This window comes from Pituophis catenifer, unplaced genomic scaffold, assembly GCF_029215685.1.
Source record: "Pituophis catenifer annectens isolate HBS135680 unplaced genomic scaffold, rPitCat1.0.hap2 SCAF_1, whole genome shotgun sequence".
Classification (NCBI taxonomy): domain Eukaryota; kingdom Metazoa; phylum Chordata; class Lepidosauria; order Squamata; family Colubridae; genus Pituophis; species Pituophis catenifer.
Genome location: NW_027256881.1, coordinates 15,753,578 through 15,814,525, shown reverse-complemented (window position 1 = coordinate 15,814,525; position 60,948 = coordinate 15,753,578). Strand labels below are relative to the sequence as shown.

Below are 60,948 nucleotides of genomic sequence, written 5' to 3'. Positions count from 1 at the left end.
CCCAGACCATCTAAGGATATGTAAAGTAAACTACTACACCCAGTAAGAGAAAAAAAAAGCTCTTTGCTGCTGGTTACAGGGTGAGACCACGGAGCCTGCTGAGAAGTCAAAGAAAATTAGCAGAACGTGAGAAAGACAAACTTTGGGAGAATCAATCAGCAGAAGACTCTGGCCTGCTGTAGCCATCAAAGGAAACCACATCAGCTATTCCTTATGGGCCATAAATTCACAGAGAAAATCTCCTCGTTTCTATTTGAATATGACACCCCAAGGATGGTTTTGGTGCACAACAAGAAGGTGGGCTTAACCTTCCGACTGATCCAGCTAGTGGTCCTCTCCTACGTCATTGGGTAAGTGTTCAGGATCAGGCAAGGGAGCCATTCAGTTCTCTCCTTTGGTTCTACAGTGATTGGATGCCCAATCCATGAATCCCGTCTGTTTAATAATTGACTCAGCTTTCCATTCTTCCATCCTTGTGAAGTTGGTAAAATGAGGACCTAGATTACTGGGGGCAATACGCTGATATTAACCACCCAGAGAGTGTTGTAAAGCATTATGGGGTAGTATATAAGTCTAATTGCTATTGCTATTAATGCTCTTGATTAACTAGCAAACATTTGGTTGATCGAGATCATCCACTCGTGGCTTAGGCAAAGAACCAAAGAGCATTTTTACTTTTGGATGGTCTGAAGGACCTGAAAATGTAATTGAGGGCAAAAATCCTATATAGGCTATGAAAACCCATTTAAAGGTATGGAGTTGCACATGGCAGCCATCTCCTGATTGTCTCTGTATGTATCCCCCTCTTGGCCGATTCTTTGGCTTCCATGTGGAGCAGCTAGATTTAAAATGTGGGACTTCTACTCACATCTGGAACAGGAGTCAGATCTTCCCAGGATGGAGTTGTTGGTTAGCAAGACTTCCAGCTGTGCTACGGTTTCTACTCCCTTTCACTTTCTTTCAAAACCGGGCCAGTTATCACTCATCTTGGGAAGGTCAGGATTATGGGGCAGGAATTGTATTACAAACCTTTACTCTTGATATCTATGGAGATTCTCAGTCATCCAGGTCATGATTGTCCCAAAGGTGCTTTTTCAAAAGAACTGAAGAAATTTCTTGGATGAGAAGCGAAACATCTTCAAGGAAAAACAAAGTCCAGTTGCCTTTTGAAGAAGCACCTTTACTTTACTTTTGATCCTGTTTAAAATACACTCTCATCTCTAGGGGCCGGCTGAAAGAGCTGGCTGTCGAAGAATTCAATTCTCTTCTATGCATGAAAAGCACTCTTTCTAAGGCCATCATAACTTCAAATGGTTGTAAAACTACTAGTGCTAATTCAGAGACTACCATATGTTTTGGAGTATAAGACGAACCTTAGTTTTTGGGGAGGAAAATAAGAAAAAAGCTAATTGGCGGGTGGATTGGCCTCCCGGAATACCCCCAATCAGCTGTTCCCAGAGGTGAATTTTAGCAACAGGTTCATTGGTTGTGAGCTCTGTGCTTTGCTTTTTTTTTCTGCATCTGAAACTCTGTTTCAGAAAAAACTTTTTTTTTCCGCCTCTGAAAGCCTCCGCAAACAGAGCTTCAGAAAAAAAAGCATCTGAAGCTCAGTTTGGAGGCTTTTTTTCTGAAGCTCTGTTTCTGAGGCTTTTTTTCTGAAGCTCTGTTTGGAGGCTTTTTTTCTGAAGCTTCGTTTCTAATGCTTTTTTCAGCCTCTGAAGCCTCCGTGTGAGAGGCTGGGCAGGGCTACATTCGGAGTATAAGACGCACCCAGATTTTCACCCTCTTTTTTTGGGGAAAAAGGTGTGTCTTATACTCCGAAAAACACAGTACCTGTACTAACCTGGCCTTAGAGCAGGGTTGGGCCGCTGGGGGTTCACAAGGTTTCGGGAGAACCTCTAGCTAAGATTCTGTGCAGTTCGGAGAACCCCCAAATCCCATTCCTGGCTGGTCCCGCCCACCCTGCCCCTCCCCTCCCAGGAGTCCCCACGCAGCCCATTTTGGATGCAGGTAAGTGCAGGGTGTGTGCGGAGGCTCGAGGAGGGCGAAAAACGGGCCTATCAAAAGTTCAGGAAGGCCGGAAATGGCCTGTTTCCAGCATCCAGAGGGCCTCCAGAGCCTGGGAAGGTTGTTTTCCCCCTCCTGGAGGCTCGAGGAAGGCCTCTGGAGTCCGGGGAAGGCAAAAATGCCCCCCCCCATGATGCAAGAGGCCGACTAAACCATGCCCAGCATGGCCACGCCCACCCAGCAACCGGGCAGATAACCCCTTGCTAAAATTTTTGAAGCCCACCCCTGCCTGAGAGACTCAGATAGTCCTGTCTGATACAAAGCAGGAGCAGGCAACCTTCCACTAGAGAGACCACCATCTTTTCTCCCATTTTTTTGAAGCAGGTAGGCAATCCAAAGTTAAGAATACTGAAGTCACTGAAGTAGATTGGCACAGATCTTATGTGCCAATCAGATGTTAGTAATTATTGGATGGGAGACTAGTTGGAGACTAGATTGGAAAGGTGAGAAAGTATCCCAGAAGAAAAAAAATTGGCCAACTCTATGGGTACACTGTACACCCAGATACTTGCTAGAGTTTTAACTTGATACAAAAAGGACTTTGTCTTTACGCTGTAAGACACAGTTTGCTATGATATTGTGCTTATTGTTGCTTCAGGAATTGACATCCTATTGTTCTAAGTCAGAGTTCTAACTCAGGAATTCTGGGAGTTGAAGTCCACACATCTTAAAGTTGCCAAGGTTGAGAAATATTGGTCTAAATCATTTTTGTGGGAAGCTGAGGATGTTCAGGATGTTGGGTGGGAGTTTTTTCCAACACCGCCTGACTAAAGCAGAATTTCTGTTTCACCATTGAACACACTCTGGACTTAGTTTTTGTCTCTGGTCAGTGGTTGAGTGGCCTTGATATAGGGGATATAGCCATCGAACCCTTGTCATGGACTGACCACTCGCTCCTTCGACTGGACTTTCTAACCGCTGCACCCCACCGCAGGGAGGCGGGACCGACCAGGTGGTTCCGCCCCAGGCGCCTGATGGACCCTGATAGGTTCCAGATGGAGCTTGGGCCATTTCCTGAGATTCTGGCTCATGACTCGGCTGAGGACCTGGTGGCCGCCTGGGATAGCACGGCTGCCGGGGCCTTGGACCGAGTCGTGCCTTTGCGGCCTCTGACCCGGCACCGAACTCACCTGGCTCCTTGGTTCTCTGAGGAGCTTAGGGAGATGAAGCGCCGGAAAAGACGCCTGGAGAGTAGTTGGAGGACCAGCCGCTCCGAATCTGACCGAACACTGGTGAGGTCTCATATTAAGACCTACCTAGTGGCGATAAAAGCGGCGAAAACTAGCTATTTTGCCGCTCTTATCGCGTCATCAGATAATCGCCTGGCCGCCCTGTTTAGGGTGACCCGCTCCCTCCTCCATCTGGAAGTGCGGGATGACCCCTTGCAGGGTCGAGCTGAGGATTTTGTGCAGTATCTGTATGACAAAATCGCTCAGATTCGGGAAGGGCTGGCCTCTGACTGGGTATGTCCGGACGGGATGACTGAGGCAGGTCTTGAGAGCGTTATCTGGGGGGAGTTCGATCCTGTGGCTCCCGAGGACATGGACAGGGTCCTGGGACGGCTGAACGTGACCACATGTTTATTGGACCCGTGTCCCTCCTGGTTGGTACTGGCTTCCCGGGAGGTGACACGAGGCTGGCTCCAGAAGATTGTTAACGCTTCTTTGAGTGAGGGGGTCCTGCCGGCCGCTTTGAAAGAAGCGGTTGTGAGGCCCCTCCTCAAGAAGCCCTCTCTGGATCCGGCTGTTTTGGCTAACTATCGTCCAGTCTCCAACCTTCGCTTCGTTGCGAAGGTTGTTGAGAGTGTGGTGGCGCAACAGCTTCCCCGGTACCTGGATGAAGCTGTCTATCTAGACCCGCTCCAGTCCGGCTTCCGGCCTGGGCACAGCATGGAAACGGCATTGGTCGCATTGGTGGATGATCTCTGGAGGGCCCGGGATAGGGGTTGCTCCTCTATCCTGGTCCTGTTAGACCTCTCAGCGGCTTTTGATACCATTGACCATGGTATCATGTTGCACCGGTTGGCGGGGTTGGGGGTGGGAGGCACCGTTCTGCAGTGGTTCTCCTCCTACCTCTCTGACCGGTCGCAATCTGTGTTGACAGGGGGGCAGCGGTCGACCCCGAGGCACCTTGCTTGTGGGGTGCCACAAGGGTCGGTCCTCTCGCCCCTTCTGTTCAACATTTATGTAAAGCCGCTGGGTGAGATCATCCGTGGCTTCGGGGTGGAGTTCCATCAGTACGCTGATGACACCCAGCTGTACATCTCCACCCCAGGCCACCCCAATGATGCCCTTGAAGTGATGTCCCAGTGCCTGGAGGCCGTGCGGGCCTGGATGGGGAGAAACAGGCTCCGACTCAACCCCTCCAAGACCGAGTGGCTGTGGCTTCCGGCGTCCCGATATAGCCAGCTGATGCCATCGCTGGCTATTGGGGGTGAATCACTCGCCCCCACGGAGAGGGCTCGTAACTTGGGCGTCCTCCTGGACGCACGGCTGTCTTTAGAAGATCATTTGGCGGCCATGGCCAGGGGGGCTTTCTATCAGGTTCGCCTGATACGCCAGTTGCGCCCCTTTCTAGATCGGGACTCCTTACGCACAGTCACTCAGGCACTCGTCACTTCCCGCCTGGACTACTGCAACGCTCTCTACATGGGGCTCTCTTTGGGGTGCCCCCGGAGGCTCCAACTGGTGCAAAATGTGGCCGCGCGAGGGATTATGGGGGCGACGAGGCGCTCCCATGTGACACCTCTCCTGCGCGAGCTGCACTGGCTCCCGGTGGTCTTCCGGGTGCGCTTCAAGGTGTTGGTGACCACCTTTAAAGCGCTCCATGGCTTAGGGCCGGGGTACTTACGAGACCGCCTTCTGCCACCAATAGCCTCCCACCGGCCAGTACGCTCACACAGAGTAGGTCTCCTCAGGGTGCCGTCCGCCAGACAATGTCGGCTGGCGACCCCCAGGGGGAGAGCCTTCTCTGTGATGGCGCCCACCCTCTGGAACAACCTCCCCCCAGAGTTACATACAATAACAGACCTCCGGATTTTTCGTCGGGCCCTGAAAACCCATTTATTTCAACTAGCTGGGCTGGCTTGAGTCAAATTTTAAATTGATTTTAAATTGGAACAGTTTTAATTATGGCCAAGATATTTAATTATTTTAATCAGTTTTTTAGATTTTGTATGTTTTGTATGTATGTCTTGTTTTTATTTTGGCTGTTCACCGCCCTGAGTCCTATATTGGAGAAGGGCGGTATAGAAATTTAAACAAATAAATAAATAAATAAATCATTCCTTCCCCCCATTAAAGAAAGAAAACCTAAAAATTGTTGCAGCTACCATTTTATTGACTATTTCTTGAATTCTGTTTTGCAAACTGATTGCCTCCCAAAGCAATTTGTTTCAGCACTAAAAAGGCATCTGAATCTAATATCAAGTGAAACATCTGCCCATGTAGTTTAGCATTCCCTATGCTAATTGGAGATGATCCAGGAGGAGCATCCTGGGTGGTCAAAAAAGTCAAGATGGCAGCTATATGATCCAAGTTCTATTGCTTGTTTATATGTGGTATCCTTATATGTCCAAAGGAAATGGGGCTTTGACTATACCATTGTGGAGATCTCTCTCTCTCTCTCTCCTTCACACTCTCTCTCCCTCTCTCTCTCTCTCTCTCTCTCTCTCTCCCTCCCTCCCTCCTTTCCTATCTATCTATCTATCTATCTATCTATCTATCTATCTATCTATCTATCATCTATCTAGTCTCCAGGGGATGGTAGAGGACAGGAAGCCCTGGAGGAAAGTTGTCCATGGGGTCGCGATGGGTCAAACTTTATTATAGCTCTCTCCCTATCTAATATACCATATACACATGGTTGCATTAAGAATACTAACCTTTACTAGGAATCTATATTCTTAAGTGGCATAATCCAGCATTCTAACAATGTCTATTTCCCACTTCATTCAAAGAATGAATAAAACAGATCTCTGGCTGCTATGTTGATATTCCTTCTTAATTAGGCAAGAAATCACCATGTAGTAGGTGTATTTAACATTCTAATTAGATTTAATTCTGTTTTAAACGTATTTTAATTGTTTATATTGTATGTTTTTAACTTTGGCTGTTCACCGCCCCGAGTCCTTCGGGAGAGGGGGCGGTATAAAAATCTAATAAATAAATAAAATAAATAAATAAATAAATAATTTTATTTTTCCTTTGCATGTCCAAGGATCTGAAAAAATACAGTGGAAGTAAGTAGTGCAGTAAATATCCATACTGCTAATGGTTAAAAATGTGAAAAACAAGCCAGAAATAACTCACTATTGGGCACTGTGCCACATCAATCACTGTGTTGATGGTTAGGTCAAAAGTTGGTCTGGTGTTGATGCTCCCCTGGAACATCTTTATCCCCTTTTGCTCTTCAAAATAGAAGAATATAGAATATAGATCCTTGCTGATCCTAAGGGGCTATTTGCTGAAGGAAGCAGCTGTTTTTCCTGTCTAAGCATCCAACACTTAGGGGTATTTCCCCAAAGAAACTTGTTTGGGAGGGGTGAGGGAGAGAGAGAGAGAAAGCTGAAAACTTTTCAAAACTCATTATTTGAAGAGAGAAACTCTTAAGATTTCAGCTTCCTGTTTTTACCAGGTCATTTGACAAGATTTAATTCTATCAGGGCATGGTTAGGGAATTTGGGATCTTCTAGCTGCTGCTGGACTCTAACTGCTATTATCCCCAGCCAACATGGTCAAGAATGCCTGGAGATGCATCCAATGGGGATGGCATCTGAGTGGTGGAATGCAGGCTATGCCTAGAAGTGATTCCTAGCAAGAAGGAAGTCACACCTTTGCGTAAAAGTGATGGTTGTCCTTATCTCAGAAGCTAAGTTAGCCTTGCATGAAGAACTGGCTGAAAATTCCAAGGTGGGATGGTGAACAGGAAAGCATCCTTAAGGAAACAATCCTAAGGAAATTTTAAATTATATTTTTCCATAACCATGTAAATTAAAGAGATGCAATGCATCTTATCCAAAGAAAAAGGCTGGGTCCAGATAAATTGTATTCTTCAGGGCTTGTCCTTACAGCCATATTAATGTGCTTTCCTTTCATCTTGGAATTGGGAGGAAAATGCAGTGGTAGACATTGTGCTGATCCTACAACCCACCTTTACTGTACCTTTGCGCTGAGGTCAGGGATATTTCATGGGAAAAGTTTTTTTTTTTTAAAAAAAAGGCGAAGTATGGGCCATGGCTCACAAAACATCACTTGACAGCAGCATGTCATGGCGAGTTTGACACCCCTGTCCTAGTGTTTCCCTCCAAGTGCAGGCTACACTTTTTTTGGATCAACCAAGTGTTGATTTGTTGGTTGTGACAGGAATTGACTGACCAGCTTGTCACCTGAACCTGGCATTATAGGCTGAGAGAAGGAGATTGTCCCAAAATCCCCCAGCTGGCTTTCATACTTGAGACAAGTCTAGAACTCACAGTTTCCTGGTTTCTAGCCTAATGCCTTGGCCACTTGACCAATCATTGGGAGGAGTGACCCACTATAACTACCTGTGTTTCCCCAAAAATACGACCCGGTCTTATATATTTTTTGCCACCAAAAAAAGGCAATAGGTCTTATTTTGGGGGGAATGTCTTCCACTGACTCACCTCACTTGCATGCGTTGCTCCTCGCCTCCTTTTTGCTGTCAGAGGCCTTCAGGAACTTCTTCTGCAGCCAGCAAGGCTTTCCTGAAGGCCTCTGCAACTGATAACAGAGCTCCGGGTCGATTCCGAGTCCTGTTATCGGCTGTAGAGGCCTTCAGGAAAGCCTTGCCGGCTCGAGGAGAAATGGGCTGGCTCCACCCAGGGGTGAAATCCAGCAGGTTCTAACAGGTTCTGGAGAACCGGTAGCAGAAATTTTGAGTAGTTCGGAGAACCGGCAAATACCACTTCTGGCTGGTCTCAGAAGATCTGAGAAAATCTCAGAATGGAGATTTTGCAATATCCTTCCCCTGCCATGCCCACCAAGCCACGCCCACCAAGCCACACCTTGCCCACCAAGCCACGCCCACAGAAACCGGTAGTAAAAAAAATTGAATTTCACCACTGGCTCCAAACCCCCCCATCCCCACCCTAGCTTAATTTTTGCCCATGCACCCTGGAGTGGGTAGGATCTTTATTAGGGCTTATTTTGGGGGTAGGACATATATTGGGCACACGTGTAAGAATCAATTTAGGACTTATTTTCAGAATAGGTCTTTTTTTCAGGGAAACATGGTAGTGGACATCTTGATATCAAACAAGAAAGATCGTAGATCTTCTTCACAATCTAGGAACTGAGTATAAATGAACAACTTCAGCACCCTCCCTACTTTAGCCCCACTCCTGTTCCCTAGAGCTGGCTGGGGAATTCTGGAAATTGAATCTTATAATTTTAAAGCTGCTGAGATTGAAAAATATTGCTCTAAAACTCCTTCTTCTTTTCCCTTTGAATAAAACTTCTTGTAGTTCTATTAAGAGGAAAGAAGAAGGATCTGCTTTCTCCTTAGCACTGTAATAATTCATTGGCAGGAATGAGTCCAAGGATGAGGGTTGTGTGGATCAAGATAAATTCATTTTATTGTTCCCATAAGGCAGGCAATAATCTACATTGACCGATTTGATTGCCTTGCAGTCCAAGGGACTCACAAGAGTCTTCTCCAGCACCATAGTTCAAAGGCCTCAATTCTTTGGGGCTCAGCCTTCCTTATGGTCCAAGGAACAGTCAAATATTTCATGATTTCTAGTTAAGTGTAATTCAGCAGAAAGAGAAATCATGAACTATTTGTTCCACATCTTTTTAAAAATTTGGGAGAAGAGACTCTTAGGATTTGCAACCCAGATTTTGGGAATACTTTGTAATTTCAAGTTTCACTCTCTGATTAATTCTTTCTTTCTACCTCTCTCTTGCAATTTGGGACTACAAATCACAGAGACTTTCAAAGGATGTTTCATTTTTTAAAAGGGCTGTATGCATTTTTAGCCTGGACTGCCCAGAGAATGAGAAAGCTGGCTTAACCAGACAGCTAGTTCCAAGTGCTGTCTTCACCACAATATGCTACATTTGTTTAGTTTTAATATTAGCGATTTAATCTGGTTTCCTGTTTGGTGTATTTAGAAAATTCAGTAGCCAAATTAGGAATGTTGTACAAACCCAGCCTGTAATCCTGTGGCAGGTCTATTTAGAAGAAAATCTGTCTTGAGTAGAGAAACTTACAGCCAAGCACCTGTGTCAGGGGTAGTATTCACTTACCTTCGCTACCGGTTCGCAAATGTGAGCACCCACCTCCGCACATGCGCAGGGCCTTCCGCACATGTGCAGAGCATCAAAAATGGGACATGATGACGTCTGAATGGGTGGGTGGAGCCTCCTGCAGCCACCGCTACCACTTCACCCGAACCAGATAGAACTGGCTGAATACCACCACCGACCTGTGTACAACACTGCAAGAATATAAACTGAAGTCGAAATTCTGCTATTCAGAATTTCGTCCCAGGATAGGAGTCCCTCCCAAACTCAATTAATCATCCTTCCTTAACTTCCACTCTCCCAATACTAGAATTTAAGGCCATCTAATGAGATCGGCAACTTGTAAATGTAGGGCAGGCCAAGGAAAACACACAATGACTTTATGGAATTGGCTGTTAAGCTGAGTTCCAATTGAAATAGCCCCAAAAGGGCTAAATAAATTCATGAAGGAGAAGGCAGAGGAAAACCCTATTAGTCACCACAACCAAATGAAACTTCCATGTTTAGAGAGAGTCTACCTGGTAAAAACTCGCCTTATTGCTGGGGAACAATAGGGGAGAAAGCCTGTTACTTTAAGCCTTAACTGGTGGGTTTCTTCCAAAGTACATGCCTGTGATCATTGCTGGAAAATAGAATATTGGATTCGCCGAGCATTAGCTATCAGCTTGCCTTAATTGAAAAATAAATCAGTGTGTATGTGGGCCTATCAGTAACCTGATTGTTTTACTGGCTGAGAGGTTGGTTGGTTGGTTGGATGGTTGATTGAAGATTTTCAATCTTAGGATTTGAATTCCAAAGCTGTTATATAAGTTACTGTCAATGTGTGAAATTAGGCATTTTACAGAATGCCTAGGAAATCTATAGAATGCCAGAAACGGGACCTCAAAGTATGAAATGCTTAATATTTCACATATAACCTAAACATTCTATGCAGTGCCAAAAGGCAAACCAGCAAAGTATAAAACACTCCCACCAAAATTCCATTTTAGCCTCTCTTGTTGCAACAAGTAGGTAATATTGGTCTTTTTCTAATTGTTGTTGTTGTTTTCAGTTGGAAAGTCCTGTATTTTACTTTGCATTTCTTCTTTCATTTTCATATACGTCTTTTCAATAAAGGGTTAAGGTTAACGCCAACCCTAACCCAGTGGTGGGTTGCTCCTGGTTCTGTCTGGTTCTTTAGAACCGGTAGTAAAAGCGGCGGCTCAACCCACCCGCCTGGATGTCATAATTGACGATCTGTTGCGCTCCCGTTGCGAACCGGTAGTAAAGGTAAGTGGAACCCACCCCTGCTCTAACCCTAACTCTTTTCATGACTCTTTCATAATTTGCCTAAATAGTTATTGTCATTCTGCATAATACCTAGGTATTGTATATAGTGCCTATATAACAAATTAAAATAACACAGACATTCATACGTTGCCTAAAAACGTCACACACTCTTTAAATTTCCTAAGCATTCTCTACAATGTCAGCTTTTTATACATTTCTGGTAACATATATAATACGATTCTGGCTGCTGGGAATAGCTCAAGTTTTGATTGATTTATTATCTATGGCAATCTTGGCCTTGTATCATTTTTGTTGGGTTTCGGCTGCCAGAATAAGTCAAATGTCTCATAATATGGGCATTTTCAGCAGACAGAAAACTTTCCAGACATTTTCTGCTTGTAGCTGACCTGGCCTTTACCCTACTCTTGAAAGCATGGGAATAAGAATTTGGCATGCTGAGCTGAGCGATAAGGACAGATTCATTTTAGTCCTGTATCTAAAGTAGGTTTAGACGTCTTAAAAATCTGTTTCTTCTGGAAAACTTTGTAAAAGGCATATCGCCAGGCTGGGATGAAAAGGCATTTCAATAAATGAGAAATACAGATGACAAAATTCCTAACTCCTGGTTGCGCCCTTAGACACCAAGAAAAGAGCAAAGGGTTTCATGCTATGGCCTTCTTAGTGGCAGCCCCCAGGACGTGGAATCTGTTATGTAATCTGTCCTTATTTGCAACACGAAAGTTCCATCTGTCTTCTAGGACAGGGATGGGGAACTAGGGCTCTTTTACGATCTGTGAACTTCAACTCCCAGAATTCTGGGAATTAAAGTTCTTAGATCTTAAAAGGGCCATAGTTTCCACTCCTGTTCTAGGGACCCAAAGCAGCAGGGAGAAGACATCTGACACAAAGTCATGGAAGCCCCTGAGTTTCATAGCTGATTCTAGATTTGAAACTGGACTTCTATGATCCTAATCCAATATCTTTAGATTGCCAGAGTTGGAAGGGAGAGCCTATAGTGCAGTGGACTAAAGCACTGTTATTAACATCTGCTGCTTGCAATTACTGCAAGTTCAAATCTCACCAGGCTCAAGATTGACTCAGCCTTCCTTCCTTTCAAAGGTAGGTGAAGTGAGACCCAGATTGTGGGGGCAATAAACTGACTTTGTATAAATATACAAAAGTATGAAGGCTATTGCTTAACGCATTGTAAGCCACCCTGAGTCTCCGGAGAAGGGCGGCATATAAATTAAAGCAAAAAAAAAGGGGGGGGGCCTTGTAGGTCATCTAGTCCAATCCCCCACCCAAGCAGGAGACCCTACACCCGTGTTGGCGAATGTATGGCACGTGTGTCACAGGTGGCATGCGGAGCCATATCTGTGGGCATGTGAGTGTTGCCCTAGCTCAGCTCCAACGCGCATGCGCACACCAGCCAGCTGATTTTCAGGCCCTCTGGGCCCACCAGAAATCAGGAAACGGGCCATTTCCGACCTCCAGAGGGCCTCCGGGGTGGTGAGGAAGGCCATTTTCGCCCTCCCCAAGCTGAAAAAAGCCTCTGGAGCCTGGGGAGGGTGAAAACGGGCCTACCGGGCCCACCGGGCCATCACCTGCCAAAAGTGGGGGGAGCACAGGGGGTCACGCACACATACGTGGGGGAGCGGGGGGAATTGAGTGTGGGCACGCGTGCGTGCAACCCCCCCGCACTCCCCCCACTTTTGGCATGCGACAACAAAAAGGTTAGCCATCACTGCCCTACAGCATTTCTGACAGATGGCAATCCAATCTCTTCATGAAAGCCTCCAGTGATGAAGCTCCCACACCTTCTGAAAGCAAGCTGTTCCATTGGTTGATTCTTCTCACTGTCAGAAAATGTCTCCTTATTTCTAGGTTGAATCTCTCCTTGATCAGTTTCCATCCATTATTCCTTGTCTGGCCTTCAGGTGCCAGTTGGTGCAAAGTTCATTTTCCCATCCCCCTTGCCAATGGCAACTCGAAAACAGGCCAGGGATGCTTTGTGAATTGACATTCAGCTTTTACATACACCCCCCAAATGGAAAAGTCAAAGAGTAGTGCCAGGAAGAAATGACCACAGTTGGTATTTGAGGCATGCAGTATGACTTTACAGTAAGTAAAACCTCTCCCTCCCCCCCAAAAAAGTAATAAAAGCCGCAGAAAGTTCAGCAGTCATGTAAAACCCCTCGTGGACAAAAGTGATGGAAAAGTTTTAATGCATTCATTTAGGACAGAACCAGCAACCTATTTTTCTTCTTGTTAAATCAACCATCAGTCCCTATTTTTTTACAGATTAGGCATAGTGGTATTTTGAAATACTATTGGATGTTTGTTTAATAAAAGATCTTCTCAAAGAAATGTAAAAAGGGGCAGGATGGCATTTTACGAAGAATAGACCAGAAATTACTCAGGCAGAGTCTAATGCAGATACCAGGTACAGTGGGGCAAAAAAGTATTTAGTCAGCCACCAATTGTGCAAGTTCTCCCACTTAAAAAGATGAGAGAGGCCTGTAATTGTCATCATAGGTAGACCTCAACTATGAGAGACAAAATGAGAAAACAAATCCAGACAATCACATTGTCTGATTTGGAAAGAATTTATTTGCAAATTATGGTGGAAAAATAAGTATTTGGTCACCTACAAACAAGCAAGATTTCTGGCTCTCACAGACCTGTAACTTCTTCTTTAAGAGGCTCCTCTGTCCTCCACTCATTATCTGTATTAATGGCACTTGTTTCAACTTGTTATCAGTATAAAAGACACCTGTCCACAACCTCAAACAGTCACACTCCAAACTCCACTATGGTGAAGACCAAAGAGCTGTCAAAGGACACCAGAAACAAAATTGTAGACCTGCACCAGGCTGGGAAGACTGAATCTGCAATAGGCAAACAGCTTGGTGTGAAGAAATCAACTGTGGGAGCAATAATTAGAAAATGGAAGACATACAAGACCACTGATAATCTCCCTCGATCTGGGGCTCCACGCAAGATCTCACCCCATGTGGTCAAAATGATCACAAGAATGGTGAGCAAAAATCCCAGAACCACACCGGGGGACCTAGTGAATGACCTGCAGAGAGCTGGGACCAACGTAACAAAGGCTACCATCAGTAATACACTACGCCGCCAGCGACTCAGATCCTGCAGTGCCAGACATGTCCCCTGCTTAAGCCAGTACATGTCCGGGCCCGTCTGAAGTTTGCTAGAGAGCATTTGGATGATCCAGAAGAGGATTGGGAGAATGTGATATGGTCAGATGAAACCAAAGTAGAACTGTTTGGTAGAAATACAACTCATTGTGTTTGGAGGAGAGAGAATGCTGAGTTGCATCCAAAGAACACTATACCTACTGTGAAGCATGGGGGTGGCAACATCATGCTTTGGGGCTGTTTCTCTGCAAAGGGACCAGGACAACTGATCCGTGTACAGGAAAGAATGAATGGGGCCATGTATCATGAGATTTTGAGTGCAAACCTCCTTCCATCAGCAAGGGCATTGAAAATGAAACATGGCTGGGTCTTTCAGTGTGACAATGATTGCAAACACACTGCCCGGGCAACGAAGGAGTGGCTTCGTAAGAAGCATTTCAAGGTCCTGGAGTGGCCTAGCCAGTCTCCAGATCTCAACCCCATAGAAAACCTTTGGAGGGAGTTGAAAGTCCATGTTGCCCAGCGACAGCCCCAAAACATCACTGCTCCAGAGGAGATCTGCATGGAGGAATGGGCCAACATACCAGCAACAGTGTGTGCCAACCTTGTGAAGACTTACAGAAAACGTTTGACCTCTGTCATTGCCAACAAAGGATATATAACAAAGTATTGAGATGAACTTTTGATATTGACCAAATACTTGTTTTCCACCATAATTTGCAAATAAATTCTTTCCAAATCAGACAATGTGATTGTCTGGATTTGTTTTCTCATTTTGTCTCTCATAGTTGAGGTCTACCTATGATGTCAATTACGGGCCTCTCTCATCTTTTTAAGTGGGAGAACTTACACAATTGATGGCTGACTAAATACTTATTTGCCCCACTTGTATCTGGTTTTTCCTGCAACCCAAGCCAACATGGCCACAAAGGCCAGGGAATAGAATAGAATAGAATAGAATAGAATAGAATAGAATAGAATAGAATAGAATAGAATAGAATAGAATAGAATAGAATAGAATAGAATAGAATAGAATAGAATTGGAAGGGACCTTGGAGGTCTTCTAAGTCCAACCCCCTGCCCAGGCAGGAAACCCTATACCACTTCAGACAAATGGTTATCCAACCTCTTCTTAAAAACTTCCAGTGTTGGAGCATTCACAACTTCTGGAGGCAAATTATTCCACTGATTAGTTGTTCTAACTGTCAGAAAATTTCTCCTTAATTCTAGGTTGCTTCTCTCCTTGATTAGTTTCCACCCATTGCTTCTTGTCCTGCCCTCAGGTGAGCACTGAATCTAGTTTTAAGAATTAAGCATCATACGAAGGGAATGCAGGGCTACTTTGAAGTTGCCTATCAACATCTGGATAGTAGACAGAGGTATCCGATGTCTCTCCTACTAGGATTAAATGAATATTACTCTTCAGATTGTACTTTTATCATTATTTCTACATCTGCATCCATCCATACAAATTAGCACCTAGTAATTTTTGGGGATGTGAATATTGCCTTTTTTGGAAGAGTCATACAGTCAGACACCATAAATAGTAAGTAAGATTCCCAAGCTATTTGCATTGGGTGAATGATCTGGAGTTTTCTAGGGGAGGGATGAGCTATAGCTTGAAGAATCAAAACTTGAAACTTTACATGAAGATGTAAAAATAGGAGGAAAATGGTGGCACCGATTTAACCAGGGAACAAAAAAAAAGCTGCTGTTACTATTTTTAAGGAAGGGAACAGCTGGAACATATTTTGGGCTGAGCGCAGCCATATGTATTTAATGCAAGATCTGATTTGCGATTTGAAGGAATACACTTCTGCCATTCCAGCTTTAATTTTTGAGAATAGCTGACAATCAGTTAAAGAAGTCAGCCTTTTCCAGCCTGATGCTTGGAATACCTTGTCTGAGAATAACAGGAATTGTAATCTAATACAAGTAGCCCTCAATTTACAACAGCTTGTTTAGTGACTGTTCAAAGTTGCCACAGCACTAAAAAAAGTGACTTACGACCAGTGGTGGATTTCAAATTTTTTTACTACCGGTTCTGTGGGCGTGGCTTGGTGTGCGTGGCATGGCTGGAGGGCGTGGCTTGGTGGGCATAGCAGGGGAAGGATACTGTAAAATCTCCATTCCTTCCCCACTCCAGTGGAGGGTTATTGCAAAATCTCCATTCCCTCCCCACTCCAGGGGAAGGATACTGTAAAATCTCCATTCCATCCCCAATCCCGGGGAAGGATACTGCAAAATCCCCATTTCCTCCCGATCAGCTGGGACTTGGGAGGCAGAGAATAGATGGGGGCGGGGCCAGTCAGAATTTTTACTACCAGTTCTCTGAACTACTCAAAATTTCCACTACCGGTTCTCCAGAACTGGTCAGAACCTGCTGAAACCCATCTCTGCTTACAACCATTGTCACGCTTGTGGCCTTGTGGCATGGTGATCATGTGATCAAAATTTGGACACTAGGCAACTGACTCCTATTTACGACAATTGCCATGTCCCGGAGTCATGTGATCCCCTTTTGCGACTTTCTGACAAGCAAAGTCAATGGGGAAGCCCGATTCACTTTACAACTGTGTCACTAACTTGACAACTGCAGTGACTCACTTAACAACTGTGGCAAGAAAGGTCGTAAAATGGGGCAAAGCTCACTGAACAAATGTCTCGCTTAGCAACAGAGATTTTGGGCTCAGTTGTGGTCGTTAGTCGAGGACTATAACATGTAGGAGAACAGGTTGAAGAATGCTGCTTTATTGCATAAGGTCTACAGAGTAGTTTCTATTCATCATTAAATCATAAAGTGGTATTCTACGAACATTTACTGTTATGTTCAATAGCTGATACAATATTCCTGCAAGGTATTATTACTTGGCAGATGAAAGACACAAATGAGAAAATGATTTGGTGATGTAATGGCTAAGGACATCCACATTCATAGATCACGGTTCAGCAAGATTAGCAAACCTGTTCATAAATAAATATTGTTCTAAAACAAATATTTGGCCAGCTGAATAATGGCTAACTCGTCATCTAAAGTCAATTTTATGGACACTCATCAGGAAGTAGCCACTTCTGAATACAGCAAGGTGTATTCTGAGAAAATGTCCTTAAGGATTATGTTTTTATTCTTCCATATTTTCCGAACGAGAGGCATTCCCTTAATTTGCATCAGTGGTGGGTTTCAAAAAATTTTAATACCAATTCTGTGGGCGTGGCTTGGTGGACGTGGTATGGCTTGGTGGGCGTGATGTGGCTTGGTGTGGCATGGTGGGCATGGTGTAGCTTGGTGGGCGTGGCTTGGTGGGCGTGGCAGGGGAAGGATACTGTAAAATCCCCATTCTGTCCCCAATCCATGGGAAGGTTACTGCAAAATCCTCATTTTCTCCCAATCAGCTGGGACTTGGGAGAATAGATGGGGGTGGGGCCAGTGGTGGGTTCCTCCCGGTTCCTCCCGGTTCCGGCGAGCCGGTAGCGGTAACAGGAGCTCTGGTGGCTCAGCAGACTAATTAACATTCACTTACATCTGCTGCCTGCAATTACTGCAAGTTCAAATCTCACCAGGCTCAAGGTTGACTCAGACTTCCATCCTTTCTAAGGTAGGTAAAATGAGGACCCAGATTATGGGAACAATAAGATGACTTTGTATAAATATACAAAAGTATGAAGGCTACTGCTTAACACATTGTAAGCCGCCCTGAGTCTCCGGAGAAGGGCGGCATATAAATCAAATTAAAAAAAAAAAAATGACGTCACCGAACCGGTTCTGCCCCCCCACCCGCGTTATTCTTACCTTTTATTTGGCCCCACCCCCAATCTATTGCTGCCTTCTGAGTCCCAGTTGATCAGCTAGAAGGAAAAAAACTGTTTAAAGTCTTGCCGCGGGGCTTCAAAGGCCGCCCTACAGCTGATCAGTGATAAAAGGCAGTTTGGTGGTAGACCAGTGCCTCCAAAAACAAATGAGTAGACCGGTGCCTGCAGAAATAAATAAGTAGACCAGTGCCTCCAAAAACAAATGAATAGACCGGTGCCTGCAGAAATAAATGAGTAGACCAGTCCCTCCAAAAACAAATGAGTAGACCGGTGCCTGCAGAAATAAATGAGTAGACCAGTGCCTCCAAAAACAAATGAGTAGACCGGTGCCTGCAAAAATAAATGGGTAGACTGGTATAGCTCTGCAAGCAGTTAAAAGCCTGGTAGACCAGTTACTCTGCTAAATCGTAAAGAATTGTCAAGCCACGCCCACAAAATAAGCCATGCTCGCAGAACCGGTAGTAAAAAATTTTAGAACCCACCCCTGGGTGGGGCCAGTCAGAATTTTTAACTACCGGTTCTCTGAAGTACTCAAAATTTCCGCTACCGGTTCTCCAGAACTGGTCAGAACCTGCTGAAACCCACCTCTGATTTGCATTATTTTATGAGGGACAGCCAGAAGATAGATTGAGATCTACTGATTGATCTTTGGATGAACACAGTAAATTGGCAAATGTTTCTGACCCTAATGGTTTAACTGTATAATCAAGATTGTTATATAATTAATTGCTCAATTATATAATCAACCACTCCGTCTCAGTTATATTTCTGAAATGTGGAAAACCTGAAAATCAGTGTTAGATTTCTTGAAAGAAAATTTTTAAAATGTTTAAATTCCTCTTTATGCATAGTCCTTGACTTACAACAGTTCGTTTAGTGACCATTCCAAATTACAACAGTACTTTAAAAAGTGACTTATTTACCATTTTTCAAATTTAATGATGATTGCACCATCCACGTGGTCAAATGATCACACTTGGCAACTGGTGTGTATTTAGGATGGTTGCTAGGTCCTGGGGTCATGTGATCACCTTTTGCAATCTTCACACAAGCAAAGTCAATGGGGAAGTGAGATTCACTTAACAACTAACTGCAATGATTCATTTAACAACTGTGAAAAACTCAACTCTTGCTTAACAACGGAAATGCTGAGCTCAGTTGTGACCGTAAGCCAAGGACTATCTCTACCTTCACAAGTTTTAGCCAGGGGGTAGGATTAAAAAATTTCAGCAACTGGTTCGTTGCCTGGTTGCTGGGGGGGCGTGGCCATGGGGTGTGGCCTACTCATCCTCCTGCACCATGGTGGGGGGGCATTTTCGCCCTCCCCAGGCTCCGGAGGCTTTCCTCGAGCCTCCAGGAGGATGAAAACAGCCTCCCCCAGGCACCGGAGGCCCTCCAGAGGCTGGAAATGGGGCCGTTTCTGGACTTCTGGTACTTCCGGTAGGCCCATTTTTCGCCCTCCCCAGGCTCCCCAGGCTCCCCAGCCTCCCCAGGCTCCCCTTTCCTGGAGCCTCCAAGAGGGCGAAAACAGCCTCCCCCGGGCTCCGAAGGCCGTCCGGAGGTCGGAAACAAGCCCATTTCCGGACTTTCGGTACTTCCAGTAGGCCCATTTTTCACCCTCCCAGAGCCTCCGTGCATACCCTGCACTTACCTGGCATCCAAAACGGGCCACATGGAGACTCCTGGGAGGGGTGGGGTGGGCGGGGTCAGCCAGTCCTTGGAAGAACCAGTTCGGGGAACCAAATTAAAATTAACATGTAGTTCGTCCGCACTGGTCCAAACTGGCTGAATCCCACCCCTGATTTTAGCCTCCTGATGGGCTGCACAATCAACCTTTAGTACCTGCCAGTGATTCTGACTATGGGAGGGAGGAACAAGACTTGAATGGGGATAAGAAGGGAAACATTTGATGACTCCCAAGAGAAAGCCAGAATATGCACCATATAAATGTAAAAGGGAAATTTCTGAAATAAGAAGAACTTCTCACAAAGAAATGAGGGGGGGGGATGTCTGATGTTCCTTTCTGCTGTCTGATGTTGAGAGGAGTAGAGAGGCATGAAAATAAGAAAATCTCAACAGCTTGAGCTAAATTGGTAATTCATGCCACTTTCTGTTGGTTTCAGGCAGGAAGAGAAAAGTGTAAGGTATCATAATGAAGAGATTTTGGGGTTTCAGATGACAAAGAGATGGAAACAGAAAGTGGGTGACCATACTCTTCAGCTACATACAACCATAAAATCAGAAGAGGAGGGAAAGAAGAAAACAGACAAGGAGGTGGTGTTAGAAATAAACCTGCCAAGCCAAGAACTAGTGGTTCCCAGACTCAAGAAAACTATTATATCATCCAGCTGCAGTGAGAATGGCCAAATAGCCTTTGATTTGAAAAAGTGGGAGGAAAAAGCCTAAGATTTAAACACTGGGGCTTAGATTTATATATAAGCTTTGATTGCTAAATACTGCTGTTGTAGTTGACTTAGTTTTGTTCTGCAGTAAGGTAATCAGTTTAGCTTAGTCTGTGAACCCTCCACTCAGAAAGCCAAATTTTGAATAAGGAGTCTGGAGAACACATTAAATAGAGGTCAAAATCTGGGGAATCCAGACTTACTGACATGGCAGGTGTCAAATCTACAATGATTATGAATTAATAGAATAACAGAGTTAGAAGGGACCTTGGAGGTCTTCTAGTCCAATCCCCTGCTTAGGCGGGAAACTCAATACTATTTCAGACAAATGGTTGTCTAATCTCTTCTTAAAAACTTCCAGTATTGGAGCATTCACAACTTCTGGAGGCAAGTTGATCCACTGATTAATTGTTCTAACTGTCAGGAAATTTCTTCTTACTTCTAGGTTGCTTCTCTCCTTGATTAGTTTCCACCCATTGCTTCCTTCTTATAAATTAGGTTATAAGCAGTAAAAAATGTAAAATATTCAGACTGATATCACTTCAATCAAAAATATTTGTCACGAATGAAGGCAAATATATGTGTCCCAGAATTACCACCAACTTAATTCTGGGCTTGGCAGCACAAGGAAACAATAGCCAATCGCCAGTCATCAACACACAATCAGTCAGTAGGAAGCTACCGCATAAACACAACTCATAGAACGGGCCAAAGCATGTATTTCAGTAGAGAGAAATTCCCTGAAGATGGGCTCCAGCATGAGTCTGAAAGCTCAGAAGAGTAAAATCTCTGGTCCCAGTGAACAACCCAAATTCGATCTCGCAAAAATATTTTTTGTTGTAAATGCTACTGATTTCTTTGCCAGATTAGTTTTCCTTCTTGCTTTTTGCTTTCTAAGCATGCTAATTGTCTTTTTTTTTTTTTGGCAAAAAAAATGTCTTTCTTAGGTGGGTATTCCTGTACGAGAAAGGCTACCAGTCTAAGGATGGCATCATAAACTCTGTCTCAGTGAAGCTCAAAGGCATTGCAGTCACAAACATTAGTGGCATGGGGCCATACTTATGGGATGTGGCAGACTATGTTTTCCCTCCTCAGGTAAGACTTTAGGAACGACGGAAGAGTCATTTCCAGAGAATAAACATAGAACTTTGGAACTGAGTCAAAAGTGCCTTTTGCGGGGTCTGCCATAACATCAACTGGTCATAAATCAAAGACTACCTGTATTAATTTCCCTTTTGCTTGTTACTGCTTGGTCAAAGGTTGACTCCAGGGTTCTGCTGAAAGAAACATGGCACTCAAAAAAACGATCAATCTTCTCCTATTTTGGGAAGAATATTTATCAATTAGTTTAATATTACATTAAATATCACATCAATATTTTAAAATCTTCCCAGTTGAACTGGAAATTGCTCAGTTCTAATTTTGAAGCTCCTGGGAGGCTCCAAATAGATTGTCTACATTTTTTTCTCACCTATTCCTGCCCCTGCTATGAATAGCAAGAGAGGTTTGTCCTCATTCTGTCTTTAGGACTCTTGGCCATTCAGCCCCAGCTCTAAGAGGCTCTCAGTGGCTCAATGATGCTGGAGATGGTCTCTGCTCTGGTGGTTCAAACCTTAGCACTGCATGGCAGGATGAACTCCTGTCACTCACCTCAGTTTCTATCCATCAACAGTTGGAAAGCATGTTCTATGCAAGTAAACAGATAGGTATCACTTTAATGTGGAGACAGCTGGTGCTCTGTGCAGGCAGTCAGATTCCTGATGGCTCTGAACCTTCCTGTTTGCAAGGCAGCTCTGAGAAGGGAGGGGGCCTTGGGTGAAGCTGCAGGAAGAGCTGCTTGTCTTTCTCTCTGGTGCAAACCAGCTTACCCTCCTGTGGCACACCTTGGGAAGCACACAAGCATGTACTATAACAGAGCAGGTACTTTGGCAAGCCAAACTATTACTCTGCACTAGCATTGTGGTCTTTTGGCTACTGTAACACCGTGATACACTACTACTACTACTACTACTAATAATAATAATAATAATAATAATCATAATAATCATAATAATCATAATCATAATAGCATCACTATTGTGGAAAAGAAAAAAGTCTGGTTCATTGATATTGCAATACCAGGTGATGCACAAATTGAACAGGAACAACTAGAAAAAAAAATACCATGACTTGCAAATTGAAGTTGAGCGATTGTGGAGGAAGAAATCAATGGTTGTACCAATAAGAGCTCTTGGAGCAATACTCAAAGGGCTGCCTAGATACATGGAAATTTTGAACTTATTAGACCTGAATATCCTGACCCTGCATAAAACCACCTTACTCAGATCTGCATATATGCTCGACCATTACCTTAATAGCTCTTAGGTCCTTGGTTAGGACTTGAACTGTTAAGTTTTTACCAGTCCCAGACTGTGAAGCGAATTGAAGATATAATAATAATAATAATAATAATTGGAACACAATAATATTTGGAACACAACACGCCAGATATCACAGCTGTCGAAAACCAAAGCATACAATTTATTGATATTGCTGTACCAGGAGATGCCAGAGTTGAAGAAAAAGAAGTAGAAAAAAATAATGAAATATCGCAACCTAGCCATCAAAATGACGCAATTATGGGTAAAACATGTAACAGTGATACCCATTGTCATCGGGGCATTTGATACCATGTCCATGAATTTTGCAAAATACATCAAGAAGTTGCAGCTTCCTGCTGTAGCGCCAGCGGAGCTGCAAAAGACTGCGCTACTCAGAACAACATACATTTTAAGAAGATACTTGGTTGATACCTAGGATGATGGCAGCAACCCGTATCAACACCAGTCAATGATATTTGTGACACATTTTTAAATGTTCAGTTGGCTGAGTTTCATGTTTAATGAATAAAAGAGATCATAATAATAATAATCCCAGCTTTTTCTTAGTTTATGAACAGAAGAACATTGAGATGCATCATCTATTGCTTTCCTCTGGGGTTTTAAAAAAATATCTTTCCATTTTTGCCTACAGCAAAAATGGTATTTTTCTGATGGTTTTCCATGCAAATATTAACCAGGTCAGGCTTTGCTTAAGTGTTTCAAAATAAGTCAATGTCAGCTGGCTGCTACCTCAAGAGAGGGGGTATAAACAGTGATGGGATTCAAATAATTTAACAACTGGTTCTCTGCCCTAATGATTTCTTCCAACAACCAGTTTGCCAAACTGCTCAGAAAGTTAACAACCGGTTCTCCCGAAGTGGTGCGAACCGGCTGAATCCCACCACTGGGTATAAAAATTAAATAAATGAATAAATAAATAAAAGTATGAACTCCAGAGGTTGGATGTACCTAACTGCAATCACTGCAGCCAAAGATCCAATGGTACAAGTCCTGATGTGATTTTTAAACATTCTGTGCCTAGCCGGGAATCAAGGGGATAATCTGCAGCTATTATATCATATTCATCTTATTTTCATCTGCAGGGAGACAGTTCCTTTGTGGTGATGACTAACTTTATTATCACCCGTGGGCAGAAACAGGAAACATGTCCAGGGGTATGTAGCTTGTTTATTGTCACTGTATATCATTTAGTTTACTCGTCTTCTGTAGAATACCATAGAGATAACCTCAGAAAAAGAATGTAAAGTTAGCAAAATATGTATGAAGCCAGAGAAGACAATGTGAGGAAGAAACTGAAGGTCGCCTCGCCTTGACTCTCGTTAGTATAAAAAAGATGGAAAGGAAATGTTATCAGGCTTTTAAGAGGCTATTATTGTAGCCTTGGCTTTATCCTTATAGTAAAGTTTCTGTATGCCTTGCAGAGTCTGTTTTCTGATTTAGCTTAGCTCAAAGAATTGACATCAGTCTTGAAAGCCTGACATTTCCCCTTCTCCCTCCCTTGCATCGATGAAAGTCAAAGACATTAAGTTTGTTCTTGCGCTATCTGGTCTCCCCAGATTTAATTCATAACTTGCCAGTGATATTTGCATTCTTTCTCCAAGGTCATCTCTGCAGTTTTCTACTGCTCGTTGTTCTCACTGGAGAAATGGTAGCAAAATTCCGAAAACACATCTGAGAATTGCAGATACAAAATATCTGAGGAGACACTAGAGTGAGGAAAGCTGGTAAACAATTGAAATTGTCTAAGGAGCAGTCCTTCACCAATTACAAACAGCACCATCCTAGTATGGAAGTAACAAGAGCCTCAGATTTACACTCATACAAATTGTAGTCTCCCAAGATTTTCAGGAGTCTCTCCCTCTGTCGTTCATACAACACTTACACACACACACTTAAATAGACGTGGGGGATAATCCCCTCCCCCAAAGCTTAATGAGAACTGAGCATGCTTTTGTGCACCCAAAATACAGAACCGGAAGGGGGAAAAAAGGATAGAAGGAAAAATGTAATTTGTTGGAAAACAACAGGATTAGTTGAAATGAATATTTCACATGTTCTAACAGGCCTACTTTTTTCTATATCTATTTGGATAGTCTCTCACATTCCTATGTTTTGACATTTGTGGTTGATATCAGTGGTGAAATTCAAATTTTTTTACTACTGGTTCTGTGGGTGTGGCTTGGTGGGCGTGGCTTGGTGGGCATGGCAGGGGAAGGATATTGCAAAATCTCCATTCCCACCCCATTCTGGGGCCAGCCAGAAGTGGTATTTGTCAGTTCTCCGAACTACTCAAAATTTCCACTACCGATTCTTCAGAACCTGTCAGAACCTGCTGAATTTCACTCCTAGTTGATATCTAGTTAAATATTAGCTGCACTGAATGGCAAAAGTAATCATGTTGTGGGGATTCCTTCCTCTTTTCTAAAGAAAGATCCCTAACCTGAAGGTTCTACCATGGCATCTGGAAGAAGAATGCCAATGTGCTCATAGAAACCTCTTTATATCCCTCATTCTCCATCATCTCACTCTTTTTCTGAAAACAGAAGGCTGGAAGGCTGCAAAACATATTCCCTTCGGTATAATTGGTATTTCCAAAATCGTATCCAAATGCATCTGACCTTCACTTCCCAACTCCCAATGAGTTCCACAAACTTGTTTAGTAATAACAATGGCAGCTACGGTCCAGCAGTTTGTTTCAAAGACCCATCCAGAAAAAGGACAAGGGTGATGTAATGGTATGTGGGAGACTGCAGGACAGAAACATTGCCAAGGGAACCGTAGCCTGTAGCTGGATAGTGGGCAAGGCAAGATGCTCAGAAGAGACCTTCCCTAGTTTCTCAGACTGTAAAAGGGGCGAGAATTGTACTTTTAGACTTGCAAGCAGTGGTGGGATTTAGCCGGTTCGCACCTATTTGGGAGAATTGGTTGTTAACTTTCTAAGTAATTCGGAGAATCGGTTGTTGAAAGAAATCTTATTTTGTTTTTTTTCACTTTGCAGGGCTAATCCTGTAAGGAAGGCAGGAAGGAAACATTCTGGTGTTGTTTCTAGCCTAATCTTTATCGCCCTGCTTACAGAAACTGCCTCTCTGGTTAACCCTTATTACATTGTAATAGCTAAGGCAAAGCGCCCATCGACGTGAGTGACGTTGAGTTGGCCACGCCCACATGGCCACCGAGCCACGCCTACCCAGCTGGTCATTAGGGCAGAGAACCAGTTGTTAAATTATTTGAATCCCACCACTACTTGCAAGGTTCTATCAATGTAGCCTTTACAATAAAGTAGCATTCGTTCAACTGCTTATTAATCTTATATCTGGCTTACCCTGCAAAGCCAACAATGGGGAACGCCATAGCATCCTGCAAGAAAGGGTGATTAAAGAAGAACGCAAGTTGCATTCTTTGTAAATGATGAGGTTCCCGTGGCAGCCATTTTGTGAATGGACAACTGTCTCCCAAACAGCCATGTTGCGACAGTACAACAACATGCCCACCAGCCCCAAAATGTTGTACAGCTAATCCCTTGCTTAACTATATAAAACACATGGAGTTTTTGTTTATTTGGTAATACATTTAAAAAGTTCAGCTTTCTACCATTTGCACAACTGAGTCCCTATACTCACATATTTTTAAAATAGAATGCTAAATGTCATGTTACTGGGCCATGATGTCAAGCAAGAGTGTTAGAAATGCTTGCAATAAAATTCTGTACTGCTTATTGAATTACTTCCATTTTTCTCCTCTTTCCAGCATCCTGACTCTGAGAAGTGTAACAATGACAGTAATTGTAATAAAGGAGAGTTTCTTCGCCGAGGTCAAGGTGAGAAATAGCTTGGTAGACAACAAGCTTAATCAGGTCAAATACAGCCCAATGATTTTCTCACGGTCTCCTATCTGAGTACAGATAGTCCTCGACTTGCAGCAGTCTATTTAGTGACCATTATAACAGCAATTGGAAAAAGCGACTTATTACTGTTTTTCACACTTACGACCATTGCAGCAGTGGTGAAATGTAAAATTTGTTACTACTGGTTCTGTGGGCGTGGCTTGGTGGGGGTAATGTGACTGGGTGGGCGTGGCCAACTTTTTTTTTTTTTACTTTTAAAAGCATTTTTTTCTACAACCACTTCGGCTGAAGAGGTTGTAAAAAAAATGCTTTTAAAAGGCTCTGACAATCAGGCAACTCAGCTGGGATCGTAATAGCCTTTTAAAAGCATTTTTTAAATAACCTCTCCGGCCGAAGAGATAGTAGAAAAAATGCTTTTAAAAGGCTCTGATGATCCCAGCTGAGCCATGCTCCCCCTGCTCAGGGGGAGCAGGGATTTTTGCTACCGGTTCTCCGAACCACCTGTCGCCATCGCTACCGGATTGAGCTATACGGTCCGAACCGGGAGCATTTCACCCCTGCATTGCCGCATCCCCATGGTCACATGATGAAGATTCAGACACCTGGCAACTGACCCATATTTACTACAGTGTCCAGGGTTCATGTGTTCACCTTTTGCAATCCTCTGACAAGCAGAGTCAATAGGGAAGCCAGATTCACTTAACAACCGTGTTACTAACTTAACAGCTGCAGTGATTCACTTAACAAATGTGGCAAGAAAGATCATAAAATGAGGCAAAACCCATTTAATAAATGCCTCATTTGGAAACAGAAATTTTGGGCTCAATTGTGGTTGTAAGTTGAGGACTATCTTTTGCTAAAAGCCTGGTTAGTTTGATTGTTGGTTTGATTGTTTTTATGACTTAATGTTTCACATGAACTCATATGATAGTACTAGTTTATAATTCAATGTATTGTGTGAACACAAACAATGCTATTATACTGTATATGTTCGATAAAGAAAGTTACTTCCTTGCTTATATTACTTGTTTTATTAGACATACTTTAAAATAAAGTTTAAAAGAATTTTCCCGGAATGTTTATAGTCCAATATCCTGTTTTCCATAATGACCAACCAGATTTGATGGGAAGCCCACATGCAGCTATAAATTGGGGATAAAATGACATGAGCTTTTTTCTTTCGTTTCTCATTTCTGAAAATATGCCTGTTTTGGCTCTTCCACTGTTTCATTTTGTGAATAAAGTTTTAAGATTAGTTTTATAGACAAAGTTTTGCAATTTCTTTAATGCAACATATTTTTCATGAGGATATGCATGATATATATATATATATTCCCTAATTCTATTTTTTAAATTGTTGACACACTGCATTGCCAAATACAGAGAACCATGAACTTTGAATATACTAAGCTTTCCATTTGTATATTGATTCAAAAATCCTAAATTACAGAGCATTTGACATTTAACAGGCGTACAAAAAGAGTGACTAGAAAGAGGGGAAATGAGGACAGATAACGATCAATGGTCTTGAGATGTTGACTAATTGTTTTCCAGGAGTTGGGGAGAGGAAGGAAATTGGGGCTAAGGTTTTGAACAGAAGAATTTATATTGCAACATTTTGAGGCTTTTCTTCCATTATTGTTTCATTGCTTGTTACTCCTAAAGGTGCTTTTTCAAGAGGCAACTGGACTTTCTTGTCCAGTTCTTCTCATCCAAGAAGTGAAATGTCTTCAAAGAAAAACCACAATGTCCAGTTGCCGCTTGAAAAAACACCTTTGGGATAACCATGTCCTGGATGACTGAGAATCTCCATAGACATTGCTTGTTACTGTTGATATAAATGCAATAGAGCACTGTGTTTCTCAATCTTGGCAATTTTAAGCTGTGTGGACTTCAACTCCCAGAATTCTCCAGCCAGCATGTCCACACAGCTTAAAATTGAGAAAGTTGAGAAACACTGACATAGAAGGGTAAGAAAGGTTAGCAATACATATTGTCCTTGACTTACAATCAGTCACTGAAGTCTCCAAAAAAGAGATTTGAGGGAGGTAGATAGATAGAATTATTTATTGGCCAAGTGTGATTGGACACACAAGGAATTTGATGCATATGCTCTCAGTGTACATAAAAAGAAAAGATACATTCGTCAACAATCATAAGGTACAACACTTAATTATAGTCATTGGGTACAAATAAGCAATCAAATCATATTAGGAAACAATCAATATAAATCATAAGGATACAGCAACAAGTTACAGTCATACAATCATAAGATGGAGGAGATGGGTGATAGGAACGATGAGAAGATTAATAGTAATGCAGACTTAGTGAATAGTTTGAGTGTTGACAAATTATTTGTTTAGCAGAGAGATGGCGTTCAGGAAAAAACTGTTCTTGTGCCTCAGTTGTTCTGAGTCGTCTTGAGGGTAGGAGTTGAAATAATTTATGTCCAGGATGCGAGGGGTCTGTAGATATCTTCACAGCCCTCTTTTTGACTCCTCAATGGAAGGCAGGTTGGTGGCAATTGTTTTTTCTGCAGTTCTAATTATCCTCTGAAATCTGTGTCTGTCTTGTTGGGTTGCAGAACCAAACCAGACAGCTATAGAGGTGCAGATGACAGACTCAATAATTCCTCTGTATGGATTTGAAGTTCAAACATCTTCCCTCACCTGCACCACATAATAAATAGCTCTTTATTATAGAGCTATAATAAAGAGCTCTATTATAAGCTCTTATAATTAGAGCTTATAAGTTTTATAAGCTCTAATTAGCAATACAATGTTTCCAGGAAAAAAAACCTGCGCAAAATTAAATTTACAACTCTTAATGCTTTTTTAGCAACGCTAAAAAATACCTTCCCTCAGTAATCTGATATTAAGTATAGCTAAATCCTTTATCTGTTCCTTATGGGATTTGAGTTTTCAGCCATCCTCTGAATTCACTCCAGCTTGTTACTGTAATTTTATTTTTGAACACGGTCCTGAGAACTGGACACATGATCCCATACAGTGTCCAATCAGGACAAAGTAGAAAAGAACAATTACACCCTGAACCACAAACTACACAATTTGTTAGCTTTGACTTATCTGTTCGATTGCATCCTCAGTTGGAGAAGCAATAACATAGAGAGAGGAGTAACGTGAGGAGTGGTCCTCTGTCCACAGGCTCTGCTTTGTTCATACTGGTGTCTAAGGTGATCTTCATTCACTTTTTGACTATACTTTCCTCAGGAATCATGACTGGGAAGTGTGTGAATTTTAGCCGTACACAGAAGACCTGCGAGATATATGGCTGGTGCCCTGTTGAAATTGATGACAACATTCCCAAGTAAGAAATGGGGTGAGACAGGGTTTCTCTTCGTAATGATGCTAAATCTCAGGAAAGAAGAATCAACCTTCTATGGATATCAGTGTTTCCATGTATTTTCACATCAATATTTATGTCTTACAGTCCACCATTGCTTCTGGAAGCTGGAAAATTTACCTTGTTTATAAAAAACAGCATTACTTTCCCCAAGTTTGGAGTTTCCAGGTAAGCCAAAGATTTTATGACTATAAATTATAGCCCTTTTGTGGGGGTGGATTTTATAATATTTGGCCATCCATCCATCCATCCATCCAAGACATTTACAGGTGTCCTTTATTTATTTATTTATTAAATTGCTATACTGTTCATCACACCTGTGTTACTCTGGGTGGTTTACAGATTGTTCTGTCCCCGTCTCACACATGCACACAAACAGTCAGCCAGGAGTTAATAAAACCAGCAGTCAGGAATTTCTTTGAGATAACAGAATTGGCAGCAACCCAGTAGCTGCGTGCCAAAAACTTTACTCACAAAGGGAGGTTTTTCTCCTCCGTCCGATAAACCAAAATAAGTCCACAAAGCCAAAGAATTGTCAAGTCCAGTCCATAATAAATCCAAGGAGGGCAAATAATGAAGTTCCAGAAATGCAGTATGACTTGCTAGCTTTTCAGTTTTGTCCGTCACAAGGCCTGAATGGCCACCACACCCCCTTTTATCCCCTGTGGGGTGTGGTCCAGTGACTCAGCTTAATCTCTAGCACGCCTCCTTCTCTGCGGCGTGTGCTTGTTTTTCCGACACTGTCGGGGATCCAGCCAAGACTCATCTCCGTCACTGTCTAACTGCGGCTGCTCGGAAGTGCCTGGCTCCTGGCCCATCTCTTGGCCTTCAGAGGACACCTGAGGCATTGCCAGAGAGGAGGGTCCTGGAGAGGGAGGCCTTGCCAACTCCTTTCCTTCACTTTCGGAGTCTTCTCCCTCTGATAAGACGGGCTCGGGGGTTGGAGTCATAACACAGATAGAACCATAAAATCATATAAAAGCCATAGATAAAATGAAGTTTTAAAAAATGGAACTAAAAACAAAATTAAGAAGAACACATGAGAAAGTTTAAAAGGCAGAGTATTGTCAACCCACCATTCACCTCCAAGGTTGGTTAAGCAGGCTTTTAGAGTGTCGCATATCTTTTAAAATTTGTCCTACTGAAGAGTTGAGATGGCTTACCTCTTGGCTTATCATATTTTAATACACCTATTATTATAATCAGTATTCAGATCTTTATATTTTTCCTGTCTGGTTCATATGGAGATGCTTAAGGGAATTTAACATAATTTGAAAGCAGTTATACTGTGATCTAAGAACAATGAAACAAACTGAGATGATGGTTTGCTTTTCCTCTAACACAGACGCAATCTTGTCGAGCAAGTTAGTGAACGCTACCTGAAAAAATGTATTTATCACAAAGACAAGGATCCACTGTGCCCTGTGTTTAAACTTGGATATATGGTAGAAGAATCTGAACAGAATTTTTCTCAAGTTGCTTTTAAGGTGAGGCTATTCTGAATGGTCAGAGGTGCAAAAAGTCGAGAGTCCATACACCGAGCCACAGGCATCCAATAGAAGCCACAACGATGTCACACACATATCAGAGTGCAAATGGTATAGATTATGTTATTTGCACCATGACATAATGTCCATGACATCACTTTTTTCTTTGTAAAACGCTGCTGCAGAGGCAATCTGATTTGCATAACTTTCACAAATGAAGGCAAATATACATGGCCCAGGATAATGTTGCAGGATCCAATCTGGGTCAGTCACTGGGACCAGAGCTTTCGGACTCGTGCTGGAGCCCATCCTTAGGGAACTCTCACCAGAATGTGTCTGCCTCTCATATTCTGGTGAGAGAGAATTTCCCTGAGGATGGGCTCCAGCCAGGGGTGAAATCCAGCAGGTTCTGACAGGTTCTGGAGAACTGGTAGTGGATATTTTGAGCACTTTGGAGAACCGGCAAATACCACCTCTGGCTGGCCACAGAGTGGGGTGGGAATGGAGATTTTGCAGTATCCTTCCCCCAGGAGTGGGGAGGGAATGGGGATTTTGCAGTATCCTTCCCCTGCCACACCCACCAAGCCACACCCACAGAACCAGTAGTACAAAAAATTGAATTTCACCACTGGCTCCAGCATAAGTCCAAAAACTTGGAAGACTAAACATTTGGTCCTGGTGACCGACTCAAATTGAATCCTGCTGCATAACTTTCCTCCATCATATGATCAATGAGACAATTCTCACCCATAAAGGAAGATGAATTTCAGGAACAAAAGAGTGTAATTGGGGTTCTGTGTTTACTTAAAGCAAAAACAAAAGGCCTTAGTTGTCATTCTAAGCTGTTCCAGTGTTAAAGTACTATTTGCCCCTTTACGCAGGAACAAGCTGTGCCAATTTTGCTTCACCAATCACTCAGTCAGTGTCAAATCCTGGTGACTTCTATGGGGTGTAACCAATCTGGCATTTAATGCTCCTGTCCTTTTTGGCCGCTGGATGCTATAAGATCCAGACCCTTTATCATCTTTGTTGCTCTTCTCTGCACACTTTCCATAGTCTCAAAATCTTTTTATGTATCATGGTAACCAGAACTGGTTCTGGTTATTTACCATTCTTACCATTCTGGTTATCATGGTAACCAGAATGGTAAGGGATGCAGTGGCTCAGTGGCTAAGATGCTGAGCTTGTCAATTGAAAGGTCGGCAGCTCAGCGGTTCGACTCCCTAGTGCCGCGTAACGGGGTGAGCTCCCGTTACTTGTCCCAGCTTCTGCCAACCTAGCAGTTCGAAAGCACGTAAAAAGTGCAAGTAGAGAAATAAGGACCACCTTTGGTGGGAAGGTAACAGCGTTCCGGGCGACTTTGGCATTTAGTCATGCCGGCCACATGATCACGGAGACGTCCTCGGATAGCGCTGGCTCTTAGGCTTTGAAACGGAGATGAGCACCACCCCCTAGAGTCGGGAAGGACTAGCACATATGTGCGTGGGGAACCATTACTTTTACCTTTAACCAGAATTGGATGCTTGCTGCTTCATTGCAATTTTCTTTGTACCTATCAGCCATTGCTTGGGTTGTTTTTGAACATAGATTTAGTACTCTTCCAGCATAATGCTAACCCTGTACCCAAAAGTACCAAAATAATCAGTTTTGTTTTGGTGTGATCTCTAAAAGATCCAGAATGACAGAAAAGCATTATACCTTTAAATTTACACAAAACACCTATACCACGTCAGAATACGTTTTGAAAGATGGCTAAATTTGCTATTTGTCAAAACTCCCTTCCTATGAAGCTGTAGCCCATTCCCGGAGAACGATTTGATATTTTTGCACTGATTGGTTGATTCATGGGCCAACAAATCTGGGGAATCCACCAATCTCTGTCTTAATGTTCTCTGTGCAATGAAAATAAGAAAAATGCTACTTGTTAGTATCATGCCAATGGCAGGATAGGGATCACCAGAAGGGGCATCAAATTTTATGCCAGGGTAAAGTGCAAACAGCACTTTAACTCAGGTGTGAGGAACAGCTCTAAGCTCTTCTTCTATCCCCATAGATCTTCCTACATGCTTTAGGCACCCATCTTAGGTGTCAAACAGTATTTTCTCAGCACCTCATTCCAGAAAGTCAGAGGCCATCTCTATATCCTATGCTGATAAATTCCACAGGTTAACACAGTGTCATGTGAAAATAACTCATCACCACCCTGGCCGCTGGCTGAATTTCCCACTATCTAGCTTTTATTGCATGACCCCATATTATGAGAGGAAAAAACATCTATGCACTTTTGCAGGATCATGCTTCACTGCACAGTATTTACTGTATTTGTAGACTTAAATGATGTCCATTTTAGTGCATGATTCTTGCATACATTTTCCCTTTATATTCTTTCTAACATATGTTAGCCATGCCTTAGCTGCAGTGGTAGGTGGCTCCCAACAGGTCGTAGCCATGAATCTTGCTTCTTCTGAGTTGCTTTTTCTTTGTTTTCTATGTACGTTTCTTGAAGGATGGCCATGTCTATGTTACTGTCCAATAAACATTTGGAAACATATTGGCTCTTGAGTCTGTAGAGATTCTCAGTCATCCAGGTCATGGCTGTCCCAAAGGTCCTTTTTCAAAAAGCAACTGGACTTTCTTGTTTTTTCTTTTGAAGACGCTTCACTTCTCATCCAAGAAGCTTCTTCAGCTCTGACAGGACAGTGGGGAATGGAAGGAGTTATATTCCTTGCTGACAGCTGGTAATTTGCATCCTTTTAGCGGGTCATTGAAGCACTTGGAGGTTTATCAGTGTCCTCAGGGTCACCTGAGTAATGCTCCTGGTTCCTGTAGTCTGCAATTTTTTTCCTTCTGGAAATCCATTCCTACTCCCACATCATTCAAAGAGTGTTCATCCCAAATTGTATAGCTAAAAGTCTATACCATTGCAGACTACAGGAACCAGGAGCACTACGCAGGTGACCCTGAGGACACAGATAAACCTCCAAGTGCTTCAAGGACCCTCTAAAAGGATGCAAATTATCAGCTGTTTGCAAGGAATATAAATCCTTCCATTCCCCACTATCCTGTCAGAGCTGAAGAAGCTTCTTGGATGAGAAGCGCAATGTCTTCAAAAGAAAAAAAAAACAAGAAAGCACAGTAGCCTCCTGAAAAAGCACCTTTGGGATTGGCTCTTGAGTGTGCTGAGACCCTTGACATTGATTTAGCACATTCAAATAATATTCCCGATCTCTCTCGTCATTTGGGGCTGAAAAGGCCTAAAAAATGGCCTAGATATTGGTATTTAGACATTGATATTTTTAACATTTTTATTTTATTGTGGTTTACTAATCTAGGTGAAATGTTGATATATATTGCTAGTCTGTGCATGATATGCCATAAATAAATAAATCTCTTTCCCTTTTTGTGCTCAGATGGAGTACAGAAACTAATCACTCTTGGTACAGTTTAAAACTTTAAGTGGGATTATACTTGATTAGTATTTGGAACAGACTGCCAGAAAATAACAGGGCTTAAAGTTGGATTGAGAAATTGAAAGAAATGTTCTGAAAGTTGCCAAGAAAACTTCATAGACAAAACCAGGAAATCACCAGGAACTGAGGAATTAAGGAGATGAATTCACCCTAAATGAAATTTCAACTGCATCTTCTATTATACGCCTTTTTCTCTAAATAGCCTCAAATATTCTAAGCAACTCATGAACAAAAAAAACTTACAAAAAGTGCTGCTTCTGTTTGGACAGGGTGGCCTTGTTGGAATCACCATAAATTGGGACTGTGACCTTGACTGGTCTCTGAAATACTGCGTACCTGTTTACAAGTTCCATAGACTGTACAATGAAGACAGTAACGTCTCGCCAGGCTATAATTTCAGGTATGGATTGACTTTTGTGGTTGTTTCATTTAGTTTACCACATTTCAGCTAGTAGGAAAGAGTGGTGGGGTGGCCTAGCAAGGCAGAGCTCTTGCCTCACAATCAGGAGGCTGTGAGTTCAATCCTAGATAGAGGCAGATATTTCTCTCTCTGGGCACGATGAGAATATAATTCCGCATTGGCAACAGGAAGGGCATCCGGCCAGTAAACATTCAGCTCCATTCAGTTGCTCAGACTCCACCCCACAAGGGGTTATGGGGTCGTTAAATAATGATGATTATTTTAGCTAGTATGAAAATCAATCTGGGCCTTACACAACTTGGGAGGATGAACGAGGAAAGAAATATCAGGGAATCAAAGTCAAGTCAGGAGCCAGGAAGCCCAATGGAAATTTAGGATTTAATCTGGACGTTTTGCTACTTCATCCTAGGTGAATTGAGTGGCTTCAGAGCATAAGGACATGCCATTTTCTAGAAAACCCAAACTAGTAAGCATGAAGAAACAGCACACAAAGCAATCAATTATTTGCATAAGGCCTCCTTGGATATAATCTCTATTTGCAGTCTCTGGACACATTTGCTTTAAAAAAATAAGTAATTGTAATAAATGTCAGCCTATATTCCCCATACTTTAGAATGATGCTTGCCAGTTAGGTTTGGAAGTGGAAATTCTGCTCCAGCTCAATAATTATAGTAGACTAGCACCATCTTGTGGCTTGATGAGAACACTGCATGCATGTTTGGTTAAGTTGAGTTTGATATACATGTAGTAAATCCAATGATTCTCAATGTGTAGGTCTGGGTTAGGCTTAAGACCCTTTCAGGACCCTGCAGAATTAAATGACTCAGTTTTAATTAGTAATATAATAAATATTAATAGAAAAACCCAGATAATCACAGCTTTTTAAGTGCTTTTCCAGTGAGACTGGTCTATCAGGGCAACCTGGTCTACCTAATTATGGGACGGATCATACAGCTTCCGCTTTTAACTTTCAGCCCCAATCCAGGAGCCTTCGCAGGCTGTCACTAGTTGTTCCACTGATTAATTGTTGCAACTGTCAGGAAATTTCTCCTTAGTTCTAGGTTGCTTCTCTCCTTGATTAGTTTCCACCCATTGCTTCTTGTCCTACCCTCAGGTACTTTGGAGAATAGGTTGACTCCCTCTTCTCTGTGGCAGCCCCTGAGATACTGGAACACTGCTATCATGTCACCCCTGGTCCTTCTTTTCATTGAACTAGACATACCCAGTTCCTGCAACCGTTCTTCATATGTTTTAGCCTCCAGTCCCCTAATCCTCTTTGTTCTTTGCTCTTCTCTTCACTCTTTCTACTGCACCCTTTATTTCCTATAAAACTGTATTTTATTGCTAGGTGTAATCATCTGTTGCATACATGGTCCAATAATTCAGGACCAGGTGACAATATTTAAGAAACAGTGATACAAGTTGAGATTTCAAAACCCCTGTAGAAAGTTAGCACCCACCCCTCTCCGAGAAGAATAAAATATTTTGAGGAGTATTAAAAAAAGGCAGAATATTTCCCTGGATGAGGAAAGGAGAAACAAGTTTTTAAAGACAGAAAGCAGCTCCCTGCAGCTCCCTGTCCCCAGCAGATATTTGGTGCCCATTGAGAAAGATTGGGACAGCCTATCTACAAGACAAAAGGCCTCAGCTCCAGGTTGATGGGATTAAGACATGACCCTCCAGGACATAATAGGATTATCTATCAGCAGAGCTCACCCCATGGCACAAACACCTGGGAACATTACATCACCCTCCAAGTTTCAACCAAATCTGGGAGCTCAGAGAGCCTATGACCCCTGCATAGCCCCATGGGAGCCTGACAGCAACCAATACAATACATGCCCTTGCCACAGGAACAAGAAGCTCAGGTTCAAAGCCCAAAAGAGAGTACAAATCAGTTGTCCCCGGTTTTGACCGATTTGCAAGAACCAGTAGTAAAACCAGCGGGAGGATCTGCCCACAGCCCCGGATGTTGTCATAGGCGATCTGCGTATGCGCAGAAGCTTGGCGCGCGTGTTAGTGAAGCGAGCGCACACGCGTGATCCCATTGAAAACTGGTAGTATAGGTAAGTAGAACCCATCCCTGGTACAAATACCTCTCACTCTCCACTCTATGTGCTCAGCTACCCAGGACCTAAAACCCATGTGGTCCTGTTCACCAATAAATCATCTTTCCAATCAGCCTCCATGTTTCCAGTGTCTTTCTCCCCACTTGGAACTGAACCAGATGGATTTGTCTTCCAACACCCCAAAGTATAAAAAAAATATATAAACCCTTTACTTTTAAAAGAGGAAGGAGGAAACCTGAAGTACTGGTAAATCCTGGGAACCTGACCAAAATTGGTCAAAAGAATCAAAGTGATAAAGGTTTCAGGTTACCAACTGTGGAATCCAAAGTATTGGCTTTGGGCCTAAGGTGTTTAGGACCAGTGTATAAGAATGACTAGCTACTGGTATGTCCAAATGAGCCTGACCATCCTTTTGAAGATCAGCACTACATTCTGATCCTTAGCTGATCTTTATAGCTTAGCAATACAGGCATTTATTTTATTTATTTTATTTTATTTTAGGAAATTTATATTGCCATCGATTCACACATGCTGACTCAAGGTGGCTTACAAGAATATAAAACCGCATATAAAAACAATAAAAGTAATAAAAGAGAGAATCCTATAATAAATTAATATAATAAAATCACTCCCTGCCTTCCATCCCGGCGACAGCACCTCACACGAGACAGTTAATGGACTCCATCCCACTCTGGGTTCCCCAGGCCCGCTGACAGAACCAGCTCTTCAGCACCTTCGGGAAGAGTGTTAGAGTGGGGGCCATTCTAATCTCTGGGGGAATAATGTTCCAGAGAGAGGGAGCCACCACGGAGAAGGCCCTTCTTCTGGGTCCCACCAGGTTTGTCTCCCTAGGGGATGGGACCCACAACATTCCTTGCCTCCACCTCTGGTGGGTCAGGTAGATGTGACCGGCAAGAGACAGTCCCTCAGATAACCTGGTCCCAAGCCATAAAGGTGACCATGAATTGCACCCAGAAGCAAATCAGCAACCAATGCAGCTCCCGCAGGAGAGGTAATACATGTGTACACAAAACCATGCGGGCCACTGCATTTTGCCATTTTGTCATTTACTTTTTTGTAGAGGTTCTATTTGCATAAAACTCTTGCTCAAGGATTATAACACAGGTTTAGTTTTTTTTTCTTTTAAGTATTGTAATTTTTAGTACCTGCTTTGAATAAATGTTGCCTAGAAAGATAGCTTACAAATATTTTAAATTAATCAGTAGATCATCGATAATAACAATCCTTTCTTCCAGCCAATCTCTTGTTTTCTCTTCTTTGTTTTTGGAAGGTATGCCAGATATTACAGAGAAAATGGGAGAGACATGAGGGTTCTGTACAAGGTGTTTGGCGTCCGATTTGATATTTTGGTGAACGGGAAGGTAGTGCTTGTTTTTGTAAAATAATTCTTTCTATTGTCTTAGTCCCCTGGCTTATCTCTAATAGAACTGTCTTTCTCACAAACAGGCATTATGTTGGCTTGTAATCTTAGATTACTTTATATATCATGAACTGTGTCAGGTCTTTAGCCAGTGGTGGGCTCTGATTTTGGCTGGAAAAATGGCTGGAAAAAGGCCTGAAAAATGGCTTGGTTTTTGGCCATTTTTCAGACCATTTTCAGGTTAGTTTTCAGGCTGTTTTTTGGGCTGATTTTGGCCGGAAAAACAGCCTGAAAACGGCCAAAAAAATGGCCAAAAAATCAGGCAGGGGGGTGCCACCAGTGGTCCAATTTGCCAGTTCTCTGAACCACACAGAATCAGAACAACCGGTTCAGGTGAACCGGTCTAAACCGGCAGCAACCCATTTCTGTCTTTATCCAACCTATCCTCAAAGGCTACCTTTTCTCAAAGTTCAAGGTGGCATAAATAGTCTCTCTCCCTGTCCTGTTTTATCATGACCACAAGCTAAGATAACTAAGACAACAGACAGTGATTGACTCTAAGTCACTGTTTACTTTATTACTTAGAGGAATAGCTAGACTAATTGCTACTGTCTTTAATTGGTGACAGCCCTAATAATAGCTATTGTATTCACATCTTCTTTCCCCAACATCTTTGAACTTTCTTTTTCCTCTGTTTATCCAGGCAGGAAAATTTGATATTATTCCAACAATGACTACTATAGGTTCTGGGATTGGTATCTTTGGAGTGGTAAGTGCTTGTATTTTGTCTATTTCTATATTTTGCTGAGATCTTAAGATTTTACTAACAGTTCATAAGATCCCTAAAACCTTGCAAATCTCACAGAAGTCCCATCAGAAACTTTAGCATGCAGCATTCTGGATAGTCATGTATTACATGCCTAAGTTTGCCCATGTAACATTGCTACTATGGAAACTGCATTGCCTGCAAATTAACCCTATGGGGTTTTAAAGAGACTAGCACAGCTTTAAAGCCTAGGTGTCTCCAAAATGGCTGCTCTAAGTAGAATAGAATAGAATAGAATAGAATAGAATAGAATAGAATAGAATAGAATAGAATAGAATAGAATAGCAGAGTTGGAAGGGACCTTAGAGGTCTTCTAGTCCAACCCCCTGCCTAGGCAGGAAACCCTACACCACTTCAGACAAATAGTTATCCAACATCTTCTTAAAAACTTCCAGTGTTGGAGCATTCACAACTTCTGCAGGCAAGTTGTTCCACTGATTAATTGTTCCAACAGTCAGGAAATTTCTCCTTAGTTCTAAGTAGAATCTGCCCATCTGGTGAAATGCCATATTATGGGTCCTACTGTCAAAGGGAGCCCTTTTAGTGAGGGTCTCTCCTCTCTGGATATAGACTGCCCTTCTCTAATAAGTTTGGAAGATCCTTCAAAATCTGGTCTTTGGAGGGTATTTATTTATTTATTTATTTATTTATTTATTTATTTATTTATTTAAATTTTTATGCCGCCCTTCTCCCGAAGGACTCAGCCATACTAAAACAGCCATACTAAACAACATATACCCATAAAATTTAAAAACAGTTTAAAATATATTAAAAATTTGGCCCTTATATTAAAAGCTACAAACACCCAATTAAAATTCATTTTCTAAGCCAGCCCAGCCTGTTGAAACAATAGAGTTTTAAGGGCACGGCAAAAGATACGTAGGTCGGGAATCATGCGAACCTCCGGGGGCAATTCATTCCAGAATTTTGAAGATAATACCACCTGAACCTGGCGTGTTGTAACCACTGTAAATACATGCTGGTTACCAAGCACCTGAATTTTGATCATGGTGATGCTGCAACAGTCATAAATGACAGGCCAGGTCACAAGCCATTTTTTTCACTGCCATTGTAACTTCAAACGGTTGCTAAATGAACTTTTGTAAGTCGAGAACTACCTGTAGTTTGGCTGCTCCTGTCTAACATGAATTCTGTTCCAGCTTCCAGTGAAGGATCCTAAGATCTAAGAGTCTGTAGAGATTCTCTGTCATCCAGGTCATGGTTGTCCCAAAGGTGCATTTTCAGGAGGCAACTGGACTTTCTTGCTTTTTTTTCTCTTTTTCAAAAGAAAAAAAACAAAGTCTAGTTGACTCCTAAAAAAGCCCCTTTGGGACAACTATGACCTGAATGACAGAGAATCTCTACAGACTTTTAGCCATACAATTTGGGATGAACACCCTTTGAATGGTGTGGGAGCAGGAATGGTGTGGGAGCAGGAATGGATTTCCACAGAAAAAAAATTGCAGACTACAGGAACCAGGAGCACTTCTCAGGTGACCCTGAAGACACAGATCAACCTCCAAGTAGCCTCAATGACTCTCTAAAAGGACGCAAATGACCAGCTGTCTGCAAGGAATATAAATCCTTCCAGGGGTGAAATGCTCCTGGTTCGGACCGGATTGCCCGATCCGGTAGCGATGGAGGCGGGTGGTTTGGAGAACTGATAGCAAAAATCCTTGCCCCCACCCCCACCCATGCCCAGCTGAGCCGCACAATCATCAGAGGCTTTTTTTTTTTACTTTTAAAAGCATTTTTTCTACAACCTCTTTGGCCAAAAAAATGCTTTTAAAAGTAAAAAAAAAAAAAGCCTCTGATGATCATGTGGCTCAGCTGGGATCGTCAAAGGCTTTTAAAAGAAAAAAAACCTTTTTTTCTTTTAAATGCCTCTGACAATCCAAGCTGAGTTGCCTGATCGGCAGAGGCTTTTTAAAAAACTCAGCTGGGATCGTCAGAGGCATTTATTTTCTTTTAAATGCCTCTGACAATCCCAGCTGAGCTTTTTAAAAAGCCTCTGCTGATCAGGCAACTCAGCTGGGATCGTCAGAGCCTTTTGAAAGCATTTTTTAACAACCTCTTCGCCGAAGAGGTTGTAGAAAAAATGGTTTTAAAAATTTAAAAAAAAAAGATTTGCCACGCCCACCCAGTCACATTACCCCACCACCACCAAGCCACGCCCACAGGACCGGTAGTAACAAATTTTAGATTTCACCACTGAATCCTTCCATTTCCCACTGTCCTGTCAGAGCTGAAGAAGCTTCTTGGATGAGAAGTGAAATGTGTTCAAAAGAAAAAAAAAACCAAGAAAGTCCAGTTGCCTCTTGAAAAAGCACCTTTGGGAAGTTTCTGTAAGTATGTTCACCTGACTAGGTGGCTCAGTGGCTAAGACACTGAGCTTGTCATCAACAGTTTGGCAGTTCGAATCCCTAGCACAGGTCTCCTGCGTGAGCAGGGGGTTGGACTAGATGACCTCCAAGGGCCCTTCCAACTCTCTTACTGTTAAAGTTTCACATGATCATTTCACCATCACTCCCCCTTCACTAGCTTTATCCTTCAAATATTGACATGTTATTCAGGGGCTTTTAATATCAGAGAACTTGTATCACAGCTATATTTTGTGCTTTATGGTTGCACAAAATTCTAAAAACGTGGAATTCTAAAAACATGAAAGAAGGAATAGGAGAGAAACCCACACTGATTTTTTTTTTTGTACCAACACGCACAGTGGTCACCTACACATTGCCAAAATAAAGCATTACATCAGCAGAAGGAGGCACAGCATGAAATGTACTCGATTAACTGAAATATTGAAATACAAATTTAAAAAACATTACTGTAATTTACAAAGGAGGAAGCATCATGGAGAAAACAGGCTGAAAGGACTATAACTACAGTATTCTGTCTGCTGCCTAGATACCGATTGTGAATGTGCAAGTTGAGGACAAGCAACGTTATAGTTATAAGAAAGTTATATTCTAAATAGAAATCATGTATTTGTGAGCTTTCTGCCTTTATGGTGGAGGAAAGAGAAAGAAGAGATCAGGTTAGGCAGCCCAAAAAGCCAATGCAATCCTAAATTGCATTAACAGAGGGATACAATTAAGATCAAGTGAGGTACTAATACCAGTCTATAAAGCCTTAGTAAGACCATACCTAGAATACTTCATCCAGTTTGCTCACCACACTATAAAAAAAATGTTGAGACTCTAGAAAGAGTGCAGAGAAGAGCAACCAGGATGATTAGGGGACTGGAGGCTAAAACATATGAAGAACAGTTACAGAAACTGGGCATGGTTAGTCTAGTGAAGAGGACCAGGGGAGACATGATAGCAGTCTTCCAATATTTGAGGGGCTGCCACAGAGAGGAGGGAGTCAACCTGTTTTCCAAAGCACCTGAAGGCCAGACAAGGAATAATGGATAGAAAGTGATCAAGGAGAGATTCAATCTAGAAATAAGGAGGAATTTTCTAACAATGAGAACAATCAACCAACGGAACAGAAGTTGCCTTCAGACGTTGTGGGGGCTTCATCACTGGAGGCTTTCAAGAAGAGACAGGACTGCCATCTGTCAGAAATGGTCTCCTGCTTGGCCAAGGGGGTGGGGAGTTGGACTAGATGACCTACAAGGTTCCTTCCAACTTTGTTAATCTGTTAAATCTGTTACGATTGAGAAGTAGACTTTAAGAATATCATGCTTGCAATTGAAGGGAACTTCCTAGTGGCCAGTGGTCTAAAAGGGACCAAGAATCAGTGTTTCTACAATTTAGATTCAAGAGTATGTATACTGGCACAGTTGTCAATAAGTCAAGATTCTTATTGAAGGTTTCAAAATGTGATAAATAAACTTGTAGTCACACCACATTTCCAAGAGACAGGAAAAAAATGAATAATGTCAGGGCAGTAGTTTACAAGATTATTTCTTCTCTAAATTATCGTGGATGCCCATCTCACTTGTATAAAAAAGCAAGGATGATACCTGCCAGCCAACTAGCCATTAGAGATGTCTATGAGAATGATAGAAAATGGTGTCCAGTTCTATCTCACCATATCTTTTAGAATTAGACCAGTGGTGAAATCCAAAAATTTTTTACTACTGGTTCTGTGGGCGTGGCTTGATGGGCGTGGTGTGGCTTGGTGAGCATGGCTTGGTGGGCGTGGCAGGGGAGGGATACTGCAAAATTTCCATTCCCACCCCACTCCAGGGGAAGGATACTGCAAATTCTCCATTCCCTCCCCACTCATGGGGGAAGGATATTGCAAAATCTCCATTCCCACTAGCGGTGGGTTGCTCCCGGTTCGGACTGGTTCTATAGAACCGATAGTAAAACCAGAGGGAGGTTCCGTCCACCCACCCCGACATCATGCGCAGAAGAGAGAGAGAGCATGCGAGCGAAGAGAGAGAGCGCGCACGGCCCCATTGCGAACCAGTAGTAAAGGTAAGTAGAACTCACCCCTGATTCCCACCCCACTCTGGGGCCAGCAAGAAGTAGTATTAGCCGGTTCTCTGAACTGCTTAAAATTTCCGCTACCGGTTCTCCAGAACCTGCTGAGTTAGACTATTTCAATATGTTAACTATATTGGTTTTCAGGTTTCCAATATGCTTTCTTTCTGGTAGGCCTCTGTACTTTGTGATCTGCTTTTGTTAAATTTCCTATCTAATCGGGACTACTATAAGCAGAAAAAGTTCAAGTATGTGGAGCGGAATTATGTCAATTCTGTGAGTAGACATCAATCTTATACAGCTATGCACTGAAATATTGTCTTTTCCTTTTTGAGAAGGATCCCAAGTACATTTTAAAATGGAAATCAGAACTGAGAAGATTCTCCTGTCCAGTGACATCCTTTCTCATATTCTGGATTTGTTCTGCCTAATCAGATTGACCATTGAATCCTCATGGGAAGGAACTGTTATAGAAACTGTCTTTTGTGGGATAATATGTTTACCGAGTGCCAGTAATTTTTATGATTCTGGTATATTTCTGTACATTCTTCTGCCCTGCCTTTCTGGTTTTAACTTTTAGATTTGATTCCCTATCAATATCCAAATCCTGGGTCTTTGACTCCTTGTAGAAAACTCGGTAGTAAACACCATTTATCTCTCCGGAAATACAATTTCAAGAATTCTGCCCAAACATTTTGTCCATGGCAAGGTAGAGATTTACTCCTATCAAATAGGAGTAATCAAGTATAGATACTACTCAACTTATGACCATAATTGAATCCAAAATTTTGATTGCTAAGCGAGACAGTTCAGTGAGTTTTGCCCCATTTTATGACTTTTCTTGCCACAGTTGCTAAGTGAATCACTGCAATTAAGTAACACGATTGTTAAGTGAATCTGGCTTCCCCATTGACTTTGCTTGTCAGAAGGTCGTAAAAGGGGATTGTATGACCTCGGAACACTGCAACCATCATAAGTATGAGTCAGTTGCCAAGCCTCTGAATTTGGATCACATGAACGTGGGGATGCTGCAACGGTCATAAGTGTGAAAAATGGTCATAAGTCACTTTTTTCAGTGCTGTTGTAACTTTGAACAGTCACTAAATGAATGATTGTAAGTTGAGGACTACCTGTATACCAGAAGGCAGAATAAAAGACCAATCAAAGCACAGAGAAGTCAGCAGAGTGCAGGAAGTCTATGATGCTAAATACAAGGGCTAATTAGAAGAAGAAGCTTTATTGAACTCATACCTGTCCCAGATTCAGTGGCGAGCTATAAGATTTAACCATGTAGAGTATAAAGTAGTCTCCCATCTAGACATCAATCAGATCCAGATCGGCTTAGCTTCCAACCAATTGGGATATTTGGATAAAAGGATATTCTGTGGGATGGAATCTTTGCATCCAGAAGACAAATATTCCTGTATTATGCATCTTTCATTCAGACCTAAATCCTGAAAACATTTTAGCCTTTTGCATCAGTCATATAATGTTAGATAAAGAAATATGCCTCTCGTTTTTTTGAATAACATTTATGTCTTATAATCTTTTAAAACAATATTCTTAGGAAAAAGAAGACTTTGACATGAGCAACTCACAAGGGAAGAAAAAGAGTTCTCTATGAGATTGTAAGTGAAAATGAAAAGTAATGTTCATAGGAGAAATAATCTAATCCCCATCGTGCTATTTAAATAATTAAATGAATCTTCCCTCCTCTGCCTTCCAAACCTCAGAAATGACTTAGCTTCTCTGATATACAGAAAGCAGAAGCTAATAAAAGATCGAACATCATTGCCATCAAATTCCATGGCCTGGCTTTATCCATTCCTAGTAAAAGCCAAGATGTTCCCATTGATTTCCCCATACAATTTTATCCAAATAGCAAGTTTTTACAGGGTGGTTTTTTTGAACTTAAAAATTATATGTCTGATTGTTTGTTTCAGGTGTCAGAGTTCCAGCCTTGTATCATCTTCCTTTCTTTCTGATTTGTGGCAAAGGTGGGATTTGAGCCACCTTGTTCCCTTATACCCTGAGATCCTGTTTTAAAGAATTGTTCAATGCTTTCAGCACCGGAACACTGGACCCACACAAGGAATGTGGATTTAAAATCACACAGTCTGGAACACTTCACACTTCAGTTATGTTTTGACCACAAGGTGGAAGGTGTTGCAATTGTGTCAGTTTGTAGGATTTCAAGGGTGCAGGAAACAGAAGCTGTATATAATGGGTTTGCTATCTTGTAGATCGAAACAAATTATAATGCCAGGTTTTTATCAGGTATTTGTGAGCTGCTTCACACCTGCCAGGGGCTACTAAGCTGCTGTAGCTACTTGAAACTAGGCAGCCCTGTGGAAGGGCTGTGTGGACTTTTCTTAGATGAAAATGCTACCGGTAGTACAATCTTTCCCACTCAGCTTCCTTTCAAATTCACTGGGACTACAATTCTCAGAATTCTCCAGGGAGCTACAATAGAAGAATCTTGCCACATGGCCATTTCTACATACTTTGGCTGGCAGGATCCATCTACTTGATAAGATAGAAAAATGTGGGTTAGACAGCATCACCACCGGATGGATTCATAACTGACTGACCAACCGCACTCAATATGTAGTCCTCAATGGAACTGCATCTACATGGAGGGAAGTATGCAGTGGAGTACCCCAAGGCTCTGTTTTAGGCCCAGTGCTCTTCAACATCTTCATCAATGACTTGGACGAGGGGATAGATGGGGAACTCATCAAATTTGCAAACGACACCAAACTAGCAGGAATAGCCAGGACTCCAGAAGATAGGCTTCCGATACAGAAGGATCTTGACAGACTTGAACATGAATGAATGAACATTCATTCATTAACAAAATGAAATTCAATGGTGAAAAAAGTAAGGCTCTACATTTAGGCAAGAAAAACAAAATGCACAAGTACAGTATATGTGGTACCTCGCTCAATAGTAATAACTGTGAGAGGGATCTTGGAGTCCTCGTGGACAACCATTTAAACCAGTGTGCTGCAGCTGCTAAAAAAGCCAACACAGTTCTAGGCTGCATAAACAGAGGGATCGAATCAAGATCACATGAAGTGTTAATACCACTTTATAATGTCTTGGTAGGCCACACTTGGAATACTGCATCCAGTTTTGGTCTTCACGGTATAAAAAAGATGTTGATATTCTAGAAAGAGTGCAGAGAAGAGCAACAAAGATATTTAGGGGACTGGAAGCTAAAACATATAAAGAACAGTTGCAGGAACTGGGTATGTCTAGTTTGATGAAAAGAAGGACTAGGGGTGACATGATAGTAGTGTTCCAATATCTCAGGGGCTGCCACAGAGAAGAGGGAGTCAAACTATTCTCCAAAGCACCTGAGGGCAGGACAAGAAGCAATGGGTGGAAACTAATCAAGGAGAGAAGAAGAAATTTCCTGACAGTGAGAACAATTAATCAGTGGAACAACTTGCCTTTAGAAGTTGTAAATGCTCCAACACTGGAAATTTTAAAGAAGAGATTGCATAACCATTTGTCTGAAATGGTATAGGGTTTCCTGCCTAAGCAGGGGGTTGGACTAGAAGACCTCCAAAGTCCCTTCTAACTCTGTTATTCTAAATTCTAAAAGATAACTTGTGAGCTTAATGGCACAACTGAAGGCCTATATTATGCGCGCACACATGTATACACTCTTTTTCTACACACACGACTTTCCCTCCCTCCATTCTTTTCAATCAGTGGCATCCACTCCTGTTCATATTCCATGAATCAGGAAAATAGAGCTGAAGAGATTTATTTTGAAAGAAATATTGTATTTTGCTGAAAATAGAGGAAATGAGAGAAAGAGACCAATAAAACTAGTTTTGATACTACCTCAACTTGTTTTGCTCGGTGATTTGTGATTATGTACATATTGTCTCAAACTTCTCCAAGCTTCTCTCTCTCTTTCTCTCTCTCTCTTTCTCCCCTCCCTCTCTCTCCTTCCCTCCCTTCCTCTCTCTTTCTCCCTCCCTCTCTCTTTCTCTCCCTCCCTCCCTCTCTCTCTCTCTCTCTCCCTTCAATATATCTGGAAATAATGAGGACAAAAATGAAAATATAGATAGATCTGGATCTAGATCTGAAAAAAACTGCACATAACATATAATATAAAGATTTCCTTCTGATTTCAACAAATTTTTAGAGCAATACAGAGCTTTGACAGAAATAGCAACAGGTTAGGCAAAGACCCAATGTAGTTGGCGCTCTATGCTGCTGAATCAAAACAGCTTCAACATATTATTTATGTGTTTCTTATTCTTACATATTAGTATACCAATCAAGATCACTCTCAACAGTTTGCAATAGTATGTAAAGTCAAAACACCAGATGCATTTAAAATAATTAAACTATTAAAAGCCAGGTTTCATAAAGTGCATGTAATGACAGTGGTGAATGTCCTCAAGAAACAAGCCCAAGAAAAATGTAGGGGAACTTAATCAGTAAGTAGGATGATCCAGTAGGAAAGGCCACCTGCTCTCAAGCCATGTTTAGCTTTACCAGAACTTTGTCCTCCAACCAGAAATAATTTTAAGGTCATTTTCTTCTAGGAAGGGAAAAAGTTAAAGTAGCAACCAAAGCTGATAAAAAATACTTAGGCTTTTTTTGTTTGGTTGACAGAAAACTATAAGAAAAGTTTGTTTCCATTGCCAATTTTATCCTGCTTTCTTTCAAGTCACCCCCAGCCACTTGGCTTGCCTCCAAAGCAACGTTGGTTGGGTGCAGCTTCAGGCTCCCTTGGATAAGGCAGAAAAAACGGGGAAAATATTTCAATAGCCATACAGCTAAGGACAATTTAAACCAGTCATCTCAAGGCCTGGGGCTAAACTGAAGACAATGTCCTGGGGATACAGCAGAAAAATAATCTGGCCAAGATGTGAAAATAAGCAAAGGCCTTTTACTCTACCAACAGCATCTTCAAATCCAGCAGAAACCAAAAAATGCTTGAGACTATGAAAGTTTTCAGAATAGGGAAGCCAACTCCTTGCCTGGAATTGGGGCCCATCACAAGGACTATTTTCATCTTGTCACTCATTCATTCATTCATTCATTCATTCATTCATTCATTCATATATACACATATACATATAGAATGGATCCCACTTGATAAAAAGCATCCATGAAAGAGACCTAAAACAAGATGAATTGATGACATCAGCAAATATTGTGGGCCCAATTGGCAAAAGAAAGCTCAGGGCCATTTAGGCTGGAAACGTGCAGAAGAGGCCTTCGTCCTGCAGTGGATAGATAATGGCTAAAATGATGGTGATGATGATGATGATACACACACGAATCACCAGATGGAAATACTCATTGTGACGTATAACATAACATCCAAGAAGTACAAGAAAAAAAGAGGGAAAAAACTATAATAATGAAATAGAATGACTTCCAACCTTTTCTTCAACAAATAATTACAATCTTATAATATTCCCTCCCTCTTGAATGTTATGCAAATCTCTTCAGGCCCATACTTAATTCACTTTTTTAAATCTTCAAACCCATAAATCATCATATAAGGATTTCCATCTTTTCAAAACTGGGCTTTATTTTATTAAACCTGATCTAGCCCATTCCCAACAGAAGGAAGACACTTGAAGGAACAACATTACAACCTTGAAAAGTTTCAGGTTTGAGTGTCATCAGTATACTGATAGAACATAGCTCCAAATCTCCTCATAAAGTTTTCTAGCAGTTTCATGGAAATATTGAAAAGCTATGAAAACACATCAGAGCTCTGAAGACACTAGATACCAATTCCCATGCCTCCAAGCCTCCTATTTCCAAATCTCTCAGTAGATATAGAATATCAAAACCCAGTAAAGGCTAACTGAATTGCATGCATTCATTTATAACAATTCTTCCCATACAGTCCCAAAGATGTATGGGACTTGTATAATCATATACAAGTTGTATACAATTATACAAGTTGTATACTTGTATAATATGTATGGGATGTATAATTTCATGGTTAGAGGCTACCATGAAATTAAAAGATGCTTGCTCTTTGGGAGGAAAGCTGTGGCAAACCTAGACAGCATATTAAAAAGCAGAGACATCACCTTGCTGACAAATGTTTGTATAGTCAAAGCTACAGTATGGGTTTCCCAGTAGTAATGTAGTGTAATAATTATAGTGTTGGGGAAGACTTCTGAGAGTCCCTTGGACTGCAAGATGATCAAATCAGTCAATCCTAAAGGAAATCAACCCTGACTGTTCTTTGGAAGGACAGATACTGAAGCTGAAGTTCAGATATTTTGGGCATCAAATGAGAAAGAAGGACTCATTGGAAAAGACCCTGATGTTGGGTAAGATTGAAGGCAAAAGGAGAATGGGATGGCAGAAGATGAGATGGTTAGAAAGTGTCATCAACACAGCAGCATGAGTTTGGGCAAACTCCAGGAGACAATGGAGAAAGGGCCTGGTGTGCTATGGTCCATGGGATCACGAAGAGTAGGACATGACTTAACAGCTGAACAATTTTGTTATTATCAAACAGTCCCAAAATCTGGCACTATCCAGCTCTTTGATTACAATTTCCATCATCCTCAAGCAGCTTTGATTGGTTCTGTGCCATCAAGTAATTATAAACTCCTAGTGACCACATATATGGATTTTCTCCATTAACAACATATCATGAACGTGTTTTTTTTTCCCCAAGTATCCTAAAGGTGTACTCATCAACACCATAAATGAATCCCTTCACCTTGTTGCTGGCCATCCTCTTCTTCTCTTTCTTTCCACCTTTTCCAGCATGAGAACCTTTTCATGAGATCAAGCAGCATAGACAAACTGAATGACTATTCCAGATTAGGAATGTGTGAGACTCTAATTTCAGTTCCCTCAGTCAACCATGAAGTTTTGCTGGGTGACCTTCAGCTGTCAAATCTTAGGATAATATATCTTGCAGGGTTGTTCTGAAGAAAGAATGCAAGAGAAATCCAAGCAATATTTCTTTCCTGAAACTCTGTGACCAGTGACTTAGATGGATTTTTTTTTTTGTTTATTCTATCAGGAGTCTCCAGTTTTATCTCTTCAGTTTCTAAGCAATTTGATAATCCCTTCATTAAGCCTGTGGAGAATAATTAGCACAGAATTAGACATGGCCAGCAGGGGGAATAAGAGCTCTTGCTAAAGTTGCTGAAGGTTCATAAAAAGTTTTTTTTATATATGAACTGCCGTTCATTTAGAAAAAAATGATTAAAAAAAGATTTCTGAAGACTTTGGCATCTCAATAATATGTTGTACATATTATGAGCATTCCTTTTCTTTCTGATGACTAAATATGAGTTATCAGTGCACACAAGGGAGCAATCAGCAAGCACAGATTCCATTCCAAGGTAAACTACTTTTTCAGGGATTGGAAGGAAGATCCCCATCCAAAATCAATAAATCAATAAGGACCAAATATGCTTAGTGGCCATAAAATGCTAAATGTTGGCTGACACCCACCCACCTCTGAAAAATAAGAAGGATGGGGAATTGGAATAGATGACCAAATGGTGTGGGTGAGATCCTAAACTATCTTGCAAATCCTGTTTTGTCCTTTTCATGTGCCATTTTACTGCTGGGATGAAATAAAAAGGTAAAGGTAAAGGTTCCCCTCGCACATATGTGCTAGTTGTTCCCGACTCTAGGGGGCAGTGCTCATCTCCGTTTTAAAGCCAAAGAGCCAGCGCTGTCCGAAGATGTCTCCATGGTCATGTGGCCGGCATGACTAAGCGCCAAAGTCGCCCGGAACGCTGTTACCTTCCCACCAAAGGTGGTCCCTATTTTTCTACTTGCATTTTTTACATGCTTTCGAACTGCTAGGTTGGCAGAAGCTGGGGCAAGTAACGGGAGCTCACCCCATTATGCGGCACTAGGGATTCGAACCGCTGAATTGCCGACCTTTCGATCGACAAGCTCAGCATCTTAGCCACTGAGCCACCACGTCCCTTCTTGGGATGAAATACATCAGCACAAAATAACAGCTTTAAGAAAATCTCAGTGCAGATAAACAAGAACTGGGGTGGTGCGGTGGTCAGAATGCAGTATTACAGGCTAACTCTGCTGACTGCCAGCAATTTGATCCTGACCGGCTCATGGTTGACTCAGTCTTCCATCCTTCTGAGGTCGGTAAAATGAGGACCCAAATTGTTCGGGACAATATGCTGACTCTGTAAACCACTTAGAGAAGGCTGTAAAGCACTGTGCTACTGTGTCTAAGTGCTACTGCTATCGCTATACTATCAAATGCAAGCTGGGCTTCATGTCTGAATCTGTAATATGAGAGGCATGCAAAGCCAAGGAGTTGAAGGAACTTAGAAGCACTAAAGATGCATGTGATTCGTGCACTAACTAATTTTAGGAGGGCTTCTAAGCTCAGTGTTGCTCCAACTGTGAGGTGGTTGGCGTATAAAATTAATAAATAAACAAATACATATTCAAATATTGGCGCCTAATTGCCTCAAGAGTCCTGAGTGCAAATGTGGAGGCAATTTCCAACCCGCCCACACTCTCTAATAATGCTGAATGTGTTGGCAACCTTTCTGAATCAAAACGCAATATGTTGAGTTTGAAAACAAATTCCAGGTACAATTCTGCCCATAAGGTTTTTGTTGGTGACTTTAGATCGTATCTAGGAAGCACTGCTAAAGCTTCCAAGGCTTCATCTGGGATACACACCAGATTTTATTAAGAGAGGAAGGATGCACAAAACGCTCAGCTGCTGTGACAACGCAAGTTTGACACCCCTGGCGTAGAGATTCTCAGTCATCCAGGTCATGGTTGTCCCAAAGGTGCTTTTTCAGGAGGCCACTGGACTTTCTTGTTTTTTCTTTGAAGATGTTTCGCTTCTCATCCAAGAAGCTTCTTCAGCTTTGACAGGACAGTGGGGAGTGGAAGGATTTATATTCCTTGCAGACAGCTGATAATTTGCATCTTTTAGAAGGTCATTGAAGCAGTTGGAGGTCCTCAGGAACATCTGAGTAGTGCTCCTGGTTCAGTTCCTGTAGTCAGTTTTTCCAGAGTAAAAAAATGGCAGACTACAGAGAGACGGGAGGCATATACATTTAATAAATAAAACAAATAAATAAAATGTGCAATTGCCCTTGCTATGGATGCTCCCTGTTTGATCAAAGGCCAGATCTTTGCTCTCAGATGACAAGCCAAAGAGTACTCTGTATCTTGTATTCCTATCTTATCTGCTTTCCTACTTTGCATGCTTTCTTCTTTTAGAGAGCTTTAGAGGCTCTCCCTGATTCACATTCTCCATCCAGATGAAATCTTGTCGCTTTCCAGATATGCCGTCAGCCAGAAATGAAATGAAAGGGAGCTCCACGGTGAGTCACAGGCTGGAGGAGACAAGCTGGGAGGGATATGGAAAAAATGAATGAAGCATGTGTGAGAAAGACAAGAGCAGCTGGGGCTGTGTTCCATTTATGCCGGGGGGGGGGATTGAGCAGGGGGAGTTACAAATAAAGCTGAGATTTTTGGGGAGACATCTTGCAAATGCTTAATCATGCCCTATTTACTAAAAACAACCTTGATTATATGCAGGAAAAGCTAAGAAGGTTACAGTGGGTGGAAAAATGCTTGTAATACGATAGGACACTGGGCCCGCTAGTTTAGGTGGTTTTGCAAAATACGTAAAAGGGAGAGGTCAGAAAATGAATAGGGGATGAATCCACTTATTTTGCACAATTGTGAGAGCAATTCTCCACATATAGAAGCAAGTTTGTCTCTGAATCCCAATTGCTAGTGGAGAAACAATAGGGGGAAACTCTTGCTTTTAAGAGACAGGGAACTTCTAGCTGAGACAGGTAGTCCTTGATTTATGACCACAACTGAGCCCAAAATTTATGTTGCTAAGCGAGACATTTGTTAAATGAGTTTTGCACCATTTTACAACCTTTCTTGTCATAGTCATTAAGTGAATCATTGCAGTTAGGTTGGTAACTCCTCTCCCCCGAAAACTTGTACATTCCTAATTAACTGACCACTGCTGCCCATACTTTTTCCTTTTTATTAGTCTAAGTGCTATTGCTATTCGTTCATAAAATAAAATGCAAATCTACAAAAACAAATAATAGGAAAAATAGGGGAAGGGAAAGGGAAAGGGAAAGGGAAAGGGAAAGAGAAGGGAAAAGTGTAGAAAAGAAGGGAAAAAGAAGGAAAAGGCGTTGACTTCCGTTTTCCTTCTGTGCAGAATAAGATAGTAACATCAAACTTCAACTTTTTACTTTCATGTAATAGTATAAAACTAGCCATTTCTATAACAACAGATCTATCAAATCAGTAAAACCCAAATTCAAAGTTTCATTTTTTTTTCTCACTTCAGGCACAAAGTCCAGAAGCGGTTTCCAAGTAGAAACAAAAGCAATTGTGTTTTTTTTTCTTTTATCAAAGCAATCAATTTAGCCTTCTCTGCTAACTCCATCAACTTTTGCAGCCATTCATCCATTGTGGGAATTGAAACTCATACTTTTTCCTGAAATGTTCATGCAACACAATTCTCTTACTGAATAAACCTAATATTGTGTAGATGACCAGGCTGAGCCCAAGGGAAGGGTCAAGCACATCATCAGTCTCAAGTCCTCTGGGGGTGCAGATAACTAACAATCTGAATTGGTCTCTCTACATATCATCCTTAGTGAAGGGTGTAAATCAGCATCTGCATTTCCTGCGTCGGATGAGGAGAGCACATCTTTCTCCTGTGCTGGCCACTTTTTACAGACGCATGATTGAGAACAAACTGCATCACTTTTTGGTTTGGTGGCAGCAGTGCCTCAGATAGAAAGTCCATACAGAGAGTGGTAAGGACAGCCAAGAAGATTATAGGAAGCTTGCTTCCTGTTATTCAGGATGCTGCTTATAAGCGCTATGTGCTTAGAGTTCAAAGCATTGTTAGAGACCCTACACACCCACTTTATGGTCTGTTTCTGTTGCTCCCCTCTGGGAGGAGGTTTCGAAGTATTTCTAGCAGGACTACCAGATTATGTAACAGCTTTGTCCTCTATGCCATCTGCCTGGTAAACTTGCAAGAGTCATTTTTTTCGTCATGTACATGTATACATCCAAACCTGGGATGGGTTTCACTTATCTTTGCTACCGGATCGCTCGTGTACGTGCCACTTCTATACATGCACAGGAGCTTCTGCGCATGCGCAAATCATATTTGATAATGTCCGGGTGGGTGGGCGGAACCTCCTGCTGCCGCTATCAGTTCACCCGAATCGGGGCGAACCGGTAGCAACCCACCACTGATCCAAACTAGACTGTGTTGTTTTTCTGTGTCATATAATATACGCGAGTATATGCATAATTTTGTATTTATTTATTTTGTCGTGTTTATGTAGTGTATATTGGAGGTGGAGACCCTTTGAGTGCTGTATGCAATGAAATTTCATTTTAAAGTATGCCAATTAGTGTACATTTAAGTGACAATAAAGTTATTCTAAGTCCAAGTCTTGAATTCTGTTGACTCTTATTTACTGCCAATTTGCTTTGACTGTTAGTAGTTCATTCTCTTGTAGAGTGTTAACATGCAATAAACCTATATTCATTCGAACCGCCTTGACTCCTGATTTCTTGTGCTTGACAATTTTGGAACTGCACAATTCACTGGCTCGAAAACACACTGAGCCATTAAAACTTTGTTGAGCAAATATAGCCCTTCTGTTTGTAACTAATCTGATTAAGCACACGTTCTGGGAATGGGAACACCTGCAGAGCACATACAAAGACTAATGTGGTTCATATAGTCTGATAAGTGGTAACAGAATTTATTCAATTTTGGATTTGGCATATTGGTGAATTCAACCACTGTGGGTTGGACCCCTTGATTCATGGTAGCCTTGCCCTACTTGGGACTTTTTAGATGCCGCTGGGGTTGTTGCAGTTTAAATCCGGAAGGTATCAGATTGGAGGAGGCCGATTCATTGCTTAGTATATTGTACGAGCCCAGTTAACTGTGTTTTATTCGATAAAATCTGATTAAACTAGCCATAGGTTAGCAAGATGTATGACCAATTAGATTACATCTTGTTTCTGCAGGAGCTCATTAGACCTCTACAGGGAATTCCCATGTGAAGCAAGATATTTTATTTTATTTTATTTTATTTTATTTTATTTTATTTTATTATTTTATTTTATTTTATTTTATTTTATTTTATTTTATTTTATTTTATTTTATTTTATTTTATTTATTTATTTATTTATTTATTTATTTATTTATTTATTAAATTTGTATACAGCTCTTCTCCTTTCGGATTCAGGGCGGTGAACAGCCAAAATAAAAACATTTGTACACAAAAGTTAAAATAATTATTAAAACTAATTAAATGAAATTTGGCCCATAATTTAAAACATATCAATTAATATCAATATCAACATTAAAACCAACATGGAATCAGGCCAGCCCGGCTAGCTGAAAAAAGTAAGTTTTTAGGGCCCGACGAAAAGTCCGGAGGTCTGAGATCACTCGTATCTCTGGAGGTAGATTGTTCCAGAGGGGAGGTGCCACCACAGAGAAGGCTCTCCCCCTGGGGGTCGCCAGCCGACATTGTCTGGCTGATGGCACCCTGAGGAGGCCCTCTCTGTGGGAGCGAACCGGCCGGTGGGAGGCAATTGGTGGCAGAAGGCGGTCCCGTAAGTACCATGGCCCTAAGCCATGGAGCACTTTAAAGGTGGTCACCAACACCTTAAAGCACACCCGGAAGTCCACTGGAAGCCAATGCAGCTCGCACAGGAGAGGTGCCACGTGGGAGCGCCCCGTCGCTCCCATAATCCCCCGCGCGGCCGCATTTTGCACCAGTTGGAGCCTCCGGGTGCACCCCAAAGAGAGCCCCATGTAGAGAGTGTTACAATAATCCAGACGAGAAGTGACGAGTGCTTGAGTGACCGTGCGTAAGGAGTCCCGATCTAGAAAGAGGCGCAACTGGCGTATCAGGCGAACCTGATAGAAAGCCCCCCTGGCCACGGCCGTCGTATGCTCTTCCAAAGACAGACGTGCATCCAGGAGGACGCCCAAGTTGCGGGCCCTTTCCGTGGGGGCCAATGATTCACCCCCAATAACCAGAGATGGCACCAGCTGGCTATACCAGGACACCAGCAGCCACAGCCACTTGGTCTTGGAAGGGTTGAGTCGAAGCCTGTTTCTCCCCATCCAGACCCGCATTGGCCTCCAGGCACTGGGACATCACTTCCAAGACATCGTTGGGATGGTCTGGGGTGGAGATGTACAGCTAAGTGTCATCAGCGTACTGATGGAACTCCACCCCAAAACCACAGATGATCTCACCCAGCGGCTTCACATAAATGTTGAACAGAAGGGGCGAGAGGACCAACCCTTGTGGCACCCACAAACAAGGTGCCTCGGGGTCGACTGCTGCCCCCCTGTCAACACAGATTGCGACCGGTCGGGGAGATAGGAGGAGAACCACCGCAAAACGGTGCCCCCCACCCCTAATCCCTCCAACCAGCGTAACATGATACCATGGTCGATGGTATCAAAAGCCGCTGAGAGGTCTAACAGGACCAGGATGTGGTCAACATCCTGGATGAGGACAACAATTCCTGTTTCTGGTATTGTTCAACAATAGATCACACAATTAATCTATTTTTTTTTTTGTTTTCACCATTAATCTGTTTATTAATTAATGTGGTTGCTTCTTTTTGCTTACTTGGGAATGTTCTAAGGGAGAAAGAGAGATCCTTTAAAGAAGAGGTCTCCAACCTTGGCAACTTTAAGCCTGGATGATTTCATCTCCCAGAATTCCCAAAGCAAAGCTGGCTGGGGAATTTCTGGGAGTTGAAGTCCTCCAGGCTTAAAGTTGCCAAGGTTGGAGACCCCTGCTTTAAAGGATCTTGAAGAAAGTTTATTTGGCTACCAAGCGGCCCCAAAACATAGGGAAACAAGGCTTAGAAGGAGAAGTGAGAAGCAAAACCAGAGGGAAAAAAAAAAAGAAAATGTCATGGATATTAGTGCCTAGGTTGGTTGATGATATGCAGTGTTTGGTTTCTGAAAGGTGCAACATGAAATGAAAGCTTTTAGAAATGAGTTGGAAGATGACTCCTACAATTCCATGCATGACCTGACTTACTTTAAACAAAAAGACAGAGAAATGAAGTGTTAAAAAAAATGCAAGGCAACAAAAACCGTCGAAAGGACTATTTGTGGCTCCTTTTTGCTTTTGCTAGGGAAAAAAAAACCAACTCCCGAGGGATCTGCTGAATGAAGCTACCAATCACAGTTACATTAAACCAGATAGTGTGGCTTTAACAGCTCCCTCCTTCTTGTTGGTAGTGATGCCTTAATTGTGCCATGATGAACCTAATTACAAATGCCAGTTTCCTCCAGCAGAAGTTCTTGGGTGTTTCATTGCTTTTTTTATTTTTTATTTTACAGGAATTATGAGAGTACTGTAACACTAAATCCAGGGTAGGTGTTTAGTTTAGTTTAATTTAGTTTATTTGATTTATATACCGCCCTACTCCCGAAGGACTCAGGGTGGTGAACAGCCACAAAATAAAAACACATAAATACAAAATTTAAAACTGAATAAAACCGAATTAAACAATTTGGCCAAAGACAGATTTAAAACACCCCAATAAATTAAGAAAGAATTAAAATTTGCATTTTAAAAAGGGAAAAAAATAGGGGAAAAAATATGGAGGTGTCACCTTTGCCTCTCTTTGTGATTTGCAATTTATTTATTTCATTCAATTTAGCTGCAGTCTGAACTCCAAAGTTACTCCGGGCAGCTGACAATACAATAAGCAATACAAGCATGATACAGAACATTAACAAGATAAGAATCCAGACACTTGATACAAAAAAGACCACACCTAGAATACTGCATCCGGTTTTGGTTACCCCACTATAAAAAAGATGCTGAGACCTGTCCCTATGCCATGGAGGGCTACACCTCGAAACATGGATTAACCAGATTCATAGCCTGTAGGGCTTTATACAGTATCATCTCCTTCACTATCAGTATAACAAGGACTAACAATCTGATCATTATTTTACACACTAGGGCCTTGTCAAAAAAATGTAAAAACTCAACATGGTTCTACTCTTGCAAGGCTTTGCAATCTTATCTCAGATTCCACCTATTCTTGGTGTCCTTGCTGAAATCCCTTGCAATCTCCTAAAAGATCCTAAAAGATCTGCTCTGGTAGTACAGCAGCAGACTAAAGCACTGTTATTAACATCAGCTGCCTGCAATTACTGCAAGTTCAAATCTCCCCAGGCTCAAGGTTGACTCAGCCTTCCATCCTTTCTAAGGTAGGTAAAATGAGGACCCAGATTGTGGGGGCAATAAGCTGACTTTGTATAAAAATATACAAAAGTATGAAGGCTATTGCTTAACTCATTGTAAGCCGCCCTGTCTCCGGAGAAGGGCAGCATATAAATCAAATTAAAAAAAAAATATTAAAAGGGGCAAGATTTGACAATCCCTCTCAACTTCTCAGCAGCTTATTTTCTTAAAAAACAAATAAATAAATAAACAAACCAAAATGTTTAATTCTGCTTTTCTGTAGACATACCCAGCTGTGGGTATGTTGCAATCTATTGTGTTGCAGCACCCAAGTTGCTGTGGAACACAAACCCCAGAAAGCTACTGTGGATTTTTCTGCTGGTGCTTTTTCTGCTGGTGAGCCAGCTTGGAATCACAATGCAGGCAAGAAATTCCTTCATAATCAGATTTTTTTTCTCTGTATCGTTGTGGATGATGTGAATTTAAGTCTAATAAATGACAAGGTGTGAGAAGTTAAGAGAACACAGATCAAGGAAGGGCAATTCACTACCACGCATCATTTTAGAACAGTCGCGAGAAAAATAATTGCAGTTGACAAATTCAGCAAGTGGTATGTAGAAGAAAAAATGTATAGCCTTGACCTAAGGGGGAAAAAATTATGAACATGCCAGCGCTTCTTGCTGTAAGATGTGGGAGGAAATACACCATTTGTTCCTCTTGCCTCCACTCTCTAAGGATAGGAAGGAATGTAATTAATTTTTCAGACCATCTTTCCTTAATATAGCACACTGAAGCGGTGATGGATTAAAGCTCCCATCATCCCCAGCCAGCATGACCATTGAGTGTGTGTGTGTGGGGGGGGGGGGTAGGGGGTTACATTACAACACTGTGGGAGAAATACCAGATTGAGGAAAGCTGTTTCAGACTATATATCCTTAATAATGCTGCAATGTGATATAAAAATTCAATGTGTAAAACAGCCCTCACCAGCCTGATACTGTTTTGGAACGTTGTTTGCTTGTTTGCTTACATTTTGAAATCATTTTGATCGGTGTTTCTCAAACTTGGCAACTTCTGCTTTAACAAAGCAGAATTAATTTGAGGAAACAAAACAACCACTTCTCAAACGCTGGCACAACACAGGAGAACAAACCTATCAGGACAAGACTCAGCAGTCTATCTGCATCTGAGATCATTCACTCCTTCAACTAGACTTTCCTACCGCCTGCCCCCACCGCAGGGAGACGGAACCGACCAGATGGTTCCGTCCCAGGTGCCTGATGTGTTATGTCCTTATAAGGACATCCGCCCTGATTGGCTGCCAGCCATCGGGCGGGAGATTTGAATCCCTGTCTAGGGGCAGTGCGGCTGCCGGGAGCGAATATAAGGAGAGCTCCGGCAGCGTGCCAGCAGTCTTCTTTACTTGTTGCTTGTAAATAAAGTTTGTTACATGTATCGAGCTGGTCACGTCTTCTGTTCCTGCGCCTGATCTAACACTGGCGACGAAGGACTAGAGAAGAGAACCTGAGAAAGACTCACGGCACGATCGCCCAAGAGCTGAAGTCACTCCACCACAGCGACTTCCAGAATGGCTACCCCGCAAGCCCCGATGACCGCGCTGAACCCGTTCGACCCATCCCGGGAGAAGTGGAGGTCATACATGGTCCGATTCCGGCAGTTCCTGCGAGGCAATGGATACCAGAACCTCGATGATGAGAGGAAAAGAGCCCTCTTCCTGGCTCACTGCGGATCGGACGTCCTAGAGATGGCGATGGACCTTGTGGCACCTAGGGACATCGAGGAGATGTCCTGGAACGACCTGCAGGACGTCTTACAGGAGCACTATGCACCTACAGGCACCCCCATCGCAAACAGGTTCACCTTCCAGCAAAGAAACCAGCGGGAGGGTGAATCCATCGAAGAATTCGTGGCAGCGCTCCGCCAACTCGCTGCCAACTGTGAGTTCGATAATGTGGACAACGCCATCCGGGACCACATTGTGTTTGGAATGCGAGATGTGGGGCTGCAAA

At 42.2% G+C, this 60,948-nt stretch overlaps 1 protein-coding gene across 1 annotated transcript; it reads left to right on the top strand.

The window, feature by feature from the left end:
- The first annotated feature begins 213 nt into the window (after nucleotides 1-213).
- Nucleotides 214-45,279, top strand: P2RX1 (purinergic receptor P2X 1). Its single transcript, XM_070945906.1, has 12 exons — nucleotides 214-350; nucleotides 20,922-21,069; nucleotides 23,438-23,509; nucleotides 26,103-26,172; nucleotides 29,430-29,526; nucleotides 29,650-29,730; nucleotides 30,908-31,049; nucleotides 34,789-34,919; nucleotides 38,301-38,391; nucleotides 39,094-39,159; nucleotides 43,830-43,931; nucleotides 45,223-45,279. The coding sequence occupies exons 1-12, from the start codon at nucleotides 214-216 to the stop codon at nucleotides 45,277-45,279; spliced, it is 1,194 nt and encodes a 397-aa protein (XP_070802007.1).
- Nucleotides 45,280-60,948: the final 15,669 nt, after the last annotated feature.

Bases quoted from the DNA above. Each gene is read 5' to 3' on its own strand.
- P2RX1 (XM_070945906.1), top strand. From the start codon at position 214: ATGGGCCATAAATTCACAGAGAAAATCTCCTCGTTTCTATTTGAATAT. The intron at 351-20,921 runs GTAAGTGTTCAG...TGTCTTTCTTAG, and splicing joins GTCCTCTCCTACGTCATTGG to GTGGGTATTCCTGTACGAGA. The intron at 43,932-45,222 runs GTGAGTAGACAT...CAATATTCTTAG, and splicing joins AGCGGAATTATGTCAATTCT to GAAAAAGAAGACTTTGACAT.